The sequence below is a fragment of the Primulina huaijiensis genome, unplaced genomic scaffold, assembly GCF_012295235.1.
Source record: "Primulina huaijiensis isolate GDHJ02 unplaced genomic scaffold, ASM1229523v2 scaffold28411_ERROPOS180412, whole genome shotgun sequence".
Taxonomy (NCBI): domain Eukaryota; kingdom Viridiplantae; phylum Streptophyta; class Magnoliopsida; order Lamiales; family Gesneriaceae; genus Primulina; species Primulina huaijiensis.
The window spans coordinates 68610-130142 of NW_027356787.1; the positions used below are offsets into that span (position 1 = coordinate 68610).

Below are 61533 nucleotides of genomic sequence, written 5' to 3' on the forward strand. Positions count from 1 at the left end.
ATTCTTTCTACTATTTGTATATTCAAGGGCTTTATCTATGCAACTAGCATGGGTATATAGATAAAGATGTGCCAAAACAATAATTTCAAATATTATTAAAATAAAGATTGCTTATACATAGAGTTTCATTGTGAACACTCGGCCAACACTTGGCTCGACGTGCACCTACTCTAACAGCTAGTAGCTGATAACTCTTCTCCTGATGGGACTGTCACTGAGTAGTTCACATCGAGTCCAATGGACTTGACATCCAATTGATTAGCGAACGTCTGCGAGATAAAAGAATGAGTGGCCCCGGAATCTATCAAGGTCTTCGTGACTACTCTCTTTATAAAGATATTTCCTGAGAGACGTTAGCACAACGCACAAAACGTATATCCCAAAATACTAATCTTAACCTCATGCATGGTTGGAAATTTCTATCCCAAGTCACAAAAATACGGAACAGCACACTAATAATCCCAAATCAAATTCGAAACATGCATGGCAAAAACAATAATACGGTGTTGAATTAAATAAGTTACCTGTCAACAGGATCGTGTCTTGGTTCGCCTCCTCTGCCAGCATGGCAAACACTCTCCCCTGGGTCGGCTGCCTCCACTGCGAGCATTTCTTCAGCATATGATCATTGGCTCCACACTTGAAGCATTTGCCCGTTCTCCGTAAACACTGTCCTGCATGCTGGCGGTGGCACTTTGGGCACACCGGGTGCTCACCAGGACTCCGAGGAGCCTTCTGCTGAGGAATAGGACCCTTGCCATTCGGCGGTCCCTGAAATGGACTCTTCCCCTGCTGTCCCTGGAAAGGCCTCTTAAACTGAGGCCAATGTTGTTGCTGCTGAGGTGGCTTATAGGGCCTCTTGCCCTGTCTGTCGTTCTCAATGTCCCTCTGGTCCTGCTCTGCCGCCAGGGCTCTCGACACGGCAATAACATAAGTGGTAGGACCAGCAACTCTCACATCACGGCGCAAGATAGGCGGCAACCCATCAATAAAATGCATCAGCTTCTCCCGGGCATCATTTGCAATCAGGGGCACGAAGTGACACCCCCTCTCAAACTTCCTGACAAATTCTGACATGCTGCTTTCTCCCTGTCGTAACGTCATGAATTCCCTGATCAGGCAGGAGCGTACTTCTTCAATGAAGTACTTGGAGTAGAAAACCTCTTTGAAACCAGTCCACGTCAATGTTTGCAAATTCACTGACACTGATGTGCTCTCCCACCACAGTAGCGTCTCTTGTCAGCATGAAAGTGGCACACCTGACCCTGTCTGTATCCTGCAGCTCCATGAAAGCAAAAATTACCTCGATGGACTTAATCCATCCCTCAGCTACCATCGGGTCAGTAGCCCCCGAGAACTCCTTTGGGTCCATCCTCCTGAACCTCTCATAAACTGCCTCTGGCATGGGCCTCATCCCCGTGTCTACTGCAGCCTGGTTCCCCGCAAAATGTGCGAAGAACTGAGTCATCCCTGCAAGCCTCTGAGACTGCAAATCCAGCGGTGGACGAGAAGGAGTGGTCCTCTCCCCATCCTGAGCCTCTCTATCCCCATCGCCTGTCCCACGCACAATCTTACGTCTAGGAGGCATACTGTTCCAAAATTTATCCACACGTAAACCGACATGCAAGAGCACAATATCAATATCATAAGATGCACATAATTTGAATTTAAACATGTTACATGCTGCAATCATGACTTGATGCTTACTACATGAAAGAATTTAAAACTTTAAAACTTACGGACTTGATGTGTGATTTCGTGAGCTTCTCGCAACTGGCAGTAGGCATAACCCTTTACAAGAACCTGGCTCTAATACCAACTGTAATGTACCAGATTCGACGACTGTAATCACCGTACCAAGACGAGTCATTTCAGTGTGTTTATGTCCTCACTCACACGTACCCTAGGAAACTTCCCAGAGGGTCACCCATATCAAAATTACCCCAAATTAAGCGCGCTTAATTTTGGAGTTTTTATGTGATGAGCTACCGAAAATAAAATGCACCTTCTTGATATGAGTAGTACATATCAAATCTTTTAAGCCCTCCTCAACTACACATTCTCATACCTGAACAGTTTCAGAATCCCTCTCTTTTCGGCGTAAGATTGGTTCATTCATGTTCTCTCCACCTAGAAGCCTGTCAGGAGCCGCTCATTGTCCGTGCAATCTCATGGCACCGGCGATCACCCCCCGCCCTCTTCGGCCCCGGGCCTCACACCCCATTTCACGGGACAGGTCTTAGGTTGGACGGTTCGGATGACCAAAGCAGTGGCTAGAGCAGTTGGGTTTTCGGTGGTGATCCAGTTGAGGTTTTATGTTGTTTATCGTTTGCTCATATAGAATTATGTTTTTGATATAGCTGTATTAATGTTTAAGATTGCTGTTATTTTTTCTGTTTTCGTTTGGGTTGTAAGACGATTAAGTTATTTGGTTTTCGTTGTTTAATTGTTGTTATTAAGTTTTAATGTTGCATATTTATTTGTCTGTTTAGTAGTGGCTCGGGTAAGAGCGCTACAGTGCCCAACCGCCTTCGATGACATATTTGTTATTAATAAACTCTATATGGATCTTTTGAATCTACAGATGAAGGTCAAGGTTTGAGAATATGACCATGAACCAATAGTGTCATATGTAACAAAAATTGAGAAGAAGAAGAGAACAAAAAAGTCAGATCAACAAGTTTTTGAGAATGTAGACGGTACTATTGTTGAGCAGACATGCTCTCACTCTCAACCATCAGCTTCAGGAGCATCTGATTGTCAACCCTCCAGATCAGTCCAAGAACAAATTTCAGAGGCCTTGAACCTCTTGTTGAACATCAATTAGTGTGCCTCCAACTAAAACATTTCTGACACATCCTCCATAACAGAAGCCATTGAATTTCAACTAGTTAGGGAGATTACTCTAGCAAATGTAGACGAAGTCGTGTAGTTCATTGAACAACAAAAAATGAAGTCTTTGTGGGTGATCTACCACAATTTTCTCCCATTATTGAATAGTTAGTAGTTCCATAAATTTTGTCTGAAAATGCTTTATCAGAAGAAGAATAGATTCCGTCAGAGGGTGAAAGGTCAGTAGAGGCTGAAGTTGTTGAGAAGGTTGACGATGTACTGCCAAATTAAGTGGAGGTGGTACAAGAGGTTGTCATGGAAGAGCAAATAGCAATATTGCCAGAAATTATTGAAGCTGAAGCAGTCAAGCTGAGAAAATCTTGATGATCGATCAGGCAAGTCACTCCTCGACCAGTCAGGCACCAGACTTTACTCTATCAATTACTCCTCTGCCGAATAGATCAAAATAAATACCTAGGATAATGCATTCTCTTGAGCTGGATATTCCAGAAAATCAAACTTTGGAGAACATCAATGTCAGCTTTACTTTAATTATCTCAAGTTTGACTGTCCTGAAACGAACCCAGTTGAATTATTTTGATGCCATTGAGAACTTCAAAGATAAAGTACTCAAATAATTCTCAAATATTTAAAAACACATAATGGATTCGTTTATACAGTTGTAATAGCTCAAGAAAGCTCACCTTGATTCTGAGATCACTCTTGTTGGATAAGTACATAACAACAACTTTCAGTTATCAACCAAGATTGATGTTTTCAATTCTCAACTATATGAGAAGATTGATGGTTTCAGTACTCATCTTACTGTTGTTCTTGCCTTCCTTAAAGTCCCTAGTGATATTGAAAAAAGAGAAAAGTAAGCACAAGCCAGAAAGAAAACTGAATCCAGCGGTCAGCCTCAGAAGAAAGGACCGTGAAAGCCAAGTGATCATAAGAAGAAAATTGATTCAAGAAAACACTCCGGATCTTGATAGAACCTCATAAGAGGTACTCTTTAGATCAGTTTAAGTCTTTCAATGTAATTCTTTCAATATTTCAGATATATATGAATTCATTCTTCCTCATGTGCATATTTTGTCAATCACCAAAAAGAAAAGAATTGCTGGATCAATTATGTTTTGGTGAATAACCAAGGATACTGATTTAAAAGGAAACTTTTATGGAGACTAGCAAAATTGAATTAGTAAGGTGGATTTAACAATTGTGCATAACTGTTTTCCCTTACATAAGTGATCTTTTAAGCTTAATTGATCTCACATCACAACTGATGGAAGATAACCGATAAAAAGGTCACTAGTTCAAAGGCTACTGATTATTCTTCTGATCAGCCATGCAAATCAGCGGAAATTCTCTGAAGATCATATCATATTTTAAAGATCAGAAGATAGCTTACATATCGGATAAAATATTCATAACAACTTTCCAGTTCATTTAAATCTCAGAGTCCATAAGCACTATCAGAAATGTACTATCTATCAGAAAGGACGATGACATGGAAAAACAACATCTCTATTTGGAAAAATATTAGGCTAAAAAAGAAGATCGTTTGAATCGAAACCTATAAATAGATCAATTTGATGATCTTTCAATTGCTCCGAAAAAATTCCGAATCACGTGCACATTATTCTGAATATCAATTTTTGAAAACTTAACTTATAGTATTCTACAACACACACTTAAATCTTTTATCTTATCATTGAGGATCAATTAATGCTAATGTATTTCCTTTGAAGAAGGGATGACACAGTAATTATTCAAATCTTCGAACATCCAAAAACTTTTTCTTTGCCTTTTACTATTTCAGTTATATTTATTTATTTTCAGTTTAATATCCTAAATGTTATTTCACAACCATTTTGTGTCCAATTTGTTTCCGTAATTCTTTTTCTGCGCAACGCCTAAATGTTGTTTTATTATTACCCAGTCGACGAGAATTATTATTTAGTGTCGCTAACCTGACCGAATTTATTTACATATTTGCTGAGATTATATATTCAACCCCTCTACATCGATATCCCGATACTAACAATATATGTATTTATTTATGTGTATATAAATATTGTTTCCAAATCTCACTTTTATAAATCTTTATTGAGGGTAAGATGTTGATCTGTTCAATAGGTCAATTCTTTTGACCATGGTTGAAGTAGAGCTTGAAAAGTATATATACTTCAATGTCGGGCTTTAGTTTCCAATACTTGGCTATTAATTAAAGTGACCTCTGAATGAGTTACTAATTTAATCCAATTCAAATATTTTGAAAAAATAAATATCTTTATTAGAAATAAATGATACTTGGATACAAAGTTGAATGTCGTGTGATATTTAATAAGAAAACGCCAAAAAATTACGTTCTAAATTTAAAAAATAAGATTATAATTACTTTTTACAAAATATTGTGCGAGTAAAATATAATTAAATTTTAATTATTTGAACAATTTATTTATATTTGATTACTTAATTTGAATTGTTCAATGAATATTTTGAATCTGATTTAAGGTTAATCGCATATACTTTCTTTGGAAAATCCCGAGATTATTGAAAACCTCCATAGTTATTAAGTCACGTGCTTTCAAATATTAAGCACACGTACATCTGAAAATACTTACAAATAATAATATGCATTCAAGATTTTAAACACGTGAAGACTTTTTAGAGTTATTATCCAGTGCGATAGGTTATGCTATAAAATTTGTCTGGATGTTTTTCAATTATACAAATAATTTACAATTGATTTGATACTTGATGTACTCTATATTTTAGCAATATAATTTTTATTTACTGATAAAAAAATGTTTATTTTCGAAATTTTGAGTCCACTTGGGAAAATTGTACAAATAGAGATTGCTGCATTAATTTGATTAATAAATGTCTAACTAGTTAGCTAGGAGCCTTTCACATAACGTATTTTTGTTGCGCTTTCACGCATTCATTAGTCTTTAATTAATATGTGTAACAGAACCTTCGAGCAGAAATTGATTAAATAACTTCGGTTAACTTTTTTTTTAAGAAAATAACTTCTTCAAGTGTATTTGAAATATTTTTGAGGAGGTCATTTTATTAAAAAAAATAGTTGACCAATGTTAAAAAATAAAATTCCCCATCTTATTGGTTAAATTTAGAAATTTAATTAATTTTTTAAATCTTTATTTTATTTTGAGAAAAGTTGTGTATACAAATCCAAGATAGTTGGTATGTATTTATTTTTATGGATTTTACAATATCTGTTTATACTATTAATTAAAGTTAGATCTCATATGCGTTTGACATATTGGTGATTTTTTTTTTATATAAAATTCTAAAAATAACTTTCATATATTTTTTAAAAAAAAAACAAAATATGTTACAAATAAAATTAGATCTTTTTCCATTTCTTATTGAATTTTTCATCAAAGTTAAATCATCGTATCTTGTTTTTTTCACACCCAAATAAAATAATCATAAAATTCTCTGGGTTTATGTTTAGTTATTCTTATTATGCAACACATGTATTTCGACCATTAATCTCAAGAATGATTTACCCATTAAAATCCCACTTTTTTTTTTTACCTAAAAATCTAGAAAATTGCTTTGAAATTTATTTCTTTACATGGATAAATATTTAAAATAATAAATAAATAATCAGTTTTTTTTTTAAAAAAAAAATAGAAATAGAAAAAGTAAAAAAAGAAAAAGAAAATTCCACGTAGTTCTCACTCACTTTCATGTTTCTCTCTCTGTCTGCAACTCTGTCTCCCTCCCATATATATGCCACAGCCATCTCTCTATATAACTAGCTTTCAATGCAAAATACAATACGTTATTTAATTTGATCTTCTTCCCATATTCATCTAACTAAATTAGCATATAATTCATGAATTTGTCATCAATCAAATCTTCCTCCATTCTGGATTTCTAGCAAAGATTCGCATCGCGGTATAAATTCCTGAAGCTTGAATTTCTTTTCTTCAGCTTCTCTTTGTTTAAGGATTAATTTCACCCAGGCCGTCTCCTTGTTTGATGTTAAATTAAATGTCTACGTTTGATGAGATATTGGGAGATTTTTATGTTCACTGGTATATATTTTCTGGGTTTTGCCGTTGGTATTGTTGGATTCGTTTGGTGTCTTTGAGTGTCATTCTTTTGAATAGTTTGTTGTTGATGCAATAATAGTTCTTGCTAGTAAAACAATCAAAACTTGGTGTTTGAGCTGTCGTACGATTTAAAAGATTTAAGTTGAATCGCTACCACCAGCCATAGCTTTTGGTAAAACGGCGAGCTCTCGTTTCTATAATTGGTATAAGAGCCAATGTAATATGTTCGTTTCTTAGTGATTTCAAGTGGAAACATAAACATGGTGCTTGAGCTGTTGTATGATTTAAATGATTTGACTTACACCGTTGCCATCTTCATACAATTGAGTATTTTATGCTCTTCGCTTGTTGGCATGGTTAAGCTTCTTTGATGGGATTAGAGATAATAATGGATTGAAACCGGTTGTGAAAGTTGCTGATTTTGGTGAATATCTTCCATGCTTTATTATCTAGTTTCGGTGTACATTTTTTCTTTTCATTTTTAATAACAAGGTGATGATCATAGTTATTGGTTTTTGTTATAAAATTTGTATGTGATTTATATGAAGTTTAGTATAGAATGATGCATAAAGTAATTAGGCTTCTATGTTTATGTTGATTTCTTGAATGCAGCACTATTGAAGAAGTTTTGTTTGTCTCAAGAAATTGCATGGGGGTATCTTGGTCATGCCCGCTTGCCATATATTGTGATCTAGAGAATGGTATCCAATCTGTCATCGGAAAATTGTCTTTTAAAAATATGTCAAAGAGTACACAAACAATGATATATACAAAAGTTCCAGGAGACGATATAGATTTATGTCGAAAGAATTCGTCGATCGAGGATCCAAGCAGCCCCACACATGATGCTGCTGTAAAGTTACAGAAGGTTTACAAGAGCTTCCGCACGAGAAGAAAGTTGGCAGATTGTGCAGTTCTTGTGGAGCAAAGTTGGTGGAAGGTATTAGATTTTGCAGAACTTAAGCACAGTTCGGTTTCTTTCTTTGATCTTGAGAAACATGAGACTGCTATTTCACGGTGGTCAAGAGCAAGAACAAGGGCTGCCAAGGTAAGCTTCGATGAAAACATAAGCGTCAACAAAGTATATTTTTCTAATTTCAATCGATAAACTTAAGCAATTTATCTTACTGATTCCAGGTTGGAAAAGGCTTGTCAAAGAATGGGAAAGCTCAGAAACTTGCTTTACAGCATTGGCTTGAAGCTGTAAGTGAATCATTGTTCTCCTCTGCCTTTTAAAATCTTAAAGTAAACTAAAATATTTGCTGATTTAACTGAATTGGTATCGAGCAGATTGATCCAAGGCACCGCTATGGGCACAATCTACATTTTTATTATGTGAAGTGGTTGAATTCTCAAAGCAAAGAGCCTTTCTTCTACTGGTAGTTATATTTTAAACTTCCAGAAACTATTATTCAAGAGGCTGGCCTTCAATGTTCTTGGATATATTGTGTAAACCATTTAAGTTCTTCAGGCTAGACATTGGAGAAGGAAAGGAGCTCAATCTTATCGAGAAGTGCCCTCGGTCAAAGCTTCAGCAACAGTGTATTAAGTATCTTGGTCCGGTGAGTCCTTAATCTTCTTAAATTTTTTAATTTTGACAGAGCATCCTGTGTTGAACTTTTAAACAGTAGTAGAAAGCTAGCGAAATAGACGCAACACAGCACGGAATTTACATAAGTTGGTTCTCAACAGATATATCTATGATGCATTGCTCAGAGATATAAAACTCTATTAATTTCTCTTAATTTAGAAAACAATGATCACCTTTTGTAAGGGCATGAAATTTTGTGATACTGTGTCCAAAAAGTTCTAAGAGTGTCCTTGCTGAGTAGCTGAGCATTATGTAGTTGGAAAAACATCCAGGAATTTTATATCAGCAAACCCATTTTGTTTAATCCGCTCAATTGAGGAGTTGGGAAATCAATCTTCAGGTAAAATTTATAACACTCAATGAGAAAAAACTAATCTATGGGTTGTCCGAGCTGGAGAATACCTGAATCGAAAGAAATTAAGAATATGAACAAATTGGTTGAGACAAGAAAATGGTAGAACGACTTAGTACTCGACTCACGTGACGTGTGTAATCTACAATGTTTGTGGTTAGTTAGGAAACAGATTCAAATCTAAATAATTATTTTGCAGATTAGGGAAACCTAGATTTTATTAATAGATTTTCTCCCTTAAATATGGAATTTTCTTAGTTGTTCATATGGTCAAGAGCTATGTTCTCTAAATTGTAATAGTTCCATTAAAGACTAGCATGAGACAACCATTTGATTATTGTTTCTGCTGGCAAATAAATTTATAATTGAAATATTTTTTGTGGTTTTTAAAGATCAGAATACATGTAACGATAATGTTGTTAATCTTATGCTGCAGATGGAAAGAAAGGCTTATGAAGTTGCAGTGGAGGATGGATGTCTCTTACATAGGGAAACCAAAGAGCTTCTTGATACCACTCGAGAATCAACTGGTGCAAAGTGGATATTTTTGCTCAGCACCTCGAGGATCTTATATGTAGGGAAGAAAAAGAAGGGCTCATTTCAGCACTCGAGTTTCTTGGCTGGAGGAGCTACATTGGCAGCTGGGAGAATAGTTGCTGAAAGAGGCATCTTAAAGGTACCTTTGCATCATGTAACCTTCATGAATAACAACAATTCTCGTTTTCCAGTTTTTAATTGTTGTATGTTTATTAATTACAATGTTTTTTCATCGTATTTCGACAGGCCATCTGGCCCCACAGTGGTCATTATCGTCCAACCCCCGAAAATTTCCTTGACTTCATATCATTTCTCAGGGAGAGCAACGTTGATCTCACTGATGTTAAGGTAAAATCTTACCTTGTTTGTTTCTGGTTCCATGATTGGAAATCATAATCCTGTATATAATCTTAATATCATGATATGCAGCTTGATTCTACAGATGACGAGGAAGAAGATTCTGTAGGAAAGAAGGGAGATGTATTAGACGTAAAAAGTCACTCTTCTGAAGATGACTTGGATGAACCAGAACATATGAAATGCTCTAGTTACAAGAATATTTCAAGTGAAAAGGAGATAACTAGTACATCTCGTGCCTTGATTAGGAAACCGACCATTCTTTTGATCCCAAACAAACACGTCTTGATAGAGACTTTCAAGAGAAATACCGAAACCACCCAGTCAAGTACTGGTAATTTTCAACTAGAATCACCTATTGATGGAAATAAAGAATCAGAAGAGCAATTCAACAGCAATCTTGAAAAGGCTGACGCATCAGAAGATCATCATCTAGCAAAAGAAGGGGTCGTTCCCCAGCAAATCATTTCGCAAAGAATAAACTCACACAGAGAAGCAAAGTCCTACCAACTGGGGAAGCAATTATCTTGCAAGTGGAGTACCGGAGCTGGACCTAGAATCGGATGCTTGAGAGACTACCCATCCGAGCTCCAATCTCATGCTTTAGAGCATGTAAATTTGTCCCCAAGAGGTGAACGAAGCCTAAGATTTGACTTATGGTCGAGGGCATCTACACCAACATGTAGCATTCTTTCTCGTAGTGAAAACCATTGTTTGAGCACACAGTCCTTACCTGTAAAGGGTCCTGCTGACTCTAGTTGCTAAACCGTATATGGTAGTGTGGTTCAGGAAAAATTCAGTTTCCCATAGTATTTTTCATTGTGAAATTATTGCCCCCACACACCCAAAAGTTATAGAGCTTATTCTTTGGTTCATTCATTCTTTCTTTTCTATTTGTTCATAGAAAAGATTGTTTAGGAATGCCGAGCGTATTCTTGTATTTAACCATGCAGTATATAACTCCTAACTTGTCCAGAAGCAAGGTGAAGATGACTACTAAAGTTTTATGGGTTATCATAGCCACTGTAATGTAACGGAAAGATGCATTTTATGTTTTGAAGATAGTTTTCGTGCTACATTTTGTAGGGAAAATCAGTTTTATAATTTTTCAAGAATAATTTGAGCTGGATTTTGTCAGTTGAATATCAAATATTTCGGTTAAACGCAATTCATGTCAGGAGTGGATTATCATAGGATAAAAGTTGTCACTCGAATATATCTGATGAAGGAAAAATCAACATCCAAATTTAACTGTTTGAAAGTGTTGAAACATGTACTTCATAAATGAGTATGGAAAATTTATAATCTTCTTGAAACCAACTTATTTGAGCCATATATGGATGTATTGGTTCGACCACATAGGGCACCCCCCCATGTCTTTGGTTTTATGTATAGTGGGTTAGATCCTCCATCAAAACACCACATGTGCGTTGCCCTCTTTTTAATCGAGCTAGGATAGAGGCCAGTGATGGACAATAACTCAGCTGTGAACGCAATATACAACTCTTTGTTGTATTGCATTCTCTCCATCTTTGCTTACCTCAGACAAGTTTACGTTAAATAACTCCGGTATGAAAATTAAAATAAAAAACTAAAAATTATGTAGAAATAATATTTTGAATTCTCCCATCTTGTCCTCGTTAGTTTACAACAATAATTACATATTTTAAAAGTTTGTATGGTCTCATCATGTCCAAAAGAATTCACTACAATGGTTAATCATCAGTCATCACCAATACAATTGATGAGAACTTATTGAGCATCATGTGCTAAATCTTAGAATTGATTTCAAGAAAATTTGTTGTCTACAATATTGTATGCATTTTATGGTCCGTAAAGATGAAGTTTCAAGCATATTCAAGCCATTCAAGAGGTTGAAAGATTATGCTTAAGTAAAGAATGTCGATGAAAAGTGATTTATTTCAAGATTGAAGGTGTACAAAGTTTCAAAGTCATACAAGATTCACTAAGCATTGAAAAAAGTCAAATTACAAGATTGAAGAGCAAAAAAATTTAAAGATGCATTAAATAGGTTGGTGTGATTCAAGTGTTAGAAGATGTTAAAACAATGAAGAATATGGTTCATGTTGTGAGTTTCACCAAGTCCATGTTATCGAAGTCGTTTCGGAGCCGTCCAACCCTATATGAACTCTAGAGGATCTAGAAGAGGAAGGCACAATTTAATTTCTGGGATTTTTATTATCGAGTTTAGGTGTTATTTTCGTTTTTTTACTTATTTTTATTTAGGTGTTTCAAATTGTCAAAAATCCAAGTATGTTTGGATTTTTTCTTCATTTAGGATTCCTAGATGCTATCTAGATTTTTTTTTCTAGATTTTATGAGTTTTATTATCTTTATAATTCTACTTGTTTTACAAACTCATATGTATTAAAAATATGGTTTCTGTGGCACCCAACTCGGGATTTAGCCCTCGAGGAATGCCACAATCCCTAAAAGCATCTCGTGTGGAAATTATTTCTCCTTCGAAGACCTAAAAAAAAACTTCTAAACTTTATTAGCAGGATGAATAGTACAAAGTACTAGTTGATGCGACTTTGATTTTTACACTCTCAAGAGCAGGTTGTCCACAAGTAGTATAATTCGGTAAGTCCGAATATTGTATCCACATGGAAGCTAAAGTAATTACAAGTCCACTACCATGTCTTTTTTTTTGTTTTTTTTTCCTTTTAATTGTTTGAATCTTTAATTGGTAATTTTTAATTGTTCAAATTTTAATTTAAGTAGTTGAGATTAGATGATCCACTCTTTGTATTTTAATAAAGTTAACATTAATGAACATTTTTTAAATCCACTTATTAAAATGGTTCCAATATATTAAATAATCATATTTNGCAACAATAAATCAAAACTCTCATTAATAAGTAGGGTATAAAATGCTTAAAGAAATAAATATAACATAAACAATAAATAATGATTGAATAATATAAAACTTAGATTATTACCTTTTAATAACCTTATTATCATACCAAAAGTTTCACATTTTCATCTCAATTTTGGGAAGTTAGTTACTCATTATTCAAAGTATAAAACTTTGAATATGAAATTAACATGCTAATTATATTTAAATAAATAAAAACAAATAGAAAAATATTATGAACTCAAAGGTTTGTTCATAGAATGAGAGATATCTCAATACATTACTATGCACCCTATTTACAGCCAAATTTGGGGAGACAACCATAAATAAAATATTTTTTTTTACACATAAGTCTTCATTGGTGTTCCAAGAAATTATGTCTTCATACACATCACTTTTGAAAATCTTTCCATCCGAATTTTCTTTTCCACATAAAACAAAACATATAGATAATTGAGTTATTTGAATTGTGGTATTTTTCTTTTTACCATTTGACCAAGTAATTTGAAAGATATGATCAAAACGCTAGAGCATGGTAAAACTATCACTCCTTTGGTAACTTTATTTGTTGCTTAATTTGATCCCAATTGTGAGAGGATTTTTATCTCATGCTTGTCACTAATATTGTAGATATTAACATCAACTTTCTACAAGTCCAAGAATCATCTTAATCCCATTTGCAACGCCAATGTTATTCTTGTTTTATCGAATCTGCAAAAATAGTAAAAACTTATAATTACACAACAACTTATATTTTATACAATTAATATAAAACATATAATATTTAAACATTTAATAAAACAAAAATTATAAATTTATATTATAAAACATTTAATTAATGTACAATTTTTTATGTTTATCACTAGTAAATTACGATATCGGCATGATTGAGGATTTATTATGATAAAAGGAGTAGTCATCGAAGTAGTGCATCAACAAGATTAAGAGACACCATAAGAAATCAATAAAACATGACGAATATCATTTAAGAATTTATCATATCATAATTTGCAGGCCAAATGTCAAGATTATAGGAAGAACGGTAAAAAAAAAACTCCTCATCTTAGTGACTTATTGAAACATCTACTACTTAAAATATTATTAGAATTTTTTTTTTGGAAACTAATTTTCGAAAGTTACATTTAAGCGCATGCATGCAATAACAGCTACCAATCACACATTTTAAAATAAAAGTATCCAACTACTGGTAAAAATACTGCAGTTTAAAAAAATGTCAAATCATCAAATCCTAGGCTGCCGTTTAAAATGATTCAAATATGAAACATGCCAAGTCATGTCAAACCATCACTATAAAAAGCTAAAGTGTATAAAATATCCATGTTTACTTCTAACTCATAAACATAATGTGCGGAAAAAGTATGGTCCTCGCGTTAGCGTGCGCACATCCAGCTCCGCCTACTCAGTCTTCGGCGCCTTCAGTCTCCTCATCAATATGCTTACCTGCATTATTCACACCTAGTGAGTCTAAAGACTCAACACACCTGAATCGTTACAACAAGTACATATACATAACATACAACAGTGAAAAGTACTGTAATTAACTTACATTTCATGATCTTAAAAACATGAATTTAAACATAGCGTGACATAGCATATCATGCCCATAACATATCTCATCAATATCAGCATATACGTGTTCATTTTATTTAATTGAATTCACATCATCAGTTGTGACTTTCGTATCAGCTTTAATCGATTGATCCATCTACGTATAACCGCGGTACCCGGCGGCGGGGACATCTGGGGGTGTTCAAACTTCGGATAAAACCGAAAAATCAAAAATCCAAACCGAAACAACCGAACACCGAACCAAACCGAAAGCCGAATTTTGTAATTCGGATATAAATGTTAAAACCGAAGTTTATTTGGTTCGATTTTGGATTATATATGTCAAAATCGAACAAACCGAAAAAACCGAAATTTCATTAAATTAATAAAAAAATTTATATTGTTATTTATATTATATATTTTGATATGATATTTAGTGAATGAATAACAATTTTGAACAATTTTTAGTTGATTTTGTTTGTTTAATTAATTTAAACTTTATATTTAAATATTTTACTGAGAAAACATGTAGAAAGTTAACATATTATATTTTACAATATATTTATATTATTAATTTAAATAATTATATCAAAATCGAATTAACCGAACCGAACCGAAATAAAATGGTTCGGATATCGGATTATATATTTCTAAAATCGAAAACCGAAATAAAAAACAGAAAATCGAACCGAACCGACCGATGAACACCCCTAGTGACATCAGCGACAGTTTTACCCCTCCACTGAGCTTTGGCCTTATATGTTCATGTTCATATTTGTGTTCGTATTAGTCACAACCAACTCTCTTCCTTCAAAACATATCATCATATTCATCGTTTATAAAAATTATGCATATATATAAATTTTCTTAAAATCAAGCATGCAACGTATTTTCATATTAGCCTTAGTGTCGACTGTACTGTCAGGGTAGAAAGTCTAGTGGCATCGTTCCTGGCATACACTGCAAGATCAAACCTCTGAATCTCCACCTGCAATGAACTATGTACCGATAACTGAGCAATCACTGCATTCTTCCTGCTCAGGACATCTGCAACCACATTAGCCTTACCTGGATGGTAGCTAATGTCGCAATCATAGTCCTTCACTAGCTCCAGCCATCTCCGCTGTGTCATATTCAGCTCTTTTTGAGTGAAGAAGTACTTCAAAATTTTGTGATCGGTGAAAATCTTGCACTTCTCCTCATACAGATAGTGCCTCCAAATCTTCAGGGCGAATACCACTGCTGCTAGCTCGAGGTCATGAGTCGGATAATTCTTCTCATGGACCTTCAACTGTCTGGATGCGTAGGCTACAACTCTGTCATGCTACATCAGAACTGCGCTCAAACCGAGCTTCGAATCATCAATGAAAAGCACAAACTCTCCTTGCCCTGATGTCATAGTTAGAACTGGCGCTGAAGTCAACGCTTGCTTCAACTTGTCGAAACTCTCCTGACACTCAGATCCCCATATGAATTTTGAATTCTTCTTCGTCAAAGCGGTCATGGGCATCGTAATAGAAGAAAAGTCCTGAATAAACTTCCTGTAGTACCCAGCCAACCCAAGAAACTGCGGATCTCTGTCACACTCTTAGGCGCTGGCTAATCTCGGACAGCCTCGACGTTACTAGGATCAACCTCCACTCCATCTCGAGAAATGATGTGGCCCAAGAATGTCACTCTGTCTAGCCAGAACTCACACTTGCTGAACTTGGCATACAACCTTCTGTCCTGCAAAACCTGTAGCACGGTTCTCAAATGCTGACTGTGCTCCTCTCTACTCTTCGAATAGATCAGGATGTCATCTATGAAAACTATGAAGAACTGATTCAAATACGATTGAAACACACGATTCATGAGATCCATGAATATCGCTGGCGCATTCGTCAGTCCGAAAGACATCACCATAAACTCATAGTGCTCATAACGCGTCCTAAAAGCCGTCTTGTGCATATCAGCCTCTCTCACCTTCAGCTGGTGGTATCCTGATCAGATATCTATCTTTGAAAACATTGATGCTACCTAAAGCTGATCAAATAGATCTTCAATTCTTGGCAGAAAATACATGTTCTTAACTGTGACCCTATTCAGTTCCCTATAATCAATGCAGAGTCGCATGTTGTCGTCCTTCTTTTTTACAAATAATACCAGTGCACCCCATGGAGAAAAGCTTGAGAGGATGAAACCCTTGTCTAACAAGTCATGTATCTGATCCTTCAGCTCTTTCATCTCTGCAGGTGCTAGATGATAGGGTGCCTTAGAAATAGACACTATAACTGGCATCAGCTCGATAGAAAATTCCACCTATCTGTCTGGTGGAATGCCTGAAACATCATTCGGGAAAACGTTGGAAAAATTCCTGACCACCTCGACATTCTCTAGCCTCTGGCTTACTAGCTCGGTCACTGTCACAATACTGGCCAAAAATGTCTTGCAGCCACTCCTCATGAGCTTCCTCACACATGTGCAAGAAATGATGTGCGACATCTGCTGGTGTCTGGCTGCCTAAAAAATAAATGGCTTACCGCTGGGCAGTCGGACAGATACTGACCTCCGTTGAAAATCTATAGCAGTTCCGTTCGAAGAAAGCCAGTCCATATCCAGAATAATGTCGAACTCCGGCAACGGTAGCACAATCAAATCTGCCTGCACTGTATTTTTTGTAACCGAAGCTCCAATATCTTCACTATCTACGAGGTAAATATCTGATCTCCGGACGGAATCGAAACTCTGAATCCCAAATCCATAGCCTCTTGTATGATTCCTAGTCGCTTGATAAATGACTCGGATATAAATGAATATGTAGCTCCAGAATCTAGCAATGCATACGTGGCTACACCTGAAATATATATTTTTCTTGCGATAATACATACCATCAAATCTGATTGTGTTGAAACTCAAGAAATTTTCTATCATTGATTAACCAAAATGTTCGAAAATCTCCAATTTAGTCCTAGAAGTCCTTCGAAAATTACAAAATATGCCCATATAAATTTTCAAAAATTACAATTTCACCCTAAAGTTTTGAATTTTCCTTGATTAACCCCTCATTGTTTTTGAAAATTGCATTCTAGTCCCCATAAAAATTCAAATCTAATCAATTTATTCTTTATAATTTCTTAAATTATTAAGTTGATCCCAAAATTTTGAAAAAATGCGAAACAGCCCCTCAACTTTTGAATTTTTCAATTAGGTCCCTGTAATTTCGATTATTGCATTTGGGTCTTCAAAGCTCTTAATTAAACCAATTCAACCCTTAAGTCCAATTATTAGAACATGCGACCTATTTTATTCTAAATTGTCAATCCCAAAAATAATTCTAACAAGAAACAACATAATATTTTCATGCAATCGAGGCGATAAATAAAAATTTTAAATATAAGGGTTACCGGTTATCAGTGTCGAGTCTGGCTAAGCCTCCGCCTCCTCGGCATGCATCACATAGGCCCTGCTAGTAGTGGGGCCCTTGTTCTTAGGACAATCAGCTGCTTTGTGGCCCTTTTCCTTGCATATAAAGCACTTGAAGGTCCCCCACATACACTTGCCGTAGTGGAACCGGTTGCACTACTTGCAAGGCTGACTCTCCTCCGGCTTAGGAGCCCCTGGAGCCTGCGGTGGTCTCTGCTGTCCAGGCTTCTTGAACTGCCCCTGGGGATTCTGATGCCTGGGGGGCCCGGTGAACTGTTTATTATGTGGCTGCGAGCTCTGCTGGGCCTGATGCCTCTTCCGCTGCATCTCGACGTCAATATCCCTGAGGGCCTGTTCTGCCAGAAAATCGTAGGCAGTGGCAGCATCATAGGTAGCCGGTCTCAACAGCATAACGTCTCGACGAATAGTGGGTCTATGGCCATCCATAAAATGCCTCAACTTCTCTACCACATCTCTCGCTATAAGGGGCACAAAGTGACAGCCCCTATCAAACCTCCGGATAAACTCAGTCACAGATAAATCTCCCTATCGGAGACTCATAAACTCTCTCGTTAGGCGTCCCCTGACATCCACTGGAAATTATTTGTTGTAGAAGATGTCTTTGAATTGATTCCAAGTAAGGGTAGCCAAATCCACTCCGTATGCGGCTCCCTCCCACCAAAAGGATACATCGTCCCTCAACATGTATGTGGCATACCTGACCCTGTTGTCATCCCTCATATCCAAGTACTGGAAGTGCAGCTCTAGTGACCGTATCCAGCACTCTGCTAAGAACGGGTCAGTAGTACCCCCGAACTCCTTCGGGTTGAGCCGCCTGAACTGCTCATAAATATCGGTCTGGGGTCTCGGAGCCTGTTGTGCCTGCTCTATCAATCTCGCAATACCCTCAAGGACTCATGTAGCTGCGTCTCCTGGCGGTGGTGGTGGTTGAAAGCCTCTATCTCCTCCAGGATTATCATCCTGCCTGTCAGTACTAGGGGCTCGTCTGGGAGGCATAGTATCTGAACATAGTCCAAATTCTAAATGTAACTCATCATGTAATTTAATCTAGTTTTCAAAAAATTTAATCCTTAAATCATGTAAACAGCTAAACATACACTGTAAATCACTGTAAAACATATATCGTGTAAGCATGCATGTGATAGCATTAAATCATTCAAAATATTTAAAACATGCAAACTTACAAACGTGAGGCTTGACGACTGAGCTACTGAAGCTGATGGTGGCACAACCCTTTACAAGACCCTCGCTCTGATACCAACTGCAACGTCTACTACTAAAATACTACTAGAATTTTTTTTTGTAACTAATTTTCGAAAAATACATTTAAATGCATGCATGCAATAACTGTCGACAATCACATATTTTAAAAAGTACTCAACTAATGGGTAAAAACATTGCAGTTTAAAAGAATTCAAATAGATAACATGCAAAGTCTTGTCGAGCCATCAACATATAAAAGATAAAAATATATAAAAAAATCCATGTTTTATTCCTAACTCATAAACGTATAATGCAGAAAAGTATGGTCCTTGGGTTAGCGTGCGCATATCCAGCACCGCCTACTCAGTATTCGGCACCTCCAGTCTCCTCAACAATATGCTCACCTGCATCAGTCACACCTAGTGGGTCTAAAGAATCGACACACCTGAATCGCCATAACAAATACATATATATAACATGTAACAATGAAAAGTACTGTAATTAACATACATTTCATGATCTTAAAAACATGAACTTAATCATAGCGTGTCAAAGCATAACGTGTCCATAACATATCTCATCATATCAGCCTATACGTGTTCATTTTCTTTATTTGAATTCAGATCATTAGTTGTGACTTTCATATCAGCTCTAATCGATGGATCCATCTACGTATAACCGCGGTACCTGGTGGCGGGGACATCAGCAACAGTTTTACCCATCCACTGAGCCTTGGCCTTGCATGTTCATGTTCGTGTTCGTGATTACATGTACATTTAAAACATTTCAAATTGTGATCAGGGCGCTGCCAGGACTGTTAACTCGTCTCGGGTGAAAGATGATAATTTTGCCCCTGAAACCCTAATTGACCATTTTACTCCTAGACCTCAAATTTTTGACCCGAAGCCAACCAAACTCTTAAAACACCTCAAAACATATTTATAATCATTTTCTAGACGTAACCTCGAGCCCGTTCCATAACTTATTTGATTAGTTTTAAAACTTGATCCGAGTCCCGGTTTTAACACGAATCAACCCGAAACTTAACCAAACTTTCCCAAATTTTAATCATAACTTAATCCCACCCTACCAACCCCTAAACAACACAACTCCAGTCATTTTTAACCCATTAAAACCGGCTGCCACTTGCTGGAAATTCCTACACTTTGCATCTAACAAACCCTAATGCGCCTAGCCCTCAAGAACTCGATCTTAGCTTAAACTAGACCAAACTAGCCTCGAACCAACCACTCCCAGCCCATCTCTAGACCCTCCTGGACCAACCTAATCACTGCCCTCAGCCCCATGCACGTTGTTGAGCTTGTTTACCTGGATGCCGCAAAAACCGAGCCCTAACCATGTCTACCCCTTTCGATTTACCTTCTACCCGAGACCAGCCTTATATGGACCTCTCTAGACCACGGTTTGGACCCACTAAGGTCTGCACCACGGCCTGGTTTAGTCCTTCATGGCCGTGCCTCCCATTTTCCTTAACCCAATCAACCATAAACCCTAGCCCCTCAAGAGATCCGATCGGCCCTCACCCAAGCCCGACCAAATCTCATGGAAAAACGTGAGTACCTGTAAAGCGTATGCATATTTCGTGACAAAGCTATGCAAAAACGATACAACATAATAGATCAAAGAATTTCTCACGCGTAAACACACAAATCAGCATATAATTATGTGAATGATGAGGAAAACGATATTTTGGGCGTGCTTTTGGGTTTATACGATCGAAACCTTAGAGATGTTCGCGTAGAACTTGCACCGGAGAGGCGGGGAAGGAGTTCTTTGAAAGAAGCTTGAGAACTAGGGAGAAAATCTACTGTAATATTTTGAAAATGGCTGCTGGAAATGAGAGGAGGGGCGGCCGAAGGTGTAGAAGTAGGTTTAGGGTTTTAATTGTAGGGTTAAGTCCATATAGTAAGTGCTAATGGGCCCTTAATTAAAATAAAGGGATTAAAAGGATTTTGAGCCCATTAAGTAAAAAAATAATCCCATTAAGTCCAAAAACACTCCCGAAAAATATTTCGTTTAGGTACTTTTTTGAAAATATTGCTTGAAACCTCAAAAAGTCCCCCACCTCTCTAAAATTTGCGTACCGCTTTAAAATATGATCTTGCGAGTAAAAATACTCCACTAAGGCCCATTTTCGAAAATATCACTTAATTACACCATATATTAAATAATTAAAAATAATCATTTAATACAAATATTTTTCCTTAATTATCTCCAGTCTCCGTTCCTCGTTCGAGCGCGAAAAACTACTAAAAGCCTTTATGCATGAAACTTAAATAAACCATGAAATAAAACACTTATCCATGCAAAAATCATGTATTTAATGCTTTGCAATAATTAAACACTTATTTTAGTAAAACCCTAGATTGCATGCAGTTAGATTACGTAGCTTGAATTTTTCTAGACCTTACAGTTTAGATGCTAGTAGGTTGTTTGTGATGGGTTGGTAGGCCGTTGGTACAGCAAGAAACCATAGAAGGGTGGCCTATGCAGTGGATGCGTGTTGAGGGACTGTCATGGCTTCGGTCGTTTGGTTCAATGCAGAGGCTGGACCAGGGCTTGTGGATAGGGTCTCGTCAGGATCTTAGGGTCCTGGGTAAGCCTGTTCATGATCGCCTATGGTCTAAATGGACAGCAAGTTTGCTGGAACAAAGAGGGCAGCTGAGCAGGGGGGTAGTCGCGTGGGGCTGGTCACGACTGGGGCTTGTTTGGGGATTGAGCATGAGTCTTGGGCTGGAAAGGTTCAAAAATGGTCTTAAGTGGTGTCTAAGGGTCAAGTCTAGGGCTTGGTTTGGGGTTGGTTTGAGTTGGAATCGGCAGAGAGCCGTGTGAAGTACATATGTGTCATAGTGTCACTCTTTGGGCAATTTTCATTCGATAAGTTGATGTGCATGATTTAAGGGGTTCGGTCATGGTTCGGGGCTAGTTTAGGGCCTTGGAAAGTAGGTTAGAATGTAGTTCACATAGGTTCAAACCCCGAGTGGTTTGCTATGTTCTAAGCGGTTTTATTTAATTCGGGAGTCGTACGAGTTCGAATGCATCTTTGGGGCTGTTTTGGCTATTTAATTGATGATGTTGGGGCAGCATGTCCGGAGAAGATCTAACGAGGTCCACAACATTCGTAAGTATGTATGACGTGCAAAATAATTATTTTTGAGGTATGCGATTTGTCTTGTGGCCAATTATGTTTATGGGTTTGGAAGCCGAAGAACGTATACAGGAACGTCTTCAATCTCTTTGGGAGAATTATGTTATATGTTAGGGAGAGGACATCCAGCCCAAAGGCTGTGGTGATCTTGCCGGCCCAGTACTATGGTTAGTTTGATCAGACGATTTATGCTATGAACCACTTGCATTGAACAGAACTATATGCAAAATGATTTACGATTACGATTATGTATAACGATCATGAAAATATGATTTTATGAAAATGTTTATGCAAGAAAGTCACGTTATACATATTTATTCTCATATTATGTTATATATGAGCTATGTTTAAATTGCATGAGTTTTATTGCGTATTACTCTTTATTCACGATTTATGCATGTTGAGTTTTTAGACTCACTAGACTTGATCGATGCAGATAACTTAGATGAAGAGACAGGAGATGGTGACCAGGAGCAGGCTCGAACCAGTGGCAGTGCATATCCGAGGACCTTTCAGTTAATGAAACTTTATTTATGCATGTTTTAAAACTATTTACTCTAATTTTTATTCATTAGTGCTAGTGACAAACGTTTAAATTTATTATGTTATTTATACATTTTTTTCAAATTAAATTAGTCGTTATTAACTTTGGATTTTGACGATTGTGGTATTCTAATGTTGGAGTTTTATTATTAAATTTTAAAAATGCATTGTGATCATTATTTTATTTTAAGAGCTATGTTTATAATTAATTATATAATAAGAAAATTTTTATTCTTCTGCAAAAATATTAAAATAGTATTATTTTAAGTAAGGGGTGGCCGTCACAATTCTCACTGATGTTACTGTGAGGAATATGTCGTCATTGTTCGCGTTTTTCGTAGTAAACTCACCAGCCAACTTTCAAGCATTGTTATGCAAAGACTGGATCCATGCAATCCAGTTCATCCTATCCTCGATGCACCAGCCACTATTATTTTGGAAAGAGGGGTAATGTGGAAATTGTAGAAGTAGATGAACAACCTTTTCAAGCCAGTGCAAGTGCAACGGAAGGTACATACTACAATGAATATTTTGAACCTATCAAAGTTCGTAGCAAGAGTAAAAAAGTTAGTCCGATGTACATGCAAACACCAATCCCGAGCTTTGTGTTTGAAAGAATCGTCTTAATATGAGTTTTGTGTTAATTAAAATAATTCTTCACACAATAACTCTCATGAGATCATCTTATAGATAAATTTTATGAAATAGATCTCCAACTCAACATATTCTATAAAAATATATTATTTTTTATTTCAAAAATATTTTTTTTAAAATATATAGATAATTTTTTATCTGCAAAAATTTATAATATTTTTTTATATCAAATCAACACCTCACTAAATTAGTCTACACGCCTTAATCTGTATATTGTAAAAAAATAATAAAATCATTTAAAAGCCTGAAATTGCTTCACAATCACGAAACGAAGCACAGGATCCATGGAGGATGAAACCCAGAGGAAGCAGCAGGACAATGACAAGTTGTCGTGGCTGAAGACAGTGATCTCTTTGACCAGCAAGAACCGTGGCGGCGACCATACCGATTCCGAGGCTTCTCCGAAGCAAAATCTGCCGATTCCATTCCTGTCTCCTATCGCTAATTCTGTCATCTCTCGATGCTCCAAGTAATCTATATTTTGATTCTTTCAATTCCTTGATATTTTCTGTTTTTTTTTTAACTTTTCTTTTGAAATGTTTTGCTCAAAGTGCGGGATTAGATTACGATTGCCTTTATTTCGTTTCAAGATGTGATAAGGTTTAGCTGTTGAAGTTTATAGAAATCAACGGTGAATGTAGTGTTTGGAATCAAGAGGATGAGAACTTTAATTTTGAATAGATGCGCGCGTATTCGCAATAGATTTGATTTCGAACCTATGCTAATTCTACTGACTGATTCATGGATGAAAGTATAATGTAGCTTAATTATTTGATAAGAACTTGCTGAAATGAGTGCAGTAAACCTCTTTATATAGATGTAGCTTGATACTAAGGCTCATTTGAGACTGTACTCTTAGGGAAACAGCTATTAAATTTTCATGTTTCTGACAATAATTGTGTGCATATACATACGTAGATGTGTATGCATGCATGTATAGAAGCATATAAATGTGCCTAAGTACAGAGAAAAATAGAATGCAGCCGAGATTCTGCCGTAAGCAGCCAAGTTCGAAAATGCTGATATTTCCCTGAAGCAAAACATGCATAGCAACATTATCTTCAAATTCTTTTGCAAAATACTTTTCCTCATCACTTTCACATTTCCTGTTATAAGATGTCTATTTTAAGATTAAAATTCAATTTCAAAACATTCAATATTCTAAATAAGCTTTCATTTGCGAATAACAACTAGAACATTGCTAAGCTCTATACTAAATTAAACCACACAAAATCCTAAAACATGGAGAATTATAGTCCCATATGGTCAAGGAAGCGTTATCCATGTATTTTCCGATGTGTAGGCAGCTGTATGGCAACATTTAATGTGTGATAGTTGTAAAATCTTGATGCTCAAGTGTTTGGGCTAGGCTTTGGTGTTTAAGGAAAAGAGAGAAAGGAATGTCAAAATCAGGACACGCAAGATTTCAAATTTTCCTAACTCCTGTAGTCCTGTTCAATGTTTTACCATCACTAGCGAGTACATAGTTTGGTGTTACATTAAATTGTCGACTGTTTTTAGGATCCTAGCTGTATCGGCCATGGAGCTGCAGCATCAATTTGATGAGGATCTTCCTGTTGATTCTAAGCCACCTCCATTCTATGCAAGGAACTTCCTCGAATTCTGCTCGTACAAAGCACTAAGTCTCGCCATCTCACAGCCTAATTATTTGAATAACAAGGAATTTCGCAGCCTTACATTTGACATGATGCTAGCATGGGAGGCTCCAGAGCTTGAAAGTAACATTACAGACGATGTAAGATAGAACTTTGTTTTTTCATTAGTCAAAGACATTGTAGAGTTCTGAATATTACATGTTAATGCCAACTGATGAACAAACTGGAATCTGAACAAACTGGAATCTTATCATGTTCTAAAGCAGTATTATAAAGACCTGTAAATGGTATCATGCACGGGATTATAAATATTCTTAAAGGGTGATGCACTATATTTTAATCTATTACCTACTTTTTTCTTTGTTTTGTTCTTTTTAAGCTTGTCTGGTCTTGATGGTTGTGTGCTTGCAGGAAGTTTCTTCTTGCAGCAATCAGGATGTGGAGGATGGTTGGTCATTTTTTTATTCTAATTCCACCAAAATGGCTGTTCAGGTGGTTTTTTATTGCATGCAGCAATGATGAACTGTGAAACCCAATTAATGTTCTCTGTAGTTATCCATTTTAAAGTTATCACGTGCTTAAAGTTTTATCTATTTCTGTCGAATTTTTTGGTGTAAATGTTAGGTTGATGACAAGAAAACTGTTGGCCCTGAGGCTTTTGCCCGCATAGCCCCTGCCTGCCCTGTTATTGCAGATATAGTGACGGTGCATAACCTTTTCGATGTTCTTACAAGTTCTTCAGGTCCACGACTTCATTTTCTAATATATGATAAGTTCCTCCGGAGTCTCGAGAAGTACGCACCTCTTCCTTGAACCATGTCTCTACATAAATTCTACTCCCTCAGTCCCAATTATATTGTCTACTCCTTCCGTCCCAATTATATAGTCCACGTCTGTCCCAAATATATAGTCGACTTTCCACATTTAATAAACTTTTTTACTAATACATTCCTATTTAATGTGTATGATTGTATTCAATTAATTCTCCCAATATCATTAAATAAAGGTGTATTAGAACAAAGTATTCTATATAATTGGGACGAAGGAAGTTTATTTTTTGCCACAATGTCTTGTTGAAACCCATTTCAAGGGAGATGTTGACTTAGATAACACCTCTGTAGTTGGTTACACGCCTTTATGGATGCTCATAATATGCAACAGAGAGAACTTTGGAATCCTTTCCGTCAACATAACATTAATTGCTCTCATATAGTCCGACGTGTGAGGTCATGCGATGAACTTGGAAAATGATGACATCAGAAACTCAATCTCTAGGATTTGATAGAATCATGAATTTTAAAAAAGTAACGGGCTTTCCTATTTCTGGAGCTTTGGTTGATTTGTCGTCTGATACACATCTACATCTCACGTAGGGTTATGAAATCTGTCCAAAATGCGATGGGACCACAACTCATGAACATTCTTTCACTTGCTGAGAATGAGATTCTCATAGATGTGGATGGCACTATTCCAACCCAACCAGTTTTGCAACATATTGGGATGTCTGCATGGCCTGGTAAATTGTGGTTTATCTTTCTGCTTCTGATTTGTGGGTTAGAGCTGGTAAAGATACTTGCTGTCTGTGTAATAATGGTTGCAAATCTGACTGGACTAAAAGCTTAAAAGGGTTACCTCAGGGAGACTTCTGTTGTCATTTATCTTAATGGTGAAAGTATAATGACGTAGCAGGAAGTTTATCTTAATGGTGACATTGTAATGAAGTAGCAAATTATATGGACCGCTACAATGTTATTTATTACTAGCTATATTGCTAGTGTTAGACATTTCATTTTTTTTGGATGACCGAATCTTTGCAACCTTTATGCACATGTTGACTGGAGAATTCATCTCTATCTTTTTTTTTGTTTGAAAAGCTATATGCATCGTTTAAATTCATCACATGAATTGAACTTCATAATTGATGGCTTATTATATGTTCTGCATTTGGAATTTTGAATACACGGTTCAATTTTAAGGTGTGTTTATGTTGACTTTATAGAAATCTTAGTTCAATTTTTCCGCTTTCTCCTCCATAACTTGTATGTATTCTCACTTTTGTTCTTGTCAGGGCGTTTGACTTTGACAAACTATGCTTTGTATTTTGAGTCTGGTGTTGGTTTGTATGACAAAGCTGTAAAATATGACTTAGCAAAAGATATAAAGCAAGTGATAAAGCCTGAATTAACCGGACCCTTGGGAGCTCGTCTTTTTGATAAGGCTGTGATGTACAAGTCAACATCCATGTATGTTCCCTGAACTTGTATGAATTTGGCAAAAATTATGATTGTATCTGACTTAAGCTTCATATAGAGAAGAGCCTGTTTATTTGGAATTTCCTGAATTCAAAGGTTGTGCACGAAGGGACTATTGGTTGGATGTCTGTCTAGAGATTTTGCGAGCTCACAAGTTTATTCGGAAGTTTAATATGAAAGGAAACCAGCAATCTGAAGCACTAGCTCGGGCAGTTCTTGGAATATTTCGACACCGTGCTGTTAGAGATGCCTTTCGCATCTCATCATCCAATTACAAAACCCTGTTGTGTTTTAACTTGGCTGAAAGTCTTCCTGGTGGAGATTTGATTCTCGAAACCCTATCAAGTCGCCTGTCGCTCATAAGTGGCCGTGCTGGGCAAGACCATGTGATTAGTTCTCCAACTGCAAAGAAACAGCAAATGTTCCCATCTGCGTTTCTGACACTTTCGAGGCTCGGAATTGTGCATTCCGAAAAGGTGGATATGCCTGATGAAGTGACATATTATGGTGGAGATGTTTGTGTTGGTGAATTGAATCCTTTAGAAACTATGGTCAAACAATTGAAACGAGACACAGGAAGAGCTGAAGCTGCTCAAGCAACTGTTGATCAAGTGAAAGTGGAAGGAATTGATACCAACTTAGCTGTGATGAAGGTTTTCTGATACTACCTTTTTCATTTAGATCATTCAGATTCTTCTTTTTTTTATTGCATGAAATATTGAAGGTTCTAAAATTCGTTAGGCGCTAGCCAGACCAGCGACCATCTAGGCGTTGCTAGGCAGATTCCACGATATCAAGATAATAAGATGTAGTTTAGTGTGTTAGGGCAACTCTAACCTGACTATATAACACATGATCAATGTTGTTGAACCATGTAACATCAGTTGTCCCAAAAAACTTCCTCGTGTTCCCTCTGTCTGGAAACAACTGTCGTTGTTTGAGTTGGCCTGAAAATTAATCCTTGATTGAGTTGCATGATATTTTGGAGGGGTTGGAAAAGCAAGATGTATATCGCGAGTTGTACGAGTCATGGTCAAGTGCATCAGCACTTACTAGGGTAAATAGCATTTTTTAGAGAAAATTGAACTTTATTGTAGACATCTTGACGGCCATTTCTGTAAACAGAATGATTTTGCAACGTTTTTAAATTTATACCTTCTGATCATCCTGCATGCCTAAAAGTCAACATCTCTGCTTTGTATCTCATATATGCAGTGAGTGGAGGATTACATCAACTAGTAAAACGAACTTAATTTTTTTTTTATCATAATTATCCCAAAATCTTTTTGAAATTGTATAATATTTAATATTTGAAAAAATGTTATTTTTAGGAGTTTCATGGTATTATTGTTTTTTTAAATACATTGCTTTTTTCTTTGCAGGAGCTGCTTTTCCCACTCATTGAAATATTTAGCCGGTTGCAACATTTGGCTTCTTGGGAAGATCCCTACAAATCAGTGATATTTGTGTTATTCTCCAGCTATTCGATATACAGGTACTATTATTATATTATTAGCTTTTATCCAAAGCTCTGCTACACACCTTGTTTGGATAACTTTTTTTTTTGTGCCAGGTTATCTTTTATTTAGTTGATTTAAATAATTGATGCAAAGTTATGCAAGCTCGGTTGCCTTTGAACTTATTTATATGAGTGGCTGATTGTTGAGCATCTGTATATGGTATCAAAAAAATTTCCTTGCCTCAATAGAGAATCCGCTTGTTGTAGGTTAAAGGCAATCTTTATGATACTCATACATCTCAAGAGGAGGGTATTTATAAAAATTATCCACAATCCATTCCAGGAAAATCACCATACAATATATTTGACAACTCATATCTGTTTTCCTTTATATTAAATTCTATCTAAAAAGGAATACAATGTAACAATAATACAGAATATTGTGTCAGCTATACATGCAGACTAAATTAATGCATTATCCATTCCTGAATCATTTGAGTCATGCTTAATAACTTCCTATCTGAGTCTTGTCAGTTTATACTTTTCTTTGAGTCTACTACTTATATCTCCCAAACTTCCGGATGGGTGCCTCTGATTATTGATTCTGAATGTGTGCCTAAATCATTTTGTATGTTCAGTCTTAATCTTATCTTCACTTGCTATAATCTCAACGTCATATCAGATATGATTATTAGTAACCCGCGTTCCTGTGTAACAAACCATCCACCTTTACTTTTGGATCTAGGCAAAATTCATCCTCTGAATTTTTTATCTTATTATGACTCCAAATCCACTGCCTTTTGCTTGTAACTACTCTATTATATCTTGTATCATCTTTTTATGTCTTGGTGAAACATCTGTTTTTTCAAGCCACTATAATATATCTTTATATGTCATTTGGTGCATTTTCTAAGTTGATAGATATCATTTATAAATCTTTGTTCGCTTCTCGTTATTTTCTGCTTATCATTCTTACATATAAAATAGCCCCGAATATTATATCTTCTTGGTATAAAATATTGTGTATTTTTCAAAATTGATGCATTTCTTACAAAGCTGCGTAATGTGACTCATAAGCTTCTTGCTAAACAATTCTACTTGGAATATTCCCCTTCTGACCATCCATCTAAAAGCATAGTTTGTGCATACAATTTGAAATCATCTGTTGTCTGTTTTCCATCAATGTTATATTTAGGTAGAATTTCTAGTTTCCTGTGTGAAATTAGAACCCAAGTTGCTCCAATGTTTGATTTCCTGATGAAGTTTACCATCTGAAAGAATCTATTCCTCTAAATTCTCTAGGCACTCTCTCATTTATTCGCATTGCAGCTGTTTCTCAATAAACTATACTGCAATCTTCGTGATTTATCAAACTAGACATAAATTGCACTAATTTGTTATTTACTTGTTGAATTTTATCTTGATTTCCAGGGGTTGGGTCAAGTACGTGTTGCCTTCCATTTTAGTATTTCTCGCAATCATCATGTTCTGGCGTAGCCGTACCAGAAAACGAAGGCAACCAGAAGCATTCAAAATTGTATCTCCACCAAGCAAAAATGCAGTGGAACAGCTGATAATATTACAAGAAGCTATAACTCAAGTCGAGTCTCTCATCCAAAGTGGGAACATTATTCTTCTCAAAGTTAGAGCTCTTCTATTTGCTGTTGCGCCACAGGTAGTTCCCAGCTATAGTTCCGCAATATGATCTACTTTTGTTCGACATTTTACTTGGACTCACATGAATTATTGTCTTTGAGCAAAACTTCTCCAATTCTTTTAGCATGAGAAAATTTGTTTCCGTCCTTTCAGGCAACAGACAAGGTGGCCCTATTGACGCTACTCACGGCTGTGGCGGTGGCTCTTTTACCCCTTAAATATCTTATGTTCGTACTCTTTTTAGAGTGCTTTACAAGAAATATGCCATTGAGGAAAGAAAGCAGCGATAGAGGGCTGAGACGGGCCAGAGAATGGTGGACCAGAATTCCGGCTGCTCCGGTTCAGCTCATTAGACTAGAGGATAAAAAGAGGAAATGAGATACACTCATAACATCATATACTTTCAAATCCAAGCTAATTTCATTTCTCGCTAATCGATATACGTTCAGCTGGAGCTTGACTTGGTACCCCAACAAATGAGATTTGATCGACGATAGCATTAACCGAGTTTACGGGATTTTCTCTCAGCATTTGGTAGGTTTCTTTTGTTGCTCTGATATCATTCGATGCTAGAAACCAGTGAATGTGGATGATTGGTGAACCCGGTGAATTACATTTTTAGTGAACCTTGCTTATTGCCGTTTCTGAGTCTTCTGGCTGCGTTCATAATTTTTTTTACATATAATGGCTCGATTCGCTATTCGAAACTCCACTTAGGATCACTCCATTGGTCCAGGTTTTGTTTGGCAGGAACCTGCCAATATCTATATGGCATAGGAAAGAAGGGGTTTGTTCGAGGATTTTACGGAATATAACTGATAAAATCACAGTTCTATAAGATAGATTTTTTTTTTAATAATCAAATCAAAATATGAATAGGAAAAAATCCCCTGTAGTTCATATTTTGTATTTTAAGGTTGCTGCTGCCATAAAATAATTTTTGGGGTAAAATACATGCTAAATTGATATCAACCATTGCGTCCTATGAGACCGATATGATCGCTTGAGCAAGGGTGCACGCTACTTGTATCTCGATCGAAGCGAGAGTCATACACAAGCCCCCCACCAGTTTATGCCGACTCTAGCAGTGTCTCCTGAGAGGAACAGGTCCAAGCTAGGGCCCTGGGTGTACAGCTTCCGTCGCCTTTAGTGGCGGGCAACAAAAAACCACACCGGAAGTGATTTAGAGCAGAGGCATATGCCTACTACCTCCTGAGAGGACTGTTGTGGCCAACAAATAGTTCAACTTTTTACTTCAATTGGTTTTATTTGTTTAGGATTAGCATTTTCCAAATCCCTTTCTTGTTTTTATCCACGATAATACTTTTAAAATTTCTTAAATTAAAAACATCACTTGTTAATTATTAATAAGTAAAAGCGTAGTTGGCTAAACGTCCAAAAACCCCCTATAAATATCAACGAACAAAGATGATATCTAAACCTAACAGTCCAACATGAAGACTAATAAAACATAGATTTCATTCTCAGCTTTTACATCTTTCATCTCATCATCTTATCTACCTCAAACTCCACATCCAACTGCAGGTATGCTTCTGATTCATCCCAATTTCATCATTTCTCACAAGAATTCTTACCATCTTCTAAAAAGAATATTCTGCTCTACTATCTCAACCTCGCGCTTCTTTTATGTATTTGTATGTATGACGATGGAGTGGATAGCGAACGTGTAACCACCCCGCCCCGGTGCCAACTAGGATACTAGCTCTTGGCATATCTAGCCTGTGATAAATACATCATAAGAACTTGTGCTCTTCCAACCCACAAAAGAACAAGTAGTTAAAAAAATTTGTGCTGTTTCAACCCAAAAAAGAACATCATAAGAACTTGTGCTCTTTCGACACAGGAAAAAAAAAATTCACTTTCACGTCTACAATACGAAATTTTTTTATATGAAGATATGACGGATTTAGGCAGTTAAAAACACTATCCAAACCCTCTACATAAAAAATTTACACTTCATACCAAGACTTCTTTTCCTTGATTTATATGGTTATTCGTCACGTAATTATGCTAGAAATTTTAAAACAGAAGAAGAGGAGAGAAGGGAAGAAGTAAAAACATTTACAATTTCAAAGATGCGACGCATGATCAGAAGTTCATGCAAGTATAAACCCCTGATATGAGTGATAAAACTGGTATTCACAAACTCTTGAAGCTGCTCACACGTCTTCTCTTGTACTTCAATTGAACCAATTCGGTACTGGTGGGACATCACCGGATAGGATGATACTGAGTAACCCCTCGTTTTGGGGGTAACTTCCTCAGTATGAAGAGGACAAGTGACGAAGGTAAGATTTCCACTAGCTGCGAAACAAAAGATGTAGCAAATTATATCCTCAAAATCAGCTAAGAACAAGATAAAAATTAAATAAACTAACAAACGGAGAATCAAAATATAATAAGAATGTTTCAGCGAGTCTAAATTATTGAAGCTGTGGCCACAATGCAAGTGAACATATTTATCGGTCTGTTATTTTAAAATTTTTTCTAGCTCAAAGAAAGAAAACATGGAACAGTCAGAAAATATTTGGTGATACTAAAAATTGGAGAGTTTGTCAACATTCCTAGATAGTCTTTCCTTGCGCACGAGCTTTAAATCCTTCAAGTCTGTACAAAGCCTTGGAATAAGTTCAAGATTTAAGATCCTATAAGATTTGATCAGAGTTATTCCACGAGATTATAGGTGTGACGCGTAGATATTTTTCCCTTATCTTTTAAAGTTCGATTTCCTAATACATAGCGATAGGATACCAGGCTCTTTTATAAAAGTGACAAATGATTTAACCTCTCGAGTTTTAGAAGATGAGTGAATGATTTTTATTGGAGAAATCGATTGCAAGATGAAGCTATCTAAAATTGGGGGTGCAAGGCGCTTACTAGGCAGAGAGCCTCAGTTTACTTTCCAACACCCTACACACTGCCATTTAAGTGTTCTCGATGTTTCCTTCAATATTATTAAACTATCAGGCACTGAAATTTAAGCATTTCTACACTTCTGAAACTCAAGCTTATGGATAGGTTTTAAGTCATTTTTCACTAAACTACAATGCCAAAAATCTCATGGATAATATAACTGAGGGTTGAGGCTTATTTGACTTTGTAGACACTTCTTAATAGGAGCATAATTTGCAGTGATCCCAGAACATTGTTTAAGAAATATATCACATTTAGGCCTATTCTTCGAAATATCGGGTCACCTGTTTGTATTTTTTCATGACGTATAAATATAACGTCAAGAGTGTAAAAATCAGAATGTGCATTCCTTGCTGAATAACGCTTATTGCGTCCTTCAAAAATATAAATTATCATCTATCTCCAAGAGTATATTTAGTGACCGGACATCTCACTAGCCGGTGTAAACATGGAAACAAAGATAAGCTGATCCAGAATAGGAAAAACAAAACATTTAAAAATCATTTATATACAATAATAAGGCATGATAACCGAGCAATAAGAGCACGCAGTACCAAAGAGGCTAATCCAGTGCGTGATCTAGTGTAGCTGTATAAACCCCCCACGCTTATTAATCACACATATGATATGCCGCCATAACTGAATTCCAGACACATTAAACCTTACCAGGTAATATATAAAATTCAAAATTGGATGATCCAAAACATCTAGATCTGCTGCTTCCTCAAATGAATTAAAGCATACCTGTAGGCAGAGGCGATAGAAGGCAAAATTTAAAAAAATGAAAATGGCATGAGACTTAGTTAGATGTGTAGACATGATGCCTACAATGCAGTTACAGAAGTATCAAAAATTAATAATGATTGGACTGGATAATGGTCCCATTTGGGAGAGCAAAAACAAGTTGCTGCCCATTTGTTTCTCCAGGGAAAAAAGAGTCATGATTGGTATCACCTGTTTCTAGGGTAAGAATAAATTGAATAGCTTAGAAATAGAAACAGGTAAATTATTTACCACCTTTTCCATTTAAACAAAATCAATAGACAAAAGCACCACAACTCCCATACAGACAATATATACATCTTCAATCCTAGAAATAAATAATGTACTTCTGATTAAGAGTTTTCTAATTGCTAAAATATCATGACATTTAGGACAAATCAAATGGCTTTATCTTCTTCTCCGAAAAGTTACAACTGAAATTGCAGTCCCTTGGAAGATTAATCTCTCTAAAATATTGCGATAAGTCAAAAATTGTGTTTACTTTCTTAATGCGCACAAGATCATTTCTAGAAGACGAAGTTCTTCAAATTCATTAAATCCTCATGTTCTCGAGAATAGTCAGCAGTTCGCAACAGCCAATCAATCTTAAAAGGTGATACACCAAACAACATAAAGCACGTCTTGAATTCTCTGTTTTGACTTTTTAAGTTCAATTTCCATAATTGTTTTAATACTATACGCTCGAATATAACAATACAAACACAGAACCCTCCCACAACAAGGTCCACACACTCACACTAAGTAATGATACTGTGACAAAATTAGAGTAATTTGTCGCAACATAATTCCTAGTTACTAATTCATCAATCGATATATTCTTGTCAATAAAGTCGAATTTGTAATGATATAATCAGTGTTCTAAAAATCGGCCTAGACGCCGCCTAAGCAATAGGCGCCGCCCGACTGCACAGAAAAGGTCTAGTCAGTCAGCCTAAGCGGCAAGGATGCCTAGGCGGACTTAGGCAGCCGAAAATTACCCTTTTTTTTGGGAGGGGGGGCTTTTAAAAAAAAAAAAAAGTAGGCCCAATTAAAAAATGAAAAGTAATTTTTTTTATATGACCTAAACCAAAGTCCAACAAGAAATGCGATTTGTTTGTTTGTTTGCCCTAACACATCAAAATTTATCTTATTATGTTCGTACCGTGGAATCCGCCTGGCGCCTAGTGACCGCCTCAACTAGCACCTGACGAATTTTAGAACTTCGGATATAATACATGTATTATCAATGATATTTTCTTTTAGGTTTTTGCAATTACTCGTATTAATACTTTCCATTGTAACATATAAAAAAAGCAAAACAAAACAAAATTTACAGTGGACCAGAACAGAGAGAACCAGTAAGGCATAAGGAAGGAGAAAATTTGAGAAAACTAGGTGAAAAAGCCACTTATCTAACAAGCATAAAAACAGATACCAACTTTCACCTTGGACTTTACAGCTTCATTACAGCATATATGGAATCAAATACAAATAAGAATGCATAACAAAAGGCAAAACAAAAGAGAGCAAAATCTATAAAACTACAAACACTATTATGGTAAATTTGTCATATTTGAAGTTGCATGATAAACGTTCATAATCACCTTAATAAGAAAAACATGTATAAGAAACAAGTACTCCAAATAAGAGCACAACTTACCATAATACATCTAAGAAGGAAACACGTAAAGCATATTGTAGTCACATAGCCAACCTGAGACGATAAGTAGAAAGGTACAAATCAAATGAGAAACTAGCGGTGGATACCATGCATTATAAATCCAACTCCGGATGCAATTCTTTTAATTTGGCATACCAGAGTATGAAGCTGTTATAGATGCAACTGAAAGCGGATATCAATTTTATAACGAAAAGCCGGAACAGAAATGGCAGTCATAAAATATAGAACTTAAATAATCATATTAATTTAACTAAAAAAATAACAAACTCAAATTAAAGACACCATGCATCCGAAATATGTAATAACCTACCTTTTTTTCCCTTTCCAAAACCAACTTCTACTAAAAATTGCCCCCTCACATCTGGCTACCAGTGACTGTAGCAACCACAGATCTCTTCCACTGACACTCTTTCAAGTTTCTCTCTTGTCCATCCCCAGACAATCTTAAACTATCCGAGACTAATTACCCAAAAACACCCCAATCTACTTTCATTCAACTCTGCCTTATCCTCTAGTAACTCAGGGAAAAAGTAACTTTACTGTAATATAAGATTCGACTAAAAAGTAAAACCTCTGTTTAATCCATCATTTCATATTTACTGACATACAAGGATACAAATCAATCTAATATGCACAGGTAGACTTATCAAAAACATTCATATAAATTAAAATGCCATTTTTTCAGTAAAATTTTAAAGGACTACAATATGTAATTCAAACTGATTTATGTTTTTATAATGTAAAATTCTGTGAATCTGCAGGCAAATTGAAAAGAAAAAGTTCCCTATCTGGCTAATTAAAACATATCGATTAGACTGATTTTGGATCTAACTTCCAAGTAAGATCAGATCTATCCTCACCAATTACTGCCCCTGGGAAAAACCTTTATTAATATAAAGCATACCTCCTGTAACTTCTTGCTTCGTCCTTTCGATTCTACAGGGAATCTTTGCAACATTAGAAACAGCCTGTAATTTAAGGCAAAAAAGGTAAGGCTAAAGCAAAACTACAGAACATTCCATACTATAAAAGAACTAACATGCATGAAACAAATTTCCACAAATAATGATCAATTATGTCAACATGATTTAGACACATAAGAATGACTAATGAGAAAAAAACAGAGAATTTAAAACTGATTATTGATAACATAAGCAGGTAACTGTTTACCCAACTAAAATGAACTTTTCTCATTTCGAACTATCACTAGCATATAAATCCAGTTCAAGCATCACTCAATTGTCAAAGGTGAGGAAATTTTTTTACCTTCCACCATAAAGAAGAAACCCTAGAGCTGCAAAGAAAGAAACACCTACAAATCGACATCTTTCTTTAGCAAGAGGGAGGCATTAACAGTACTGTGGCATATACACTCAGAACACAATTAAAACAAAAACCTGCAAAGAACATCTTGGACAGGATGATCACCAAAGAAATTGGCTTCCACCACAAAAGTAACCACAAAAGTACCTGAAACAGATTAGTAGAAACTATTATATCATCCCATAAATTATTATTCCAAATCATACAAAAACAATTTTTCCAAACCATCCACAAATATTCTTAAAACAACCACAATCCCATCAACACTATAACTTAGATCGCTGGGGCAGCGACCCCACACAATCACTCTATTCATTAAGCCAATTTCCGAAACAGAACACCATAATTTACACAAAGCATCAAAACTCTGGCAGACTATTCAGTCGAGTAAAAGATCTTGAGATTTCAACAAAATTAAGGTTTCAATTTATAAGAATCCGATTATTCATGAGTGAAGCATCTCAAACTACCATCCAAACCAAACAATGAGACAAGATGGCATAAACTCCACTTCAGCGGCAAAATAAATGGCAAAATTAAAAAGGAAGAATATTTCTTCATAAAATATATATTTCAACCCATAAATATTTGAAGTTCTGCAACATGCAGATTGTGCATGGAAAAGAACATTCACCTGAGTAGCATACACCATGCCATTAATTATATAGAAACTAGGCCTCAATCTATCAGTAGATACAGCACGAGCCTGTCAAAATAGACCACCGTAGATTTAAAAACAGAGTGGCAAAAGTATAAAACCAAGCATTGCATGTAGCCAGAGAAGAGAACGGACCTGGTAATAAATTTCTGCCCAGAACAATATCAATAATGCATATGTTGTGAAGAACACAAGACTTGGCATATCAAGTAGGATGTGTTGAATAATCTACCAAAAACAAAACACTAAATCAATGAAGAAAAATTCATACACAAACTGGCAATAATATGAATTAGAGCTGATACCTCTGGATTCAGGCTTTGAATATTCCGACGCACAGCAAAAACGAAACATCGAACTGAAAAAACAATAGAACAGACAAAATATTGCATAGGTTTCTAAAACATCACAATATAAATAATAGAATTTGAATAATATGAATTGAGCTTCAAGCGTAGATGTACCGGAATTGACAAAGAAATTGAGGAAATGAAATACTTTCTGTGTAGTCCAACCATATTCAGGTACTCTAAATTGTATCCTCACCAACTGTACCTGCAATGCATAAAAGAAAAGGTACAAAATAAACAAAAGAATTATTCCTCAAGATAAAGGACCACACTCATTGGTCATCCCAGATATCAATTAACAAAACCTATTGGAAACAGTAATCTATTCATTATTATTTATTACATTTGAAGTCAAATTTAATTTTCTTTGTTAAATAACGCACAAATGGAAAGCACAATATCAGACAAACAAACCCAACAAAACAATTTAAAATTATTAAAAATATTAACATTATGATCCAACATATCGGCTCAATAAAGAAGGCCAAGGAGATGAGATTTAACAATTACTACATATTTGTCCTCTGTTTTTTCCTTTATTAATTATATTAAGCCAACAACAGCGGAAGAGTATTCTCTTTAAAGTATATAAAAGCCTCTAATTTAAATTTTCAAATCCTTCACAGCAAACACTTATTAGCTTCAAAACCAAAACCTCCCGTCGACGATTCAATTCAAATAATCGCCATACAATTTGAGAAGAAAAAAATCAGAACTTCCGCAAGAAAGGAAAAGGAAAAGAAATTACGAGGGCAACAGCGGCGACAATCCCATAAAGTGCAGCAAGAACGTGGAATATAGAATCTTGCCAAGCCGGCGATTCATTCACTACGTCCCACCAATTCGTGGCGTCCTTGAGGTTGAGAGCCAACAACGCCGATGGGTCCGATGCCATCACCGGAGTCTGAATTTCGAAGGCCGGTGGAGGCGGCCAACAATGGAGGGTGGAAAGCAAACGCAAGGAACAAAGAATTACAAGTGGGGATGAGTTTGCTTTCAGGAGAGGTGGTTTGAATTCTGTGGGACAAACGACTCTGCCTTTGATTTATTCCTAAATATTATATNACTAAGCACTTACCACTTTACCAAAAGTTATAGCTGATGGTAATGGTGCAGCTCAAATCATTTACACTGCAAAGCAACCCAAGCGACATGCTTCGATCGCTCTACCTAGCATAGACAATTATTGCACCTCAACACATAGTTTTTCAATTTTGCTCATATATTTGTGGTTCTGACAGAAGATTTTCATCATCATGTGTTTCTTCAGGAACAACATTCTCTATTTTGTGATCATCATGTGTTTCTTCAGGAACATCATTTTCTATTTTGTGATCATTGTGTTTCTCTATGAATTTTCTTTTTCGAGGTTTTTTATCCTTGGAACCGACTGGCCTTCCACGCTTCAGGCGTTTTACGACATCATGACTTTGTTCAATTTGTTTCTTTGGAATTTCAATTCGAGCAGGAGCATTTACACAATGTATATATGATTTAGTTACCCCTTTTGTGTCTGCAAATGCATCTGGTATTTGATTTGCTATTCTTTGCAAGTGCACAATTTGCTATACATCTTTTTCACATTGTTTTGTTCTTGGATCCAGATGTAACAATGATGATACATACCATGTAATTTCTTTTTCGGTATGTTTCTGTTCTCCCCCTAACATTGGGAAGATTTCCTCATTAAAATGACAATCAGCAAAACGTGCTGTGAACACGTCGCCTGTCTGAGGTTCAAGATATTGAATGATTAATGGACTATCATAACCGATATAAATTCCAATCTTTCTTTGAGGTCTCATTTTCTTTCGTTGCGGTGGTGCAATAGGCACATACACCATACATCCAAAAATTCTCAGATGAGAAATGTCTGGTTCTTTACCAAATGCAAGCTGCAATGGGGAGTATTTATGATATGCACTTTGTCTGATGCGAATTAATGCAGCAGCATGTAAAATTGCATTTACAAATAATCCAAAAATAAATTACATCATTACCTTCATCATCACACACAAATTTCAATATTCAACACCTAATTTTACCTAATTTTCAACATTCAAATATTCAACATTCAATATTCAAATATTCAATATTAAAATATTAATTTTCAACAATCACAATTTTCTCTATATTTTTATTTCATATTTTAATATTTAATATCACAATATCACATCAACGTTCAAAATTTATACCCGGACAATATTCAGAAAATATTTGTTTGCAAAAATACCTAATACGTACCATTTCTATAAAATCCAAAAAAATTAAAAATTATATAAAATATCTTACTAACTTTTCCATCTCATAATCTCAATTTAATCAATTTTTTTCCCTCTCTAATATTAAAAATGATCTAGAAAACATAATAGTTTTTGAAAGTAGATTCTTAATTATAAAATACTTTATATTTGTTAAAAGATTTGTGAGATTGATTTCAAATAACATTCATCTCGTGTCTAATTTTTGTTCATTTCTAGAATAAGTCGACTCAAGCATTACCAAACTCTATTTAGATTAATAGCACACTGAAACTGGTACAAACAAAATCAATAATTGTTCTCTCAATTGAGTTTGAGCGTCTAAAGAATCAATTTATGTCTCATCTTTCGATTATACTTCTACAAGAAAAAAAAATTGCAGTATGCCAAAAAAATGACCAAAAGACTATAACTGAAGAGATGTATAAGAATCATCAATGTATAAATTTAACCCGTATATATAATCATGTGAATATGTATAGATTCACTGGGCAGCGACAAACATTCAAGGATAAATATATCGAATCAAGCTTGTGTTTTTCCAGAGGCTGCGTTAATAGCCTCCTCAATAGCTAACATAAAAGTAGCAATCTTGTACGTAAAAAATCCCACGAGCATTGGAATCAAGTGAAGGGGCATGACTCCATAATCCGGTACTAAGATCCTGAGAATACACACATTAGCATAGAGTAATACAAAATTTGTGATAATATTGTGGAAGACGTATGCAAAACTAAGCTCTCTGAAAGTCTTACTCGTTCCATCGATTATATAACATCACCAGGATGACCGGAACTAGTAGCCTTTGCTGTCCAATCGATCCCCTGAACATTAAAATGCTTACATGAACCAACAAAAATCGAGGCAGAGATTTGTAATGATGGCTGAATGCAAGAGCTGATACATGAGCAATTAAACACATGAAGGAGCTCCAATATACTGGCGTACCAGTCACAAAATATGTAACATGCAGAGCAGATCACACGCATTGGAAATGTATTTCTAGTTTAATGTGAATGTTTATGCTCCATCGCTTATCCGTGAATAATACTGCACTCAAATACTTACGTTGGGAAGAAAATTAGTGATCGAATAATTGTTCAGGCTCTCTCTCATACAGAAGAAATATACCGTCAAATTAAATAATTGAAGGGTTGCAAAATCTAATACCTGAAGCCCACAACCAACCAGTACAAGATATGAACATGTATTTTCTAATGTAGCAAAGCAAGGTATTCTCCAACAGTGAAAAATTTATAAATAAACCCCCAATGCCTATTTTGGAGAATTAGCCTGCTACCAAGTCTTTTGTGAAGATACAGAAATCTCTTTAAAAGAAGGTGTAAACGGAGTGTTGATTATCTTGTTTACGACAGCATCACGAAGAAGGTGGCAATCCACCCTATATTTTTATTTTCTAATGAAATACATGACCACTAGTAATTCAAATCGTCCCTAACTATCATAATGCATAGATATATTAATCAAACATTCTAGAGTCATTTTGGTCAATAGATCATTTTGGTCAATAGATCCTTCAAGCGCTTCAATTCACAAGCATCATATGACATAGTTCCACATTTTTTCTCACTCAAACCATAAGACTCACGCATTTTTAGATATATTTTCCCAATTACCAAGATGACAGTACCTGTTACATACTGACATTCAATCTGAATTTGCACAACATATAGGTATAGTTTGGGAGTCAACTTCTATCGTACACATCTTTACAGCAAAAATTGTTATTTCATCCCATAAATAACATATGTATAAAAGTAAAAGCTACTAAAAAGTTCTCAAATCTGAGGAAAATGGAAAAAAGAACACATACTTTACAAGGCCTTTTGCTCCACCCGCCAAAGAATCCACACTACTACCGAGCATCCGCACGTATGCCAACGAACCGAGCAACCCAACGCCATAACTGAATGCATATCAATTATCATATATGATGTTATGTACTAAACATTAAATAGAGGACGATAACTGATGGAACATGGTACTGGTAGCAGCTATTACTGTCATCACTTTTTGAAGTCATTGTTCAGAACCTTAGATATAGATGAATAAAAACATAGATTATTAGAGCTCAATAATCATAGCATTTGCAAGGGATGCTAGAGCCGAAAACCCAAAGAACAACTGACATTATAGCTAATGAATGCAGCAATGTAAAGATGAAGACCATTTGGTCGATTCAATCAAAAAGAATTAAACTCACGCTAATCTATCAATTTATCCCCAGAACATGTCATTGACAAGAAGATCCTTATGCGAGGAAACATTGAAAAAATGATTAACGATAAATTTGTGAAATAAATGCAGAAATTAGAGTACCTTGCACAAATTTCAGGAGAGTAAGAAACATAGGTCGAAATCACACCAACACCGCCAAGTCCTATCGTGAGGAAATTCAATTTGTTCTTCAACTGAAACAACAAATCAGAGCTCCTTAATGAAGAACGTTAGGATATGGAATATTACCGATGGCTATAAATGACTACCTTGTAGTATTGTTCCTTTGACATTGAAGCCAAAACTTCCAGATCACCTCTAGGACGCCTGGACTCTCGAAGCATCACATCCTATAGAAATAGAATAATCAGAAACGTTTTGTAAGAATATGCTTGGAACTCTGGATTCCAGTCAGTAAATCATCATCCCTATATTCCAATCAGAAAACCACATAGGAAAACATTTCTTATGTTTGATTCCAAAAATGAAAAACTTAATGGGATGCTTCTACAAAGATGTCCTATGGTGTACAAATGCTAATTGTACTTCTATCTTTATGTTCTTTCATTGTCTTCAACTAAATTAGTAAATTTTAAGTATTTTACATATAGATAGTAATTTCGTTTGAAAGGGGAACACAATTTAATTTATTTTGAATTTTCCCACCACAATGTTCAAGATTCCAAACAACGTGGTAACAAGCTTCAAAAATCAGCAAGTTAATTTAGCAGGACAAGAAATCTTAAGCAGCCACAAAAAACAGTGAAATCTAAAAGAGATAGAGGACCCACACTGCCTCCAGTTGCAGCCTTAGCCGCCCTATCCCATTTCTCTTGCTCACGACGTGTAGGAGCTGCTTTCCATCTTCGACCAACAGTTGTAATAACCTAGATATCATTTAACAACAGATGGTATGCTATGAAAATATTGACTAGTAACATATCATAAAACCATAAAGGAATCCTGAAATTTTAAAGTACTTGTTCCTCAATTTTCTGATCAACTGTGGCATCTGATGTTGCGGCTAAATCTTTGCTCAAGTCCAATTCCAAACTGCAACCTCAAAGTGGAGTTCATACATGGTTATACAGCATATAGTCCCAACAACAAGCGAATTAAAAACACTGGAAATTTTGCATACTTGTCCAGGCTCATAACTCTATTCAAGCTAAGAAATCCAGAAGGCACCTCCTGTTTACAATCAATCCCATAAAACATCAAGTATCAAGTCAGTGAATACACACAACTGAAAGAGAAATCGATCGAGAATGAAGGAAGAGAGTAATAGCACAGCAACAGCTGAACAGAAAAACATGCATTTCCCCTAAAAAAAGTCAAGAACGCAAACGTCAGGCAACTGTCAAACAGATAACGAGGTAAGAACAAAGCACCAAGAGACAACATTGAACAAGAACAAACTATATCGGTAGGAGAATCTAAATTCCATATACAAAATACCCGTGAGCAAGTAAAATTCCCATTTTTATTTGATCCAGTGTAACATTGAAAAACACAAAAAATATACAATACCATCGACCCCAAAAGATAAAAGTTCCCGAACAAAATTCATCTTCCGAGAAATGAACAAACCTTAGCAGATTGTAAGGAAGGGTCGGAATTATCATCATCAGAATCTTGAATGAGCTTCTTCATGCGGCCCATGAATTCTTTGTTCCACAGGTAATCATCAGAGGCAAGAGGGTCTTCATCACCACCCCAGTATTTCCTGAGATTGGAGGTAGTTGGTGGGCCCCCATAATCCCCGGGGGCCACCCCAGTAGACCACTTCAACGGCTTCCCGTTGGGCAGTAAAACCTTAGTAGGAGGCCTCGTCGCAAATGATGGTTCCGGCGGCGATGTGCTTGAAGAGTCTCGTGACACGGGCGGCGTGGGCGTGGCGGAGGAAATGATTGATAGGCAACAGCGAACGGCTGCCATTGTGCGTGGTTTGGGTGGAGGCAATCGAAATGGAATCAATTATATGGCAATCAGTCCCTTTCATCTTCTATCTTTTCAAGATATTTTTATCACACGAGACTGATCATTTGAATGATTTCTAAATTTGTCAATTTGGCGTATTGATTTGGTTAATATCCATTTTGATATTTCTTGTTTTCCTAAAATCGTTTTTCGTTTCTTTTTCAGACAACCAAATTGATCTCTAACGAAAAAATCCGTCTCCTTTTTTAAAGCAATCTCAAACTCATTTTTCCCAAATTGTAGAATTATAGGACATAAGAAACACAACATATCGCAGAATTATTGTTTGTGCTCACCTTCGTGTTTATCAATGATGTGAAACTCGTCTATTTGGGGGGAAGTTGGTGAAAAATCCCCAACCAAAACATTTATTTGGGTTCACTCCCTACCCACAAAATTGTGGTACTATGTCATACAAATTGTGGTACACTTCATGTGGAAATGTGGTACACTTCATGTGAAAATGTGGTACTAAAAAAGTACCCAGGGACTGAACACAAAAAAAAACGGCGGCTGGGGAGTTAAGTCCAATTTCCCGTCTATTTGGATGTGATGAAACATATCTAAACCGTACATCCAATCCTAAAATCGTTTTACGTTTCTTTTTCAGACAACCAAATTGATCCCTAATGAAAAAATCCGTCTCCTTTTTGAAAAGCAATCTCAAATTCATTTTCCCAAAATTATAGAACTCTAGGACATAAGAAACACAAAAAATCGTAGAATTATTGTCTGTACTCACCTCTGTGTTCATTAATGATGTGAAACTCATCTATTTGGATGTGATGAAACATATCCAAGCTGTACATCCAATAGATGAGTGTCACCTTATTGATAGACATGGTAGATGGACAATATATCAAATATATANAATAACATGTGAAAAAAGTTTAAAAAATAATAATAATTGCTTTTCTTGAACAGAATAGATAGAATTTTGTCATGGATGAAAATTTATTTTTGTATTCTCCTCTTTGTCGTTTGACCACGAGAATTGGGCAACGATGTGGTGGCTAATGGAAGTTGCCACCAAGCCGTGGTTGGTGATGGTGTTGGATGGAAGTTAATTTCGCGATCTCCATGCTTCGAATTAGTCTACTTCGACCTAGGGTTTTCAATTTTGAGGAATGAGAGGGGAACGAATGGTATAAGCTTTAAGAGGAGATGGGAGGAAAAATCCATTTGGAAAACATTATGATATGAATCTGGCCGGGCATGGTGTTCAAAGGATTGAGAAGAGGTTCAAGGAAACATTGCATGAACTAATGAGCAATCGATAAGAGCTTGCAAGCAAGATTTCAAGTGTTGAAGGGTTTGTGATGCATGGAAATGAGCTTGGAGGCCATAAAGATCATTGTGCAAGTGTTAAATAAACATGAGGGCCGAACATTTTGCGCCCGGGCGGAACAAACTCTTGCGTCCAGGAAAAAAATTGCCGAAGACTTCTCGCCCGGGCGGACATAAATTCCCACCTGAGCGCGCCCTGTTGCGAGAAAATTATTCCTTCCTACTTTAAAGTTTTAATTGATTAGGTAATTAGATTTTGAATATCTTTTTGATTTCTACACAATATATGGGTGAATTTCATCATTAAAAAACAATTAATCATTGAGTTTAATCATATTGATAGAGTTTTTCTCTCAACTTTTCAAAGCTTGGCTTTGAATACACCTTTGTGTGTTTCTTAAATCAAACTTATCTAAGTTTAACACTTTGTGGCGTTTGTCGATTGTTCTTCATTCGGATTGTCAAAGACGAGTTCTTTGAAGGTTCGCTTGAATTTCGATTGTTTATCTCGTTAATATTTGTTGCTAAATTATTCGTGATTTAGAGGTGAATATTACAACCTTACTTGTTCAAAAAGATCGGGACAATACAACCGTTTCTTTGTTTCATCGAATCGAGGGCGTGACTTCGTTTTTGAGCGCGTTTTCTTTTCGTGGTTCGAAGGATCGCATCATTTGGTATCAGAGCTTTTGGTTCCCTCTGATTCAAGTAAGTTTATCCTTTTTTATTTTCAGATCTTTGTTTATCCTTCGTTTGTTATCAAATCTGTTTTATCCTTTCGTCCTTCGACTTTCGTGAATCGTTGATTCTTGAGATTTTGTGATTTTTTTTTTCTGTTTTTCGAGTTGCACAACCCTTCCTTGTGCAATCCCAAAAAAAATACAAAAAAATTTCGAAATATTCCCATAAATTGGTTTTGCTATTTTGTTTTATTCTTTTGTGGGAGCCATATTCAAGTGTCTCTCACAATAAAAAAAAAGAAAAAAAGTGCTATTATTTAGCATTTGATCTTGTTCTAATATCTATTGTGAGTCATATTCAAGTGATTCTCACAACCAAAATAGTAATAATAATAATAATGATAAAAAATCAAATTTCTTGTTTTACGCAGTCCGTGTAAGTCAGTTTGCAAGTGTCGTGAAGTTTGAACTTGTAAGTTTGATGCACACAAGCTACAAAGCCTGAAACTATACCATACAAGAGAACTCTCAAAATCGAGTGATATACTTGAAGGCGAGCGTTTATTTCTTGGAGTGTCGTGCGAGGTTTTGTAGTGAGGACAAAAAAAAAGAAGAGGGAGAAAAAAACAGAGAGTCGAGTGAATTGTCATTGGAGAGACTAGTGAGAATTTGTGGTGAGGAAACTTTATTCTTTTATTGTTTTATACTAACCTTTTCTTGCAGGTATAATGATTGACGATCGTTAATTTCAAACTATTTTAGGAGGGTTGGATAGAATATGGGAGAAGGAGTTTAAGCCTCTACGTGAGAGGTATAGGAGGTGCGAGGAAGAAGTTTGGACGTATGGTAGGCAAGATGATGAGAATAGACGAGGTAGTAGATTTGGAGGGAATAGAACATTGCAATTGGATCGTGATGATGACAGCCGATGTGAGGAGAATAGAAGAGTGGGCCGAAGAGGTGAATGTCATGTGCGTAGGGAGTTGTTGGCATCCACGTGGGGGATAAGCTTGGAAGAGAAAATCAGTGCTTGGCCAAAGAAGGAGTCGAGACGTGAAGCTAACAAATATGAATATCAAGGTACAATTAAAAACTCAAATTCTAGTACTTGTGATATTATATGTTGTTGGTGTTTAGCAGTTGGTCATGATATTAGTCAATGTCCAAGTTACGGCGTGACAGTTGTAGAGTCATCTGTTGAGCTTGAACCGCAAATTGTGATTGAGGGTGTAGTTGAATCTGAAGTTCAACTTGAGGTCATAGTTGAACTTGAATCCGAAGTTGAGGTTAGAGTTGATGATGATGATGTTATTCCAGTTGTTAGTAAGTTGAATGTTGATGAACAATGTACAGTGGGGGCTGGATCATTAGGTGGGGAAGAAGTGCCTAATTTGTCTACTATGGAGGAGGAGAGTAGTCAAGAAGAAACTTTGTTGCGCATATCATTTGAGGAAAAACTTATTTCTTTTGATCAATTGAAATTTATTGAAAGGAGTGGGAAAAAATGTGATAAGGTCGAAAGAAGGAGTGAACAAAATAGTGAGATGACCAAAGAGAAAAAAAAGATGAAAAAGAAAAAGAGGCCAAAGAAAAGAAAAAGAAAAAGAAAAATAACTTAAAGGCCCAAAGGAGAGAAAAGAGTGAGGTTGAGAGTTATTCTATTTTGTATAAACCCCTTATAGTACCTTTGTACAAAGAGGTTTATTATCACTGTGATGATATTGTTATTTCACTCTTGCAGAATTCTGGAGATGTCACGATGAGGAGGCAAACAAGAACTGATGGTGGAGGAAGACCATGTGTTGATCAAAATGACGTTGGAGGCAATCACCGTGAGGTAAGCTTATTTGCCAACACAACAATCGTGAGGTATGACTTTCGTTCTTATCTTAATTTGTTGTTGTATTGTATTCAAGAATTTGGTGTGAGAGTTGAAAATGTGATGTTTAAAGGGTCTAACTGTGAATTAACCTTTGTGCCTAGTAGTCATAGATTTGAGAATGGTGATATACTGCATGGATCTAATTTAAATGTTGGTGATTGTGATTTTTCAAAAGTTGTCGAATTGATGTATCTTTGTTATGAACGTGAATTGTATGCATTATGCTCAAATCTTTGTGATGTGTTAAATGTTTACATGGATAGTACATTTAGTGTGTTCTATTTGAATGATTTATACTTGTTTGATGATGGCTTTGGAAATAGCATTAATGAATATAATAATTTTTATGATCATGATAAATACTGGGTTAAAGAAAATAAATTATTTGGTCTATATTTAGTTCATGATCGATTTGTTCTTGAGACACATAATTGTGGCTTCATCGTTAATAAAATGCATGATTGTCTGTGTTGGTTGCATATGAAGAGGCATGCTAAGTGGTGTATTGAAAGGTGCATTGGCTACAGGGAAAGGGCATCGGAGCTTGATTCTTATACGTTGCATCAATTATATCTTATTCCTAGTGAACTATGTGTGTACATTATTGTGGAAATTTTTGTGTTGCTAACTAGGTCTAAGAAGGGGAGGAACTTAATTTTTGTCATACTTAATGGTTTTTTTTCATTTGGTGTCATTTGTTATTTGATGTTTGGTGAAGTTGATGAGTTTATAGGAAAGAAAACGATGATGTTGGGATTTCCAGTGCTGATGGAGCGAACAAACGATAGCGCCTACAAATATGAGTTTAAAGGTAAGCATGTTGATGATATATTCCTTGTTATTACTAATTTGCTTCATTTTCCGCGTAGGTGGCAAGATTTGAGGACAAATCTTTTTGAAGAAGGGGAGTATGATATATATCTGATCGGGCATGGTGTTCAAAGGATTGGGAGGAGGTTCAAGGAAACATTGCATGAACTAATGAGCAATCGAGAAGAGCTTGCAAGCAAGATTCCAAGTGTTGAAGGGTTCGTGATGCATGGAAATGAGCTTGGAGGCCATAAAGATCATTGTGCAAGTGTTAAATGAACATGAGGGCCGAACGACTTGCGCCCGGGCGGAACAAACTTACCGCCCGAGCGCAACAATTGCGTCCAGGAAAAAAATTGCCGAAGACTTCTCGCCCGGGCGGACATAAATTCCCGCCCGAGCGTGCCCTGTTGCGAGAAAATTATTTCTTTCCTACTTTAGAGTTTTAATTGATTAGGTAATTAGATTTTGAGTATCTTTTTTATTTGTACACAATATATGGGCGAATTTCGTCATTAAAAAACAATTAATCATTGAGTTTAATCATATTGATAGAGTTTTTCTCTCAACTTTTCAAAGCTTGGCTTTGAATACATCTTTGTGTGTTTCTTAAATCAAACTTATCAAATTTTAACACTTTGTGGCGTTTGTCGATTGTTCTTCACTCGGATTGTCAAAGACGAGTTCTTTGAAGGTTCACTTGAATTTCGATTGTTTATCTCGTTAATATTTGTTGCTAAATTATTCGTGATTTAGAGGTGAATATTACAACCTTACTTGTTCAAAAAGATCGGGACAATACAACCGTTTCTTTGTTTCATCGAATCGAGGGCGTGACTCCGTTTTTGAGCGCGTTTGCTTTTTGTGGTTCGAAGAATCGCATCACATTAGGGATCGATTCGATAGTATGGAAGAAGAGTACAATTTTGGGAAAAGCGGTAAACAAAAGGGATCAAAATGAGTATTAACTCGTTTTGGCTACGTAAGTATTCAAATTTGGGTTTTGGTCCTATAAATTAGGTTATGCTTTAGTTTTTGGCTTTTTTAATGGAATGCTGACATGAAACTGTATATGCCAGCATTTCTCAATGCGACATCATCATTTTCTGGTGTAATATCAATGTTTTCTAGTGTCACGGTAACACTTAGACAAAAAATGACCAAAAGTTAAAAATACAAATTTAGAGGACCATTTTAACGATTTTCCTTAAAAAAATTTACGTATCTTCTTTTAAAAAACTACATGTAACATATGTTGGCTACTTTTACCTAGAATAATATATATATATATATATATATATATACACACACACAATATCATATAATATTTGAGAATCTAATAGAATCCACTTTGGTGTATACATGTGATATCAAAATTTATTTCTAATTTTACCCGTGCTTAATATATGTTTTGTAATTTTGATGGTGTAGACTTATTAATAATCTTCATACTTATCTCCATCTTCTCAATTTTTCTCCAACTTCTTCATATTTTACCTCAAAGCTCACATGTTTTTTTTTTCCGTTTATATTATGCGAGGACATGAAAACCACGTGCGATTATTAATAATATTAATGCGAAGTCTATGATTTATTGAAGCATAACTTGTTTTTCGAGATCTTTTTCCAACCACCTCATACTTAAGGACGGTTCGGTTAACCGCCCAAAGTGAACCGAAAATTCGGTGTGAACCGAAAATTCGGTTTGAACCGAAAACCAAACCATTAATTTGGTTCGATTTTTTATTTTAAATTTTTCGATTTTTATTTTCGATTCGGTTCCTTTTTTAGTTGGGTAACCGAACTGAAAATCGTTTTTTATTTTTAAATAATTTTTTTAATTTATAAACAAGTTTTTAATTTTTGTTATTTATTTTTATTTATAATAAATAAAAATTTAAAAATGAAAATTTGGTTAAACTGAAAAACCAAAAAAAATTTGGCATTACCAAACGGTTCGATTTTTTGGTTAACCATATTTTTGGATCGATTCAAGCAATTTCAACTGGATAAACAACCATATACCTAATACCATACTGTCAAAATATATGAAATGCACAAAGTTGTGAGGAGCTATAGCACCAACTTGGCCAACATTCAGCTCAGAAGCTTGCTTTGGCATGTCTCGAGTATGATTAATATCAACTTAGTGTTGGAAAAAATTCATAAACCATAGAATTCATAATGTTAACTCATTAAAAATTTGACTGAAAACTTAAGCGACAGCTTACCTGAAGCCGTGGTTCTTTAGAACGTGTCTTGATCTTCCATATCTACTAGCTCTTTTTCTTTGAAAGAATCCTTTAATCTTCTCTTTTGAACTATTTTATTAATGGGGAAGAGAATAAAGAACACGATGCCGCCTGATATGGGGACCATGTCCCATATATAGCTAATGTCTATCATTATCTTCTGATAATTCTGTTTTAGCTTATCATAAAAACAGAAATTACATCTATGTCTCTACACATTAAAGACCCACAACCTATTAGATACATCGAAGCCCAATAACCCGAGACATTAGCTGATCACTTCATTTTGGGTTTAACTTAATAGAAACATTAGTTGAATATCCCTGGTCTCCGTTACTCGTTCGAGCTCAAAGTGCAACTTAAAACCTTAATGCATGAAACTTTAAATAAACCATGAATTAAAACACAAATTAATGAAACAAACATGCATTTAATACTTTAAAAAAATTTAATAAAATACCAAAGAAATTTAATAACTTGCATGCATGTGGTTCACGTGGATCTTCAAATTTTCGGGACGTTACATATTTAATTATTTACCAACGGTGAATTGCATGCATGATTTATGGAATCCCTAGCTTTCCATCTATTGTACTATCATTGTCGACGTGTATTCAATTTCATAGATCTATGTAAACTATATAAATTGTAAATCTGCGGATTTTATTACTAGATCATATTGTAAATTATTCTCTCGAACTCACTCACAATATGAAATATCATCAAAGTTTTCTAGACTTCAATAATTCAATCAAAACAATAATAAAATCAAGAACGAAGGAAAAGTCGAGTATTAAATTATGTCAAACAATCATTCGGGTCGGATCTCCTTTGAATCCCAACAAACAATAAGTTTAACTACTAGAGTTCATAATAATAAACACAAAGCACCATTAAAATAAAGATTCGTAAACTAAAAATACTACCGTAGATGAAGAACAGTCGACACGCTGCTAAAAAATCCTGAGTCTTCGAGTTTCCTCGACTTTGGATTTTTTCTCCTTAAAGCGGCTGCCCCTTTTTCTCCCAAAAACATGACAAAAGTCCACAAGATTTGTGTATCAAGGTTATTTATGCAGCCAAAATCTTTTCAAGTTAGAAATAATTTTGAAATAGGAAATTTCCTTCTTTGCTCGCACTGGGGCGGTCGGGAATTCTCGCCCTAGCACGAGTTGTTATGTCCGTTTGGTGATTTTTCAGCATCTCGCGCTGGGGCGGTCGATAATTCTCGCCCCAGCGCGAGATCCTTTGTCCCAACATCTTTTTGCTTGTGCTCGCGCTGGGGCGGTCGGGAATTCTCGCCCCAGCGCGAGTTGTTCCGCCCTCAACTTCAATTCCAGTTGACTTTTCATCTTTCCGCCATTTTCCTGTATATTCATAAAACTCGATGAGCGGTGATCATATGCAACAATTTAAGATAAATGAACAAAATGTGAACTTCATGCACAAAAAATGTTGCGGACTATGACTCAAACGATGCGATAAAATACGTAAATACAACTTCTATCAATAGACTATCTTTTGAAACAAATATTTGGGTTTGCGTCCTAGAAAATTTTAAAATCACATTTTCCGTTGCAAAGTTAAAAGTTTAATTTAATTAAATATGCATGAAAATTACTAGTTAGAGTCTAGAGGCACCGCTGCAGATATATCCTATGTAATCTGATGGGTTAATATTGCAAGATATCTCTGGAAAACGTATGAGTTTTGACTTAGGGAAAAGTGTTTCCTAGTTGTACACACAATGCCATTATGATTATTTAAAGATTTATCAAATCGTTATCGAGTTCATATGAAACTCTTGATATATCAATGATTGTAAACTCGTATATTCAATCACCCTGGCTAGTCAATATGTCTTGGGGGAAGGTTACTTTAAAGAATTAGATAACATATCAAATTAGAAAAAGAATCGAGATATATATATTGAAGGGGCCGTAATGTACACTAATCATAACCTATTGGTACTTCAGACACTATCAGTGACACCTAGGGGATCGTGATAAGATGATACTAGACGCTCTTACAACGATCTGATGGATGCAATCAGGACTGAATTTTGACGTTCTTGTGATCAAATGATTGATGCACAGAATAGGGCTAACAAGGGTAATCCCGTATTCGAGATAAATGTTTTCTTGAATTATATGAGTTGTGAATCCACAACTAGCTGTATCATTTAACCATTAAGGATGTCACAAGTGTTGAATTTTGCGTTACTATTAAAATTGTTAAATTCAAGTAGTTGAATTTTATGATTATAGTTTGATGGATATCAAACATATAACTTATAAATGTGTTTATAAATGAATTTCTTATTCGAAATTTGTGAGAGTTAGCATTAATGCTAATCTTGTTAGGAGAGTTTAGTTGCCTAAAATTTAGGAAGAAGTTCCACAATTAGCCGCTGTCAAAAATGGATTGTTGGAAATTTGATTTTTGAAATTTTCACTTTGCATCATAATAATGAATTTGTATACTTGTCACATCAGTGACGTGATCGTCAATATGATTATCATGAAACCATACTCGTGGATTGTTTGATTAATTAAACTTGGAGTTTATTAATCAAACAATGACTAGTAGATTCTAATTATTCAAATCAACCAAGAGAAATTCTAGAAAGTTCCAGAATCTAATGGATGGATTATGGTCTATCATATTATATCAAACCTTATCTAAATTTGTTAAGACTGCATGAGAGATTTGACAAGGGAAAAATTTCTAGTTTTAGAAGGATCCAAGTACACTTAAAAAGACATTAATATATGTAATCAAAATTTGATTACACACAATACTTCAAGATCAACATTTGACAAAATTATGGCTCTCTCTCCCCTCACTTGGAGTTTCAACCACTTCCTTGGGAAACAAGACCCACGACCGAGACCTCCCTCACGCTGTTGCATATTAGCCTCTGCTTTGTCGCGTTGTCGTTGTGCTGTCGTCAGAATCTCACGCTTTCTGACGATTGATGCACAATTAAAATTTTGTTTAGATTTTTATTTTAATCTAGACAAGGAGCAAAAATTTCAATCGTGGACGCAGTTCTTGGGTGTTTAAGAAAGGAGACTTCCAGTTGATTATTTCTAAGGAGATATAAGATGATCTATTCCACCTTAAAATTCAGAATAGTTGAAGTCAAAGTTTTGGCACTAAAGATAAAATTTCAAAACACTCTATGGATAAATTTAGAATCATATGACACCCAAGCGTGATTTGATTGTCAAATTACAAAGTTTTTAAACTTACGCTGCATTTTGGGTGCGAGAAAAAATACACCAACAACATCATTGTCGTCGTGCAAAGTCACATACAACTTCTAATAAGGAGCTACATATTGAAAAAATATTGTGTCACTTGTTCTCTACGCATTTTGCTGACAACCCCAAAAATAACTCCATTAAACCCGCAGAATCATTTAACGATATCATGTACAACTCTTCATAGTAGTGACAATTTCCAAATATTATTTCACTCGACGAATTAGCTCCTGAATTCATCTTTGTTGTGCTTTTACAATCCCTTCAAACCTGTATAACATTTAAAGAAAAATCATACAATTTTAAAAGTAAAATCATACGATGGAGCTTAAATATGACATTTCACTGGAAAATGCATTGCTTTCCTCAACTCATTTGTCCAAACCAAAACATGGGGTGAGAAAGGAAAAAAATTGCTGAACTCAGGTATTATACAAACTGAACTAATCCAAAGACAAACAAACCCTTGAACAAACAAACATATATATATTGAGATAAAATATGGGAAAACAATAAAATTTTAGAGGAAATGCACATTAAGATATCAAATCTTCAACAACCAATCTTCGTACGTACAAGAAAAAAATTTTCTTATTTGCATTATAACAAATCGACCAAATAAGCTTAAACGAGCTCTAATTTGCTAGAAATGACACCTCTAATCTGTAAAAACTAAGCTCAAATGATCTTAAATATACAAATCAAAATTCAAATATGTACATATTGATATTAAATAACAAAAAAAATATTTTCAAAGAAGATGAAGAATGCCTTCGCTGTTGACCCACAATGTCGATAATAGAGCTCACAGCTGGAGGACTTTCGTCTGATGGAAACACCTGTTGGAATAGGAGAATCGAGGAGGGAGAAGACACATATGAAGATATGAGGGTGAAGTGAAGAACAAAGGAATGGTTAATTAATCTAAATGTTTAAGTCGTAATGTACTGTTTAATTGCAATGAGGATCNCATAAATTAAAACTATCATCCAGGATATTCTGTTAACTTACCCTTTTGTCCAAATGCCAAAATTTCTTGTGTTTTTCTATATATAAAAACAGTAAAAAAAACTTGGTTTATTTTAGGGGTGTCAAAATCAGACACGACTCACCAATCCGACACGATTCAACCCGAAAAAAATCAGGTTTGGATTTGAGATTTTCGGGTTCGGGTCAGATCGGGTTGGACCCGATAGCTGACCCGAAAAAATTGATCGGGTTGACCCGAAAATGTTAATTTTTTAAAAATATATAATTAATAAATATTGTCTATATTTTTATATATTGTATGTCTGAAAAAATATTTATTGTATATTTATATCATAAGTTTTCATAATTTAATATTTATTTTGAACATTTTTTATTTTATAAACAATTGTTTATTTGATTTAGTAAATATATTTATTTTTCTACAACTAGACTTTCAAATTTAAATCGTATATATGAGGGAGATATTGTTATTATGTGTTTAAATTAAAATATTTTTTTGAATTTTATTTAACTTTCTTTTAAAAAAAGTAAAAAAAATCGAAATCGGGTTAATCGGGTTGAACGGGCTGATTTGAGTTCGGGTTCATGTTAAGTGTTTTCGGGTTGGCTCGGGTTCGGATTGGGTTCGGGTTGAGCAATTTTTGAATAGTACTATTTCTCAACTTGACCTAACTCATCCAACTCAACCGAATTGACAACTTTAGTTTATGTAAATATTTTTTTTAAAATTACAACTCATGTATCAAAACTCACTCATAGTTTTTCATTTTTCTAGAAGAACAAAAGAAAAAAAAAATCCCAAACATCAGGGGTCTTCTTGTAAATTCAGTATGAGTTTGCTTTTATTATTTTTGTAGGCGCTTTTGCCAAGAATATAGCGACCACAGTCTCAACTCCACCTCCACTTCAAAAACAATACAAAAAGAAAGAAAAGTTGCTTCGGGAAGAACCCTTATTCCCCTTCCATAAAAACATAAATCCAACTCGTCGAAGGAGGGCAAGAAAAGGAGATGGCGGGCTACAGGGCTAGTGAAGATTATGATTATTTGTTCAAGCTTGTTCTTATTGGTGATTCAGGTGTTGGAAAATCCAATCTTTTATCAAGGTTCACCAAGAATGAGTTCAATCTGGAGTCCAAATCCACTATTGGGGTTGAGTTTGCAACCAGAAGCCTTCATATCGATGGTAAAGTTATCAAAGCTCAGATTTGGGACACTGCTGGTCAAGAAAGGTCACTCCTCTTGGACCCCTCTTTCAAATCATTCTAGCATGGTTCGAATTTGGTGAATGTATGTGTTTTTTTGTTGGTTATGTATAGGCATGTTTTCATTTGTCTATGATGATTGATTGTTGGAAGTGGGAACAATTTGAAATGTTCATTTCTGGTTTTTTTGGGGGAAAGATTATACGGGCTGTTGCTGGTGTACGTGGAGGCTATAATGATGCTTGTATTTGTTGAGTTATGATCGAGGTTCTTTGTTTTGATTTTCATTGTTATAGGTGAGCTAATTCATTTGCAGAGTCATGTGGCGTATCAAAGAACTAGAGGCTTACGATTGGAATCAAATATGCTTCCTTTCTAAATTTATTTGTTTGTTCTTCTGTAAATTCTATTCCATGATCGCAGTAGTACATGTTTGGCTCCAGTTTTTATCCGTAATAAAAAAAGCCGTAGTGAACCGAGTCACCGACCAAGTGTTATGGACATTGCTGTTTTCTGCGCCACAAATTGGAACTTATACTTTCTTGTTTTCTGCTTCGTGGGTCTATTCTATCTGGATATTTGAATTTACCTATTTGAAGATTCCAAATTTCTTTGCCTTAACTTTTCTTTATGATTAAAATTCAACTGATGTATCCTTGGTCATGATGGCTCAAAGTTAGGATTTCTGCGTTTAAACATCAGTTCTATTGGTATGATCGAAGAATGGATGTTGTCTTTCAATGCTCAAGTTTATATTTTGGACATTTTGAATCAGTATGCATGTTCGAATGATTTCCATTTCCATTGTCATCATATGAAAAACAAATGTATCACACGTATCCCTGTATCTGAAACTCTGATCTGGTTCACAAATACGATGCAGCTCGCGGTGGTTTTGATCTCTTTCACAGTGATTAATAAGCACTCTGCGTTCATATTTTTTTTTTTTTAGATTTTTGTATATCTACTTTGTTTTAACTTTAATAAATGTTTGGAATTGTGGATGACTAGATGTTTTATAGCTGTTTATCTTCCATTATTGATGAAGTTGTATTGAGTGGAGTTTTGACTGTTTTTGTGTGGGATTTGAAAGTTGTCTAATCACGTACATCATTTGTTTCTTTTTTCACATTAATCCCTGCCTTTTCTTGATTTTGTTTTTATCGTTCTTAGTGACAGTGATTATTTACTTTCATGTTTTGCAGCATGAGTTTTTTAAGGCATAGAAAGGGTGATATTCTACCATTTGTTTAGTTTGTATCCTTAATTTCAAGGTATTCGAGGTTAATTTGCATGTTCTGTGTGTGTTATTAAGTATGTTTTTATGGAGGACAAAAAATGTTTTGATTGAGTTGATGGAGGACAAAAAAAAAATAAATATATATATATATATATATAGAGAGAGAGAGAGAGAGAGAGAGAGAGAGATTGATAGATATTATATACATATTATTTTGCGTTTGCATAAACATGTACACACGTACATACCCATATATATAAATAATTTTGCATTTGCATAAACATGTACGCATGTACATACACACACACACACACACGCACATTTATATATATTATTTTGTGTTTGCATGCACGTGTACACACATATATGTAACGACCCTGTCTTCCTATTTTGATCCTAGCTTTCTGAAAATGTCTTGTATTGATGCTGTGATCCACTCCCCTATCTGTGTTCATGGTAGTGTTGGGCACCGGATTGTTCATATACTCCTGGATCACCATTTACATCTAGTTTTCCTGAGCTGGTTTGTTGCAATTTTGCATTCTTTAGTCTCTTCCTTTTTCTTCTACTGTATTATCATCTTTTATTGTCCCCAGAAATGCAAGCATGAAGAGATTATATATTTCACACTTATCAATTACTCTGCAGTTGAGCCTTTGCTTGTCCACAATCAAGAAACCGAAAAAAATATTATGCATAAATTGTTCAATAGTCTAATTGAGGCATGAGTACTAGAGCTTGCCATTGATTTAAAAACCAAATTATTTCTTTGATCTATCTCTTCAAATTGAACCACCCTAGAAATGTGCTTAGATATATTTTCTCACGCACTGAAAAAAGATTTTTAGATGCACGTACTTGTCTTTCAAATGGAATATCTACTTTTTTGTTTGTATAATCAGTTGAAGAACAAGAAATTTCTCGCAGTAATTTGGCTATGAATCATGTGGTCGGTTAAAAGGGTGAAAAACTGTTTTAATGTATCTGGCCTTCTTAAAAAGCCCTTTTTTTAAGAATAGAACAATTGATATCTTCATGTAAATTCATATTTATATTGAATAAATTCTGTACAAGTGTTACGTTGATTGGTTTTATGATCTCATATGATGATACTCTCTTTGTTACTCTTCTATGTTTTACACCCATATTTCAGATTCACATTCTTTCAAAGTCCTTGTGTTTGCTGCCGATCATCCAAATGCGGTAGTCGTTTGCCATTGATTTTTTTTCTTTTCAAGTGAAACTGAAGATAACATTCGTTTTTAGAGAAGAATGGCGGGATTAATATTGTATTGTACCTTTTTGTTATATATCTACTCGAGTAGCTGTCGGTTATGCAGCCTGTTGCATATATTGTGTGTTGTGGATAATTTGTTAACATGCTTTTATTCTCAAGTTTTGTCTTAAACAATGGAAGTGAAAATTAAATATTTTATACTTCATACTTCATCAAAGCAGTTCTGACTTCGGTTTTAGCATTGCACTGCTTTAGCTTTTATGAGCTACTATTGTTCCCTCTTCAGGTATCGTGCCATTACTAGCGCTTACTATCGAGGAGCTGTTGGTGCTTTGCTAGTGTATGATGTCACTCGACGTTCCACTTTCGAGAATGTTCTGAGATGGCTCAAAGAATTGAGGGATCACACTGACCCAAATATTGTAGTCATGCTCATAGGAAACAAATCTGATCTTCGACATCTAGTGGCCGTTTCCACTGACGATGGAAAAGATTTAGCGGAGAGGGAGTCTCTCTACTTCATGGAGACTTCTGCTTTGGAAGCAACAAATGTGGAGAAGGCATTCTCTGAAGTTCTTGCTCAGATTCATCAGATTGTAAGCCGGAAAGCTGTTGAGGCTGGTGATGAAACTGCTACTTCTGTTCCAACAAAGGGGGAAACAATCAATATCAAAGAAGAAGCTTCTGTTTGGAAGAGATACGGATGCTGCTCAAACTAGGCACATGGGCAAGGTTTGAGGGTAATTTTGCTCCTATTGCATTTCTTTTTCTGTACATCATTACAGCACTCCAGAGCGCTCATTTCAACTAGATATCTTCTTCTTTGTTTGCTATAAGAATGTATCGATCTCGAGAAAATAGAAATGGGTCTTTGGTGAAAACTCTATCTAGGTAGTAGTATAAACTGATAGCTTTCTTATCAAGGTATGGAATGTTAAGGAAATTGTTGGTGCTTTAATAAGGATTTGTTAATTCCAGTATTATTTAACAAGATTTTACTGTCTATCAAGTGCTTTTGCAACAAGTATAATTTTACTCTAAAAGTGAACTCGGAATTTGCATTTTTGGGAAACTTTTTAAACATTCAAATGATGACAAGATTATAAAGGGATTATGTGAAAGTTGGAGGAGTAAAACTTAATTTATTGCTGATATTCACATTTGAATCTACTGTTCCATATAATGTGATATGAAGTTGTCTATCAAGTCAAATTTTGTCCTGAGCTACCACAAGGCGTCTCCATGTCACACAATAACTTGCCATGCTGTCAGTGTTGGCCTGATCCGGCTGCACGAGGGTTGTGCTACTCATCGTGGTGAGTTAGACATTGTAGAGCAGGCCGAATGCTCTAGCTCCAAGCTCGATATCTCGCAGGTTGGGTCTAGATGTAACATTTCTCGGGGAGGGTGGTGGTCGACGAGGAGGTCTAAGAAGTGGATGCGCCAAAAGTAGCCGCATCGGTGATAGGATGGATGGATAGTGGTGGTGAGAGTTGAGAGTGTGGTTGATTGACTTGTATGTGGTGAGGAGACTGCACCCATAACATCCTCCAGCTCATACAACATTTGCAACCAATAAACAAGTGGCGAGAACCCGAATTTTTTAATATCTACATCTATTACTATTATTAAGAATATCTATAATAGAGACAAAAATGGTGTCTTGGTCTGTTTTTTGCTCTTTCAATTTTGTCTTTATGTTAATCTAATATTACATTTTTGTTTTTATTTTTAATTTCAACACACTTTTGTTTTTGTTTTTAACTACAACAATTCAAATAGCACTTTAGTCTCTCGATAGTTTATAAAATTTCACTTTTATCTTTCGATAATTATAAAAAAACTATATACACACGCATCACGTATGCAAAGTAGCTAGTTATATTATGAAGTTCGAAACACTTAGAGTAACTAATTTTTACTGTCATGGTCTGTTTTAATAATTATATATATTAATAAAATGTAAAATTTTTAAAATAAGTTGCATGTAGCTCAACGGATAGAACTTTGTTTTTTAAACATTAAGTTATAGGTTCAATTCCTACTTGCACTTTTTTTCATTTCTTTTTCTTATTTTTTTAAATTTATATATCAAAATTACAGTGCAGTATCTCACTATTTCTTATAATTACATTTTGATCTTTATTTAAATATAAACAAAATAAATTATAAAAAATACAGTATAAGCGCAACGCGTGCATCAGTATACTAGTATATAAATATAGTTTCGATATTATGTCTGTCTATCGTGCTCACCAATGAAGTGACATTTATCTATTGGATGTGATGAAAAATATCTAAATAATATAT

At 35.4% G+C, this 61533-nt stretch overlaps 5 protein-coding genes and 1 long non-coding RNA gene across 8 annotated transcripts; 4 read left to right on the forward strand and 2 right to left on the reverse strand.

The window, feature by feature from the left end:
- Positions 1-6620: 6620 nt before the first annotated feature.
- LOC140967828 (IQ domain-containing protein IQM2-like) lies at positions 6621-10789 on the forward strand. The gene is made up of 8 exons (XM_073428599.1): positions 6621-6768; positions 7539-7974; positions 8064-8129; positions 8217-8305; positions 8398-8488; positions 9306-9545; positions 9653-9754; positions 9836-10789. The coding sequence occupies exons 2-8, from the start codon at positions 7576-7578 to the stop codon at positions 10526-10528; spliced, it is 1680 nt and encodes a 559-aa protein (XP_073284700.1). The 5' UTR covers positions 6621-6768; positions 7539-7575; the 3' UTR covers positions 10529-10789.
- Positions 10790-23426: 12637 nt separating this feature from the next.
- LOC140967820 (uncharacterized) lies at positions 23427-30827 on the forward strand. Its single transcript, XM_073428591.1, has 10 exons — positions 23427-23674; positions 24727-24961; positions 25233-25313; positions 25446-25615; positions 26195-26337; positions 26890-27064; positions 27132-27726; positions 28456-28568; positions 29964-30207; positions 30342-30827. Exons 1-10 carry the CDS (start codon positions 23490-23492, stop codon positions 30564-30566), a joined length of 2166 nt encoding a protein of 721 aa, XP_073284692.1. The 5' UTR covers positions 23427-23489; the 3' UTR covers positions 30567-30827.
- Positions 30828-31647: 820 nt separating this feature from the next.
- Positions 31648-38554, forward strand: LOC140967827 (uncharacterized). Its single transcript, XR_012173645.1, has 2 exons — positions 31648-31733; positions 38523-38554. It is a non-coding gene; the product is annotated as an uncharacterized lncRNA (long non-coding RNA).
- Positions 31652-38945, reverse strand: LOC140967826 (tobamovirus multiplication protein 3-like). 3 transcript variants are annotated; one of them, XR_012173644.1, is made up of 12 exons: positions 38645-38945; positions 38011-38101; positions 37852-37904; positions 37682-37774; positions 37523-37594; positions 36963-37035; positions 36832-36877; positions 36470-36533; positions 35545-35598; positions 33789-33866; positions 32275-32513; positions 31652-31923 (listed from the first exon to the last, which is right to left on the reverse strand). XR_012173644.1 is itself a non-coding variant. In XM_073428597.1 (11 exons), the coding sequence occupies exons 1-11, from the start codon at positions 38789-38791 to the stop codon at positions 32421-32423; spliced, it is 864 nt and encodes a 287-aa protein (XP_073284698.1). In that variant the 5' UTR covers positions 38792-38945; the 3' UTR covers positions 32105-32420. The 3 variants fall into 3 exon arrangements, 1 of the variants encoding a protein (XP_073284698.1); XR_012173643.1 differs by having other exon boundaries at positions 31652-31928; XM_073428597.1 differs by lacking the exon at positions 31652-31923 and having other exon boundaries at positions 32105-32513.
- Positions 38946-40570: 1625 nt separating this feature from the next.
- On the reverse strand, positions 40571-44397 carry LOC140967829 (protein CONSERVED ONLY IN THE GREEN LINEAGE 160, chloroplastic). The gene is made up of 9 exons (XM_073428600.1): positions 43986-44397; positions 43537-43586; positions 43376-43448; positions 43187-43282; positions 42665-42745; positions 42498-42589; positions 41992-42084; positions 40913-40981; positions 40571-40821 (listed from the first exon to the last, which is right to left on the reverse strand). Exons 1-9 carry the CDS (start codon positions 44331-44333, stop codon positions 40683-40685), a joined length of 1041 nt encoding a protein of 346 aa, XP_073284701.1. The 5' UTR covers positions 44334-44397; the 3' UTR covers positions 40571-40682.
- Positions 44398-56425: 12028 nt separating this feature from the next.
- Positions 56426-60228, forward strand: LOC140967825 (ras-related protein YPT3). Its single transcript, XM_073428596.1, has 2 exons — positions 56426-56773; positions 59510-60228. Exons 1-2 carry the CDS (start codon positions 56553-56555, stop codon positions 59940-59942), a joined length of 654 nt encoding a protein of 217 aa, XP_073284697.1. The 5' UTR covers positions 56426-56552; the 3' UTR covers positions 59943-60228.
- Positions 60229-61533: the final 1305 nt, after the last annotated feature.

Excerpts from the sequence above, each read along its gene's own strand:
- LOC140967825 (XM_073428596.1), top strand. The coding sequence starts at position 56,553 with ATGGCGGGCTACAGGGCTAGTGAAGATTATGATTATTTGTTCAAGCTT. Across the intron at positions 56,774-59,509 it reads GACACTGCTGGTCAAGAAAG|GTATCGTGCCATTACTAGCG; the intron begins GTCACTCCTCTT and ends TTCCCTCTTCAG.
- LOC140967829 (XM_073428600.1), bottom strand. The coding sequence starts at position 44,333 with ATGGCAGCCGTTCGCTGTTGCCTATCAATCATTTCCTCCGCCACGCCC. Across the intron at positions 43,283-43,375 it reads ATCAGAAAATTGAGGAACAA|GTTATTACAACTGTTGGTCG; the intron begins GTACTTTAAAAT and ends AATGATATCTAG. Across the intron at positions 40,822-40,912 it reads TTATATAATCGATGGAACGA|GATCTTAGTACCGGATTATG; the intron begins GTAAGACTTTCA and ends GTGTATTCTCAG.
- LOC140967826 (XM_073428597.1), bottom strand. The coding sequence starts at position 38,791 with ATGGCATCGGACCCATCGGCGTTGTTGGCTCTCAACCTCAAGGACGCC. Across the intron at positions 37,905-38,010 it reads CAATTTCTTTGTCAATTCCG|TTCGATGTTTCGTTTTTGCT; the intron begins GTACATCTACGC and ends TTGTTTTTTCAG. Across the intron at positions 37,595-37,681 it reads GGGCAGAAATTTATTACCAG|GCTCGTGCTGTATCTACTGA; the intron begins GTCCGTTCTCTT and ends CTATTTTGACAG.
- LOC140967828 (XM_073428599.1), top strand. The coding sequence starts at position 7,576 with ATGGGGGTATCTTGGTCATGCCCGCTTGCCATATATTGTGATCTAGAG. Across the intron at positions 7,975-8,063 it reads CAAGAACAAGGGCTGCCAAG|GTTGGAAAAGGCTTGTCAAA; the intron begins GTAAGCTTCGAT and ends TACTGATTCCAG. Across the intron at positions 9,755-9,835 it reads TTGATCTCACTGATGTTAAG|CTTGATTCTACAGATGACGA; the intron begins GTAAAATCTTAC and ends CATGATATGCAG.
- LOC140967820 (XM_073428591.1), top strand. The coding sequence starts at position 23,490 with ATGGAGGATGAAACCCAGAGGAAGCAGCAGGACAATGACAAGTTGTCG. Across the intron at positions 24,962-25,232 it reads AAAGTAACATTACAGACGAT|GAAGTTTCTTCTTGCAGCAA; the intron begins GTAAGATAGAAC and ends GTGTGCTTGCAG. Across the intron at positions 27,065-27,131 it reads ATGTACAAGTCAACATCCAT|AGAAGAGCCTGTTTATTTGG; the intron begins GTATGTTCCCTG and ends AGCTTCATATAG.